Here is a 72,089-nt window from a genome sequence, read left to right on the forward strand (position 1 = left end):
TTATATATATTTTCTCGTGATAACAAAAGAAAGAATATCATTAATGTATTGAGAGAACATTACAAATGGGTGGAGGAAAAGAGTTTCTCCAAACCAATGCAAATACAAACAAGATCACAAGCTTCAATGAACTGCAACTTCCAATCTCTCAACATGTTTGAGAGCGAAAGTCGTTTGAAAAGATCATATGTTTTACACCGTATAGATGCTAAATGCCCATTTCTAAAGCAAAAACTTTTCCGGTGAATCTGTCTTTAAGCGTACGAAGATTGTGTTCAATTAGTTATAGTTTGTAGCATGATAATAGTTAAGATATATGATCTCATAGGATAACAGTAAAGAACTATTAATTACTATAAAGAGATCTTAGACACTAAACCTGTAAGCTACAACTAGGAATATCCTCTATAGAATCAATAGAGCATAGTGGAATTAAAAAGGATGATAGCAATTACAAAAATTAAAAGTTCAAAATTAATTGAATAAAAATGAGATAATCAAGACATCAGTGGTATTGATGTTGTGGCATTGCCAAAGTTCTCTGACCCAACAGATACAGAATTTACAGAACTATGATACATATTCTGCAACAATAGAGAGGTGATTTCAATTTGAGTTGATGTATCTTACCTTCATGGCTTCATTCATCCATTCAATAAGCCTCTAGCAATCATTTCCCGAAGAAGTTTTTCTGCCATGTCATTCTCACCTTTTTCAAACAAAGCACGAATAACGATTTCAAAAGTCACAGCATTTGGTAAGCAACCATTGTCTTCCATTTTTGACATCAGGGCCAATGCTTCTTCAAATAAGCCCTCTTTGCAGAGCCCATTGATCATAATAGTATATGTCCTCACATTTGGACGATAGCTTTTAATGGAAAGAGATTGAAAAATCTCTTTTGCATCTGTAAGTCTTCCACCTTTGCATAGGCCATCAATAAGTACATTATATGTACGTATATTGGGATCAATGCCACTCTTTTTCATTTGATTAAATAACATAAGTGCCTTGTCAACTTGTTTGATATTGAACATCCCATCCAACAAGGAATTGTAAGTGATTATATTAGCAGGTTGACCTTTATTATACATCTCAACAAGAAGCTTTGAAGCACAAGAGATTCTCCTTGATTTTCCCAAGCCATCAATTAGAGTACTGTAAGTTACTGTGTTAGGAACCAAGTTCTTGCGACGCATCTCTTCAAAGAGATTCAAGGCGTCATCCATCAATTTAATTTTGCACAAGCCATTAATAATAATATTGTAACTTTGGATATCAGGAGCCATTCCTATCTGGGCCATTGTGTCAAATATATATTTTGCCTTGTTTAATTCGTTAACCAAGCAATACCCATCCATTAAACAATTATAAGTAACCACAGTTGGTTCCACAGCATCTTTTGTCATCACAGCTAATACACTCTTAGCATCTTTGATATTTCCCTCCTTACATAGTCCATCAATCAAAGTATTATAGGTACGAACATTTGGAGAAATGTTTTTCAGCATCATATGATTTAGTAAATCAATGGCTTCCTTAAGTTGGCCCGCAAGGCACAATCCATAAATTAGAGTGGTGTACGTGATAACATCGGGAGAGACTCCCTTAGCAAGCATTTCAAAGTATAAATGAAAAGCATCGCTTACAAACGTAACCTTGCACAAGCTATCAATAATTGCGTTGTACATGACGACATCAGGAGCAATCCCATACTGTGGGATCTTTCTCAACAGTTGAATAGCAGCAGATGTGTGTCCGGTCTTACAGAGTCCATTAATCAAGATCCCATAAGTGACTTGGTCGAATTGAAATCCATGAGCCAACACTCTGTCATGAAAGTGCAGTGCTTTTTCAACATTACCGCATAGACAGAGACCTTTAACGAGTGTATTCAACGTTATGGTATCAGGCTGAAAACCCATCCTGAAAATCTTGGCCAATGTAGAGAAAGCGGGAGTGATCCGACCCATGCCACAGCAACAATTGATTAAAATATTCAGAGTAACTATGCTGGGCGCAATTCCCCTGGCTTGAAATTGCTGAAAAAGGGAAATGGCGGTGGGGAAATGGTGCGTCTTGGCAAGAGACCCCAAAATCTGGTTAAATTGGATGATGGATGGAGGGCGACGCATAGAGAGCATGCGAGTGAAGGAATCAACAGCTTCATCAACATGGCGAGGGGATGTGAGCTCAGAATGAGAGTGAAGGCTTGACATTGAACATGAACAGGAAGGAAAGCGAAAAGGGAAAACATAGGGCACAAGAAAAGAGGGGATATGAAGAGAGAAGCTGAACCTGGAGAATGATGCTGCACGCAACATGTTTGTGTAAAATCCGTTCAAACGAGAAGAAGGAGTTGGAAGAGAAAAGAGCGAATTGAATGATGGAAACAATCACTGTCATGGAAACAAAGGTTAGTTGAGACTTGATAGCTGACACTTGACACCAAAGCAAAGAACCATGATAATGAAATTGGAGTTGATTTCTATTATTTTTCTAACAGCATAGCTGATTTTCTAAAAGTTAGATAATTGTATAAAAATATTTAAAAATCATATTATATTTTCAAATTAAGGAATTTAATTAAATTCTTGAGTAAACACAAGAAAAAAGAGTAAAATAAAAAAAGTTTTTCAAAAGAGACACTAAACTAAAAAAAATATTCTTATAGATATATAAATTGATGAATATGGTTCATATGTATATTGAAATAAATTTGTACAATTACAAGAGATATGGTAGAAGATTATTAAAATTTATTAATTTTGACTATCAATTAGCTATTAATATTTAAAAATATAGAATAAAGTATATTGTTGAATTATTAAATTAAAAGAAGGGATAATGATTGTTTTGGTCTTTAATGTTGAGGGTCAGAATCGAAACCGTCCCCAACTTAATTTTTTATTTAGAATCATCCTTAACGTTTTTTTTTTTCATATTTAAATCGTTTTTTTAACTTTTTTTAGACAAAAATGCCCTTTACTACCATCAACACCTTTACTTCCACCACCACCACCACCTTTACCTCCACCACCAAGAAAAACAACATCAATAAAATCAACACAAATTCAACAAATCAGAAATTCAACTCAACGACCAAATCAACACACAACAACAATAAAATCAGAAAACAACAAATTAAAATAAGAAGAAGAAGTAGAAGCTCAAGCAGAGGAGGCAGAAGAAGAAGCAGAACCATCGGCGCTTCCCCGACGGCAGCTTGTGGGCGAATCAGCAGTGACGGCTCAGCGGCGTGGTCTCCCGATATCGATGCGACGGCGGCGGCGAACCCTAGCAGCGCCGGCGCATTTCCTTTCCCTCTTCTCTTCTCCCCCGTCGCAGCCCCTCTCCTTTCTTCTTTCTTTCAGCGACGGCAACGGCAGCTCCAAGCTTCGCCAGCGCCGTCCCCTTCCCCTTCCCCTTCTCCCTCTTCCTTTTACCTTTCTTCTTTCCCTCCCCTCCCCCTTCGCGTTTCCTTTCCGCCCCTCTCCCAACGCATTTTTTTTTAATTTTATAAATTTTTTATCAAAGTAGGGGTAATTTAGAAATAAAATTAAAATTTTTATTAAAAAGGACAATTTTAATACGAAAAAAAAGTCAAGGAAGATACTAAATAAAAAATTATGTTAGGAATGGTTTCGATTCCGATCCTCAACGTTAGGAACCAAAACAATACTTATCCCTTAAAAGAAATAGACTAAAGAGATTGATTAATGACTAAGTAATGACAAAAATAATAAATTCTGATGACATTTAATTTTTTTAATTTCAAAACTATCCTCTTTTTAATATATGGTTCATTAGTTCATATGTGAGCACTATTGTTGTGAATTGTGACAACAATTAATTTTTAATTTAATTTTAATAAAATAAAAAAAATTATATAATCGTCGACGACTTTTTATATAATAATAATTCTAGACTATGTAAAGAAACTCCATTAAAATATTTTGGTCATTTTCGCATGTAAACATTTTTAAGAAACCTGCAAAATTTAGAAAAAATATATAGGAACATAGAGCATAAACCATTCTAATTTCTAAGTTTTTGCAAATATATAAATATTAATAAAAAATCCAAACATCTAATTGTATGTTTTTTATAAGACAAAAACTTATATGTAGTTGTTTTTACATAAAATTAATAATCAAATATGTAAAATTATGTAATAGTTTTCAGTTGCTATTAAAGAACTGGATGTGAATTTTTACTTTGTTTTTTACATAATGTAAAAAATAATTCTTACTTACGTGATTTGGAAGTAATAATATAATATTATTACATTCCTTCCCCCAATATCCCCTATATACTCTGAAACGGCCAAGGGTGGAGGAATTATACACAAAAGCAGCATGTCTATTCAAGCAAGCATCATGATGTAAACGTAATAAAAGCTCATACTGAAATAAAACTGTCAACAATAGGGGTGTCAAAAATCCCCAGGAAACGGGGATCCCCGCGGGGACCACCCCGAATGGGGCCCCGTTTGTGGGGAATTTTTCCCGTGGGGATGGGGATGGGGAGCAAAATTCTCCCGAGACAGGCGCGGGGACCCGAGCGGGGATCCCCGCCCCATCCCCGATAATTCCCCGAATGTTTGAAATTTCTTAAATAACCTTACTTTATTTCTAACATAGGTAGATTTTTTAGTAATTTTACCAATTAAAAAAACCCTAACCCTATTATTCAGTCTTCTCTACTCACTGTGTTGTATAATTTTGATTTTCTCTCCTTTTATGTATCTAAAGCAATTAGACATATAGTGTTTATAATTTTGAAATAGTTAGGGTTTGATTTTGAAATAGTTGCTTGATTTTCTCTCCTTCTATGTATCTAAAGCAATTATGATTTCTCTTGCTGAGTATGCTGACCATCAAAGAATACTTAATGTTAAAGACTATATCTTATCGCTTTTTTTTAGAATGGAAGTTGTATTTTAAGATTTTATTTTATGGATTATAATTTGTTATGTTGTATTTCTGGACTTATAATCTTGAATAAGATATGTTTGTGTGTTTATAATAGTATTTTGTAGTTTGTTTTTTATTTTTTTGATATTTTTTACTATAATTTTCATATGAATGTTAAATATAAGGGGATGGGGAATGGGGTCCCGCGGGAAATATGGAGAACGCGGGGAATGGAGATGGGGACAATTATCCCCCCATGGCGGGGATCGGGGCGGGGATGGGGATTAATTCTGGGGGCGGGGACGGGGAGCAGGGAGGCATCCCCCGCCCCCGCCCCGCCCCATTGACATCCCTAGTCAACAAACACCAATAAATTTATAAGTGCACAAGATAATTACAACTCATTTCTACAATTCAAAACTAGCCATGTCCCAGTTTCTTTCACAACAACAACAACAACAACACAAGAAGAGAAAAGAAAAGAAAACTTCATTTTCAGAGAATGAAGGAAAATTGCTCTTACAATCAGGTGCGCTTCGCATTTCTCGTCTCTGCCTTTGCTTCACTGGAACAACAACCACCACCATGCTCATGATGATGATGGTGGTGGTGGTGGTGGTGATGACCCCCACTGTGATGATGCTGATGCGTCTGCTTCCCCTTGAGTTGCTTCTTCATGTCATAAGCATTCTCCGCATCTACATAATACTTCGCCTCCATATCATGAATCTTATAACCCAATGTCTTCGTGTACAAATTAAATGCAGCACGATTGCTCTTTCTAACATGCAGGGAGACGTACTCAGCACCAAACACCTATGTCACATTTGGTAAACATAATTAGTCATTCAGATACTAAGCCCCTTTGTAAAGCTAACTAGTGATTACAGAATCTAACATCTAATAAACTTGTAATTGAACATGAATAACTTGCTAACTGAAGCTGCAAAGAAAGGGAGGAAAAAAGTGAAAAAACATTTTATTAAACCAAAATTTACAAATCAAAGATTATTTTTATCTTTGACAGTATTCACAAAGATGGTATGAAGTATGAACAATCAACTATGCATTGTTGTAAATAGGAAGGCATCTTGAAGGTTCAACCTTTGGTCTTCACCCTAAAGACCAACTTGCTTACCACCATGCTTAACCCTTACTGCTTATATGCATACCCTTACAACATCTCTAATTTCATGGTAACCAAACTTGTAACAAAAGAAACCAAATCCTAACAAACATTTTTAACTTGCAATTGAAAGCCACAACTGGCTCACCAAAAACCAAACAGATTGAAAGATAAGCTAAGGAGATAACTCCACTTGTGAAATTTCCAATAGCAACAAGATTAAACCCTTAAAACATTTTTCTTTTCATGCACAATCATGCTATTGCAAAAACTAACTCTTATAAGAAACTTAGAAACCTGTAATTCAATCCCAAAAATTTGTTAACAGAAACAACTATGTTGGGCAGCAAAATCATTAATGAGATACCAAAGTGACATTCATTTTCGTTTTCAACGATGATTAATTACAAAGCTTCTTTTATGATTTTGCAAAGGAATCGCCACAAATCCCTACATAATGAATCAAAGTAACAATTTGTAATTAAAATGGGGACATAGATTGCAGTAGAGATACAAAATGTTTCTTCTCTTCTACAGAAACCATGGTGTTCCAGCAACTTCAGAACAGAAACTACAGTAACACTATTCAGTAGCAAAGTGATTAATCGGATAACAAAATGACATTATTTTTGTTTTCAACATTAACTAATTACAAATCTTTTTATTTTACAATTTTGCAAAGGAATAGCCACAAAAAGACTGAAATCAACGTAACCATTTTGTAATTTAAATGGGGACACAGATAGAAGTACAGACATAAATCGTCTCATAAAGAAACCATCAGTATCTCAATTCCAGCAAGTTCAGAGCAGAAATAACATACCAAAGTGTCAGTCATTTTTGTTTCTCAACATTAATTAGTGCATGTTTGGGTTCCCCCAATTTGCAGCACCCATAATCAATTATGGTGGACCAAAATTTGTACATCGTATGACATTAGATTTCCAGTTAACTAAAATTTTGTAATTGAATATAGGTCAAAATCAATTATATCATATGTGAAAATTTATCACTTCTCCAGTTAAAATGTTTGTTGATTTTAATTGTCAATTATAAAAATTTACCAAACATATATGACTTTACTTCAAAAGAAATTTTCACATAATCAATGCTAGCTGAAATCAATCCTACAAAAGAATACAAACTTATTTTTTGTGATTTTGCAAGGGAATCACGACAAAATTGCAAACAAAATGAAATCAAAGTGAAAATGTTCTAAATAACACGGGGCACAGAGTCATAAGTAATTCAAAACAACCAACTTGACTGTTCCATGGCGTTCTGAGCAGCTTTCATGAGCTTGGTGCAGGGCCAAGCTTGAGGTGGGTATGGAGGACGGCGAGGGAGGTGATGTGGCCATGGCACTCAGAAGTCTCCTCCTCCAACTTGGCAAGGACGTAGCCAACAATGCGGCCATTGTAATCCTTGGCAATGTAGAGGAGCTGGGGCCAGGAGAGGATGTGGTAGAGGTAGTATTTCATCTGGTAGTTCTCTGGCAGGAGAAGAGCTTAAGCCTGCATAGCCAGCAGGTCATCCACCGTTACCTTCCTTATGCACACCATCGACCCTGTTGATATGCCTCAACCAAGGATTAGGAACTTTGCATTCAAGTTTCCAAACCCGGCTTATTCACCTAATTGACAAGTAAACCATCAAAACTTACTCCGAAATATTCTTAACAGGAAAAAATATTCAATGGCCATTAGTTGTTTATTGGATAATATATCATATATAAGTAGTCTTATAAAGAAGATGTAAATTACATGTATGTGTAGCTAGATTTTTGACAAGTACTAGGACCAAACTTAAGTAATGTGAGATTTTCTTAAAATAAACGTCAAACTTTTTAATTCTATAATAAGCACAGATGAAGGATTGGATATTCATCTAATAAGAACAGTATCAATTCATTTTATTATTGTCTTTGATAAATAAAATGACAAGCTTAACTTAAAGGAATAAATCATAAACACACAAAAATCCATCAAAGGTTCAGAGTGTAAAAACATATTTCCACAATACCAATAGAATCCGCTTCTGTATGTTACATAATCATCATAGCAATTCTAAATAACAAAGATCCCTCACAGCTAAAATACCACAACTCCTCTTGTGACCATCTTCAAAACTGTGTTGCATACCATAAGATTCCATGACTTCAAACCCCAGAACCCACTCTCCATTATCTTAAATCGATTTAGCACATAAATAACATTAAGAGAAACATCTATCAATTCATTTGATATATCTATCGGTAACAAATTAATTATATATTACCCAAATGTTTCCATAAAATGTATGCAATTTTTATCAAAAAATAAAAAATTAAAAAATGTAGAAAATGTTGACTCGTTCATCAAGATTCTTCATCAAGCTATTGAAACCTACAAGCTTCAATTAAGATGATACCAAAACAATAGCATACATCATAATGCACTTCAACAGAACACACCTAAACATGGAGCACAATTCGAGTATTTAACAACCACATCTTAGCAACACACCACAAATATCATGATTCATGTATAAGTATGACATGAACCAAAACCTAGAAATTAAGTGACTAACACAGGAAAATTACAAAATTAAAAAGCAGAACGAGACCAGAAGGTGTGTGGAAACAGACAGAGATACGAGGAGGGATATGATTGGATGACTGAGCAGGTGCGAGAGACAGAGAACTTACCGTCGAGTGAGAGGGTGATGGAGAGAACAGAGAAGGCACACCGTGACTCTACTCGAGTCGAGCCGAGCCGAGCCGAGAGTTTGGGTTGGGGTTGGCTTAATGTGAGAGTGAACCAAACTACCAAAGTTAGGTGGGTCGTGGGACGGTGGGAGTATACTCCTATTTGGTAATGGGCTAATATTCAGTTGGGTTGATGTACGAAAAGGATAAGTTTAGGCTTAGTTTGGTATAGTTTTTATTTTTTAAAAATAATTTATAAAAATTAATTTTTAAAAGATAGTTTTTTAAAAGTTATAGTATTTATGTTTGGTAAATCAAATTAAAAATAGCTTTTAATAAATATAAGAAACATCAATTATGTTTGGTAAAATAGTTTTTAAAATTTAAAAATATTATAATAAATATAAACGTAAACATTAAATTTAAAAATTAGTTAACATATGAGGTTATATTAGACTTTTAAATTTTGAAAAGTACAAGCCAACTTTAAAAAGCTCTATTTTAAGTGCTTTCAAAAGTACCTCGATCTTTTAAAAACAAGCACAAACACATGATCTTTTTTTATTTATCAAACACAAAATGAGGAACTTGAGCTTTTAAAAAACACAAGCACCTCTCCAAAAAGCTTTACCAAACTAAGTCGTAATATTGAATATAAATTTTTAGAAGTTATATTGGCTTTATTTTAATATTATAGATTATAAAAAAATTAAAAAATTTATAGAATCAAATTATTTTTACACTAAAATTATATTAAAAAATTTCTACAAAAAAAATATATAAATTAAAAAAATAAATAATAAAATTTAAAATTAAATTAAAAAATTAAAAAAATTATGCATATAATAATAATAATAATAATAATAATAATAATAATATATTTTTATGTGAATAATATTAAAAAATTATTTTTTAATTATAAATTTAATTTATTTTTTATAATTTTATAAATTTATTTAAATTATATTATTTTATTAATTTTATTTTTTGTAGAATAGAAATATAAAAAGAGAAAGAATGAGAGAGAAAAGAGAGAGAATGATAGAGGAAAAGGAGAGAGGGAGTTTATTAAATTTGGAGAAAAGATTTTATTATAATTATAATGAAAGAATACTTTGTCACACATTTTAGTTTATCAAATTAGTAATATATAATAAAACGAAAAGAGTACGCAAAGATAATAGAATTGTGAAAGAAAAAGATGAAGAAATTTTATTGATTGTTAATTGATTGAATTGTAAACTATAAAGGTAAAACTAAGTATATATAGAGTATTGGCCTATGAAAGATAAAAGTAGATAAAGATAAGATAAAGATAAAGATAAAGATAACTATAAGATAAGATAAAGATTAAAATTATAATTGAATTTGTGTATTCTGTTGGGTTGAATTTGTGGACCGTGAGACATCTTTATTGTTGTCATGGATTAAGGTGGAAGAGTGGTTTAATACGCCCCCGCAAGCTGGAGGATGAAAGATGTCAAGAACACTAAACTTATTCAGATTAAGATGAAAGGGTTGAGGAGATAAAGGCTTGGTGAAGATGTCAGCTAGTTGCCCAAAAGAGGAAATTGGGAGAAGTTTCATCACTCCAGCTTGAGCTTTTTGTCGAACCAAGTGACAATCAACCTCTAAATGTTTGGTCCGTTCATGAAAAACCGGGTTAGCAGCAATATGAAGAGTACTCTGATTATCACAATATAAAACTGGTGGATGGATATGAGAGATGCGTAAAAATTGTAACACATTTAGTATCCATTGAAGTTCACAAGTTGTGTTGGCAAGTGCACGATATTCTGCTTCCGTGGATGAGCGGGCAACGGTGGTTTATTTCTTGGTCTTTTAAGAGACTAAAGAACTGCCTAAGAAGAAACAATAACCTGTTAAAGATTGCCGAGTGTCAGGACATCCCACCCAATCAGAATCACTGAAGTCGAGAAGCTGAATTTTTGATTCCCTTGGAAAGAAAAGTCCTTTACCGGGACTAGTTTTTAGATATCGTAACACATGCTTGGTAGCTTGAAGATGAGATTCAGTAGGAGATGCCATGAATTGACTTAATTGTTGAGTGGCATACATGATGTCCGGTCGAGTAGTGGTGAGATAGATAAGACGGCCAACCAAACGACGATATATAAAAGGGTCGGATAGCAGGGGACTTTTGTCTTGATGTAGTCTTGTGGTACTATCCATTGGAACAGAGGCAGGTTTAGCACCTAATAAACCAGAATCCTCCAAAATATCAAGACAATATTTTCTCTGAGAAAAGCAAATTCCCTTCTCTGATTGAGCAACCTCAATACCCAAAAAATATTTTAATGGGCCCACGTCTTTAATTCGAAAGTGTTGGTGCAAAATAGACTTAATGGAAGCAAGTTCAGAAATGGAATTACCAGTGAGAACAATGTCGTCAACATAGCCTAAAAGAATAGAAATTTGATCACCAATGAATTTGACAAATAAACTATAATCAGATGAGGTCTGCTGATATCCATGAGATAGCAAAAGATGAGAAAGTTTATCATATCACATACGACTAGATTGCCGTAAACCATACAGTGACTTTAGTAGCTTACAGCATTGATTAGGTTGAGGAGATATAAATTTGGGTGGCAGAGTCATATAAACATCCTCAGAAAGATCCCCATGTAAGAAAGCATTATTGACATCCAACTGATGTATAGGCCAATGCTTCATAGAGGCCAATGCCAAAACTAATCTGATGGTGGCAGGCTTGACAACAGGGGAGAAAGTTTTCAAGAAATCAACACCTTCAGTTTGAGTGAACCCTTTAGCCACAAGGCGTGCTTTATATCGATCAACTGAACCATTAGGCTTGCGTTTGATGCGATAGACCCATTTACAGCTAACCGGCTTAACCCCTGCAGGGCAATCAACAAGACGCCAAATTTTGTTCAACTCAAGAGCATCCAACTCATCTTTCATAGCACTACGCCAATTAGAGTGTTGATTGGCGTCCTTAAAAGACTTTGACTCAATGTCAGAATGCAGAGATAAAAGAAACTTTTTATGTGAAGATGAAAGAGAAGAAAAAGACATGACTGAAGATAAAGGATACTTGCACTTTGAGGGAGATTGATTTGTAGAGATGAGAGAGGAATTACACAAGTAATCAGAGAGATATGCTGGAGGTCGGTGAGGCTGGTCGGAATGACGAAGATGGGGTTGCTCAGATGGTGAAGAAGGTGACGGGGGATGAGAAGGTGATGGTGGACTAGTGTCTAGTGTTGAAAGTGATTCGGTGGTCATGGGTTCAACTTGGTCAGGAAACGATAGTGAGGAAGAAGGAGAGGTTGTTGGAGAAAATAAAGAACTAGGTGGAGTTGGGTCGATGGGTATAGGTGAGGGTTCAACTGGAAGACTAACTGAATCTTGTTTTTGAGAAAGTGTGTTTGGCAATGTTGAGCTGAGTGTCTGGAATTGGACATTTTTTGTGACTAAGGGCAAAATCATTTCATAAAAAATCACATTTCTAGAAATCTCAATTCTTTTATCTTCTAAAACATAAACAATATACCCTTTAAAACCAGGTTGAAAGCCAATAAATACAGCCTTTTTGGCTCTTGGATCAAATTTTGATCTGTTTGCCATTTGAGTAGAAACAAAACATAAGCATCCAAAAACTTTAAGGTCATGATAATTTGGTGGATGATTGAATAAAATCTCAAATGGTGTTTTAAAATTAATTGCGGATGATGGAACTCTATTAAGTAAATAAACAGCATGTCTAACAGCATAAGACCAAAAAGATGATGGTAAATTAGATTGAAACATAAGAGCACGAGCTATATTCAAAATATGTTGATGCTTGTGTTCTACCCTTCCATTTTGTTGAGGAGTTTCAACACAACTACGTTGATGAATAATGTCCTTTGAAGCATAAAAATCATGTAAAATAAATTCTGGTCCATTATCGGAATGAATAGTTTTGACTTTGGAGTTGAATTGTGTTTCAATTAAAGTAATAAAATTTTTTATTTGATTTTGCATTTCTCCTTTTGATTTTAATAAAGTAACCCATGTAAAGCGGCTAAAATCATCAACAATAGTAAAAAAATATTTATGATTATGAATAGAATTTTGTCGAAACGGACCCCAAATATCAAAGTGTAATAAATCAAAACTTGCATTGGCTTTGTTAAAACTTTGAGAAAATGAAAGTTTCTTTTGTTTAGAAAGATGACAAATATCACAAGCCTCGTCATGATGCATAGAGATAAAAGGAAATTGTTTATGTAAATGATTAAGTCTTTGTCCAAAAAGGTGTCCTAAACGAAAATGCCATATATTGGAAGGTGTAATGGGTGGAGATTGGATGAAATTTATGGAGTGTGTAGTGGATGAATTTTTACTGAAATTGGGTTCAAAGACATATAATCCCTCTCTCATTCTGGCCAAATCAATTGTCTCCAAATTGTTGCCCTGTAGAGTGCAAGAAGAAGATGAAAAAGTGAGTTCACATATAGTGCTGAAATAATTTTTGAAACAGAGATAATATTAAAGTTGAAATGAGGTAAATAAAGAACATCATGAAGAACCAAGTATGGTGAAAATTGAACGATGCCTTTATAAGAAACAGTAGTTCGAGAACCATTTGGTAAATGAACAATAATAGGAGACAAATTTGATACAATGTGATTTGTGGCACCAGAATCAATGATCCAAGTATTCAAGAATGAATCTTGATTTGAAGAATTGTTAACAGTAGAAAAGGTATTGAACAAAGATAATGAGTAGTTGAACTTGACAAAAGTTCAAGTTGGTTTGACGGACGAGCTTCTTCGTTGAAAGGAAGTGCCATGAAAGAAAAGTGTTGGGCTGACGAAAGGTCCAAAAGAGGCTCCGGATGAAGTTGTTGGTGTGCCCTTTCTCCTTGATCCATGGATGTCAGCTCTGATATCATAATAAAACGGAAAGAGTATGCAAAGATAATAGAATTGTGAAAGAAAAAGATGAAGAAATTTTATTGATTGTTGATTGATTGAATTGTAACTATGAAGGTAAAACTAAGTATATATAGAGTATTGGCCTATGAAAGATAAAAGTAGATAAAGATAAGATAGAGATAAAGATAAAGATAACTATAAGATAAGATAAAGACTAAAATTATAATTGAATTTGTGTATTATGTTGGGCTGAATTTGTGGGCCGTGAGACGTCTTTATTGTTGTCATGGGCTATGGTGGAAGAGTGATTTAATAATATAAAATAAAAATTATAAGTTATATATAGAATAGGAAGGACAGAGAAAAATAAAAAATGGGAGAGAAGTAGATAAGAGGATGGGAGAAGGGAATTTATTAATTTCGGAAAAAAATATTCATCTTAATTAATGATTGTTATATGACATATTTTGGTTGTTAAATTAGTAATATAATATAGATATATTTCAATTTTAATTACAATTAGAGAATATTATATTAGATATTTTGATTGTCAAATTTGTAATTAATCATGATAATAACATATATAAAAGAGATAAAATGGGTATAAGAATAAGAGAGATAGAATGTGTGCATAAATGAGAGAGATAGAGAGAGAGAGAAAGGGAGAGGAGGAGAGAACTTTTTAATTTTGGAGGGAAATAGTTGATTTTAATTACAATAAAAGAGTGACATATGGTATATTTTAATTTTAATTCTAGTTTTAATTTAATTTTAATTGTAAATAGAAAATATTATGTTGCACATTTTGATTGTCAAATTTATAATTAGTTATTGATAATGATATATAAAAGAGAAAATGTGGGTATAAGAATAACTGAATAAGAGAGGTAGGGTGGATCAAGGAACGAGAGGAATAAAGAGAGAGATGAGGGAGGAGAGAACTCTTTAATTTTGGAGGAAAAAATTTGATTTCAATTACAATGAGAGAGTGATACGTAGCACATTTTAGTTAAAAAATTAGTAATATATAATAGAATATATAATAGATAGATAAATAATATTGTATATTTAAATTTTTTATTAACTAAGTCTAATTAAGTTGATCGAATAGCAACAAAAATTAATTATGGATGATATTACTCCAAATCTTATTATTTAACTTAGTTCATAAAAAAAAATTGAATGCATAACATTATTATTTTATTTATTTGTTCAAATAAGTGTTAGAGATTCAAATCTTACGCATGTAATAATTTATTGCTAAAATTTAGAGTATATACACAAATAGGTCCTGAAAAATTTCGCATTAGACATTTTTGTCTTCAAAATTTTTTTATTACATTAAGGTTCTTGAATTTTATAAAAGTAAGACATATGAGTCCCTATCTTAGATATATCTGTTATTTTTATTTGGATAAATAGGTACTAAAAAGTGTGACGCAAGGACTTATATGTCTTATTTTTATAAAGTTCAAAGACCTCAACGTAATAATTTTTTTTAAAAAACAAAAATATCTGATGCAAAATTTGTTAAGGACTTATTTGAGTTTGTATTGTGAAATTTAAATTCTTAAATAAAATTTAAATTCGTAACAAATTAGTTTTTAATTCATCAGATTAAATAATATTATAATGTCATTCTTTACGTAAACTTTCTGTATTGTATTATATATAAATTTATTAAAAAAAAAGTGACATTATCAAAATAAAAAGACATTACCATTTTCATATAAATGAGTTATAGCTTAAATGACATAGTCTCTTCATACTCACTTAAAAATTGTAAATTCGAATCTCATTTCTAAAATTGGAAAAAAAATATAATATATAAGTAAATAAATAGATAGATTTATTCAAATAACATTGTTTAATACAAATTTATAAAAGGATGTGTTATTTATGCATAAAAATTGAAGTAAAAAAACATGATTGGGAACATGCAGTAGGATAAAGATTCATAAGAAAATTAGTTGTAAAGTGAATGTTCCTCGATGATCAAAGACTTAGTATTCCAAAAACATTTTTACATTTATAAATAAAGCTAGTGTATTGTAGTTATTTTTTCAAAATATTGCAAATAGAAAATTTTAATAAAAAAATATATATTATTTTAAGTCCTTTATGCATTGAATATACTAAAATAATCAAAATCCTCTACTTTTATTCTTTTAACTGATATCCTTAAGCCTTAAAGCACCATTTAATTAAATCTACCATTTAAATATCTCAAATGGAAGTTTATCTTTTAAAAACATGTTTTGGAACGCTCAACAAGTACCAAACTACCAATTATCCCTATTTCTCTTTACCATATGTGCAATTATTATTCTGACATATTATTAGCTTTTATACCTAAATAACAGAAATCTTGCCTTAATTTGCTTGAGACATTACACTTGGAATTAGGCATTTCAAAATGTACATAATGCTCACAGTTTGAGCAAGCCTAGCAATATTGTGCACCAAGGAAATTATGTAATAGGAGAATTTCTCTTCAAATACTTGCAGAAGTAAGCTTTTTCTGCTAATGTTTTGCATTGGGAAGAAACTAATGAACTAGGACCATCCCTAACATCTGTCTGTTTCACAATAAAGAATTGAGTACTACTATACTATACATTCTGCTTACAAGACTTAATAAGTAGTAATACAAAAATGGTAGTTCATGATTCATGACAATGGAATCCTATATTAAAGATTCTTGTACCAAAAAGAGTGTAGAATTTCTATGCAATCTTTCCAAGTCATTGTCGGTTGAAACGAAAAACTGTCTTTGAGAAAAAGGGAGCATATTAAGGCCTCTGAATGCATGAGGGTTAGATCAAAATCATGATTCAAGGAGAGAAATGCATAATTGGCTCCAGCGGAAAATGGAATAATACCAACATAACAAGGAGAGAAATACATGCAAAAAGTTCTATTTGAATAATGTGTCAGGAACCAACTTTTTTCAGTTAACTTTTTTAAAATTATTTTGTTTATCTTAAATTCTGTATCCTAAATTAACTCTTAACCCTAAATCCTAAAGTCATTTAATGTTGGCTAATTTAAAGTTTGTTCCCTGAACTTTTGCATCTAATTTTGAATACATACATTCATACCATTTGACTATGGTTATATGCAAATACACCAATCAGGCCAAAATTTCAAATGAGGGAAGGGAATATATAAAACGCTCATTTGTTAAAGTTTCAACGTTCTTATATACAAACTCTGATTACCAAGATGTGTAGTATGAATGAGGAAAATCTGAATATCATACTACAATTTCACTTGGTAGAACACAAATCATGGTCACCTTTTGGATATTCTAATGATTACGAAATCTTGGCAAGAGCCATTTTCCATTTTCTCCTAAACAAGGACTAAAAAATATACAACAAAGCGAGTTATAGGTTTTCTCCATTTTCACATTAAATTTTGAAGACATTCTTAATTGTTAATATGCAAGCAGAACTAATTCTTTGTTCATAAGCACATTAGTGCTGAAAACAATGTCATCTCTTTTGAAAATCTGTTGTCAGATGATTACCTATTTCACCTGTCTAATTAGGTTTCTCTCAAGCAAATTGCTTTAAGAGATGGTGCTCATTCTGAAGAAACAGAAGTAGTTTAGGCCTGTAGATACTTGTCTATACCCTTGTTAATTATGCATTTATATAGCATGAATATATATAAAGAGCTTTCAAAATCTTCTTGGTGCATATTTCCATGACTTTTGACGTCTACAATTTACATATTGGCCACTTAAAATTCATTTGTAAAAGTTGATTCTCTCATTTCTGTATGCTTCCACGTTTCCTGCAGATGCAATTTTATGAACTTTTCTAGGAATACATAATGCTTAAATTGTAATGAAGATAAGCCAAAGGACATTGATCTGCCTACTAATCAAATGAGTAAAGGAGATTGGATATGTCCAAAGTAGTCCTCCAGCTATTTTACTTGCTTACTAGCTTTTCTCCCAGGGCACGGTCTTGATTTCCATTTGTTTGTAAAGGTTCCTTTTAAAAGTACTACAATTTTGGTCCATAACAATAGAATGATATGAATTACACTGTTCTATGATTTTTGTTCTCTAACTTTTGTAGTTGACCATATGCAATTATGCATGGCAAACTGTCCCACTTGCTCCTTATGATCTGCTGACATATTCTCGTTGGTTTTGCCGCAGATGCAGTGTTATGAATTTTTCCAGAAATGTTCAGTGTCTAAAATGTAAGACAGCAGGGCCCAAGAGGATCAATCCAGATGAAGTTGAAATGAAAAAAGGAGATTTACTATTTTTGTTAACTGTTACATTTCCAGGGAATTTTTTATAGCTTAGGGCTCTTTTGTGATAGAAAATGAATTTTTATCTCATTCCTGGATCCAAGGCGAATAAATTATACTGACCCCAATCATATAACTTATGCACATTGATAACTTCCCACTCATTAACCGTTTTGATGATAATTTCTTCTCCTGAGCATGTTTAAGTTTTCAACTTTTGCATAGGCCATCAATAAGTATGCTGTATGAGTGTATATTTGGTTAAGGCCAATCTCTTCCATTTTACTGAATAACACAAGTGCCTTGTCAAGTTGTTGGTTTTTGCACAAAGCATCTATCAAGAAATTGTAAGTGAATATAGAAGAAGGTTGACCTTTATCATGCATCTCAATAAAAAGCTCTAAAGCACGAGAGATTCTCTTTGATTTGCCCAAGTCATCAATAAGAGTGTTGTAAGTTACCGTGCTAGGAACTAAGTTCTTGCGACACAAGTTTAGATGTCCAAAACTACAAGCTAAAATCAAGGCAAGAGAAATATTGATGCGGAAAAATATCTGCTTTGAAATACCTAGGTGGCCAAACCACACTCATTTAAGCAGGTCAAAATCCAGTGTAAAGCAAATATTGCCAATCTCCATAGAGAAGTCATTGATCAACAAGCAAACTAACAATAAAATTTGAAGTTGGGAAACCATAACCGAATTATTAACGCACTTATATTTTAGAACCACATTTTTCATAATAATGTAATTTTCCTTATACAGAATGCAATGGATTTGCAAATGTTTATAACGCTTTTTTGTTTTTCTTAGTTTGTAGCATGATAACAGTTAAGATATATGATCTCATAGGATAAAAGTAAAGAACTATTAATTACTATAAAGAGATCTTAAACACTAAACCTGTAAGCTAAACCTAGGAATATCCTCTAAAGAATCAATAAAGCATAGTGGAAGTAAAAAGGATGATAGCAGTTACAAAAATTGAAAGTTAAAAATTAATTGAATAAAAATGAGATAGTTAAGACATCAGTGGTATTGATGTTATGGCATTGCCAAAGTTCTCTGACCCAACAGATACAGAATTTACAGAACTATGATACATATTCTGCAACAATAGAGAGGTGATTTCAATTTGAGTTGATGTATCTTACCTTCATTCATCCATTCAATAAGCCTCTAGCAATCATTTCCCGAAGAAGTTTCTCCGCCATGTCATTCTGACCTTTTTCAAACAAAGCACGAATAACGATTTCAAAAGTCACAGCATTTGGTAAGCAACCATTGTCTTCCATTTTTGACATCAGGGCCAATGCTTCTTCAAATAAGCCCTCTTTGCAGAGCCCATCGATCATAATAGTGTATGTCCTCACATCTGGATGATAGTTTTTAATGGAAAGATCTTGAAAAATCTCTTTTGCTTCTATAAGTCTTCCATTTTTACATAGGCCATCAATAAGTATATTATACGTGAATATATTCGGATCAATGCCACTCTTTTTCATTTGATTAAATAACACAAGTGCCTTGTCAACTTGTTTGATATTGAACATCCCATCCAACAAGGAAGTGTAAGTGATTATATTAGCAGGTTGACCTTTATTATGCATCTCAACAAGAAGCTTTGAAGCACAAGAGATTCTCCTTGATTTTCCCAAGCCATCAATTAGAGTATTGTAAGTTACCGTGTTAGGAACCAAGTTCTTGCGACGCATCTCTTCAAAGAGATTCAAGGCATCATCTATCAACTTACTTTTGCACAACCCATTAATAATAATATTGTAACTTTGGATATCAGGAGTCATTCCTATCTGGGCCATTGTGTCAAATATGCATTTTGCCTTGTTTAATTCGTTAACCAAGCAATACCCATCCATTAAACAATTATAAGTAACCACAGTTGGCTCCACAGAATCTTTTGTCATCACAGCCAACACACTCTTGGCATCTTTGATATTTCCCTCCTTACATAGTCCATCAATCAAAGTATTATAGGTACGAGCATTTGGAGTAATGTTTTTCAGCATCATATGATTTAGTAAATCAATGGTTTCCTTAAGTTGGCCCGCAAGGCACAATCCATAAGTTAGAGTGTTGTAGGTGATAACATCGGGAGAGATTCCCTTAGCAAGCATTTCAGAGTATAAATGAAAAGCATCACTTACAAGCGTAACCTTACAGAAGCTATCAATAATTGCGCTGTACATGAAGACATCAGGAGCAATCCCAGAGCGTGGGATCTTTCTCAACACTTGAATAGCAGCTGCTGTGTGTCCGGTCTTACAAAGCCCATTAATCAAAGTTGCATAAGTGACTTGGTCGAAGTGAAATCCATAAGCCAACAATCTATCATGAAAGTGCAGTGCTTTTTCAACCTTACCAGAGAGACAGAGACCTTTAATGAGTGTATTCAACGTTATGATATCAGGCTGAAAACCCATCCTGAAAATCTTGGTCAATACAGAGAAAGCAAGCACCATACGACCCATGCCGCAACAACAATTAATTACGATGCTCAAAGTAACTATGCAGGGAGCAATTCCCCTGGCTTGCAATTGCTGAAAAAGGGAAATGGCGGGGGAGAAATGGTTGGTCTTGGCAAGAGACCCCAAAATCTTGTTAAATTGCATGATAGATGGAGGGCGACGCATGGAGAGCATGCGAGTGAAGGAATCAACAGCTTCATCAACATGGCGAGGGGATTTGAGCTCAGAATGAGAGTGAAGGCTTGACATTGAACATGAACAGGCAGGAAAGGGAAAAGAGGGGATATGAAGAGAGAAGCTGAATCTGGAGAATGAGAGTGATGAAAATGATGCTGCACGCAACATGTTTCTGTAAAATCTGATCAAATGAGACGAAGGAGTTGGAAGAGAAAAGAGCGAATTGAATGGTGGAAACAATCACTGTTCATGGAAACAAAGGTTGGTTGAGACTTGATAGTTGCACCAAAGCAAAGAACCATGCTAGGGTGTCAGCTAAATGGTATGATTTGCAATTCTATTATTATTAAAGATTAAAATAGGGTAAAACACAACATTAAACCAAATCTAATTCAATATTACATAATTTATTCAAATAAAAAAGTTACATAGATTTCTCCGATAATTTCTCTATGTAAATAGAACGAATGAGTTAGACTAAATTTAGTTCTTTATATAAATCGAAATACGTTGGTTCAATTTTTGTATCCATACTGTCCTAATAAATTTAATCATCTTATTCGATTTACTAGGACAGCATGCATAAATCAAAACAAGATGATTAAATTTACATAAAGAATTAAATCTAGTCTGACTCATTCGATTTACATAAAAAAATAATTAGGGAGATCTATGCAATGTTTTTTAATTTTAATAATTATAATTTTTTTATTCATTTGATAATTTAAATAATTATCAATAATTATACACTACTCACATATGGTTTCTACCTTCTTCGATTTTCTATATTTATGATTGCATTAAATTCTCGTATTCAATTTTTTTTCGTTTTAGTTAAGTTTAAAATTTTAAACATTATTTTAGATAGTAACGTACACGAACAAAAATTACTAATTTCTACAAAAACCGATGTGATTTAAAATTGTTCATTTGAAACTAACATTATTTTTATAAAAATCAACACATTTAAATTAGTATTAAAAAAATTAGTATTCCAAAAGAATAAAAAATTATAAAAAAATAAAAATTTTATTTGATCATATATAATAAGAAATTCAAATGAGTTGGTTTTTAGAAATATAATAATTTATTGGTTTTAAATGGATAGTTTTAAATCACTACTTTTACGTAAATTTATCTATTTTTTTTTAAATTAGTGATTTTTTTAAGTGTATGCTAGTAATTTAAAACTAACTATCTATCTCTACTGTTATTTGAAACCATCTATTTTAAAAAGTTCAGTACAAATAAATATGAAAAAGTTATTAATTTAAAATTTAAAATATAAATAAGATATAATTTAATTAAAGTCGATCTAAATTTCTAAATAGTAACAAAATATATCAATTTTTATTTTTTAAATTGGTCTAAATTAAATTATTAATATTATTTTATTATTTTAAAAAATTATATTTTTATATTTATAACTTCATATATCTCGTTTATGATAAAAACGAGATAACTATGAATTTATCTCATTATGTGTATTTTTTTTAATTCTATTATCTTGTTTGTAAACAAGATAATGCCAAATAAAATAGTGTCTTATATCGTTTACAGTGTAAACGAAATATAAGCAATTTTAATTTGTTTACACGACAAACAGAACATGTAAAAAAATAAAAATTGGTAAATATGCTACAAATTATCTATATTCATAAATAAAATATTTATTTAAAAAATTCTAATGTATGTGTATGTATAGTGTATCAATATTTTAAAGAAATAATTTTTATACTTAATTTCATAAATTAAATGATAATATTGTTGATATAGTATTTTAATTATTTTTCTCAAATTATATATTATAAATCGAAATATACTAGTTCGATTTATTTATGAATGCATGCTCTCCTAGTAAATCTAATCACCCTATTTTAATTTATGCATGCATGGTGTCCTAGTAAATCTAATCACTCTGATCTGACTCATTCAATTTATATAAAGAGGTGATTGAGAAGATCTATGTAACGTTTTTTATTTGGGTTAATTGTGTAATATTGAGTTAGGTTTGGTTTAATTATATGTTTTACCCGATTAAAATATGAAAATTATCTTTAATAAATTGAAAATAAATAAATAAATAAATAAAATACAAAGATAGAATAATAAAAAATATAAAATTTATTTTATTCCTATAATTAATTTTTTAAAATTATAAAGTTAAATTTAAAATAAAATTAGAATTTATGCTTTAATATAAATATTTTTTTTACTTTAATATTTTTTAAATACAATTATTTATTTTTTTGTGGGAGATAATTTCTTTATATTCGCACATCATAGCTGATTATTTAAACGAAGAAAATTTATAATTATATTTTTTGTTGTCTGAGTAATGGTCTATGGAAAAAAAAATGCTAAGGAAGTGGAGTTTTTTTTATTGGACTATTGTGTTCAACTCATTTTAAGTAGAAACTAAGTATAAAAATACGTTAAAATTTAAATTCAGAAATTTAATTAAATTCTTGAGTAACCAGAAGGATAAAAAATAGTAAAATACAATTTTTTTTTTCTCAAGAGACATTAAACTAAAAAAATATATAATATTCTTATAGATATATAAACAAATTAAGGTTATAGCTGATTTGTATATAAAGTAAAAGAGGCAAATATTAAATTGGTACTCGAAAGATTTTGACACTGATAAAATGATACATGACTTTTGTTATTGATAAAATAGTCCTTCAATGATTTTAAAATTTGACAAGTGTATCCCTAAATTCGCCGGAACACATTTTCGGTGAAAACGATACTAAGGTGGCCACCGTGATTTGATGACAAGGCAACTTTATTTTGAGTTAGAATTTTTAATTAAATAAATTCTAATCCTACCTGAAAAATCTCTAAATCAATTTAGATTTGCCTTAATTATCTACCCTTATTATTAGTTACTCTGATTAAATCTCCCATTTTTTCACTAAGAGCTAAACTAAAAGGTCACATAAAGAGTGAGAAACGTTTGCTGTGAAAGTCAATCTTGGTGCGAAGGAGAAGGAAGAGACGTGACACGTGAGAGACATTGATGAATCTGGAACTTTAAGTGCAAGGGATTGCAAAGAGCATCATCGCGACTCCATTCTTCGCTGTGAATGACCTTACGATGGTTTTATGTACATTGCCTTTATAGACAACTTTATGATGACTTTGATTGTTTTGGCAGTTTATCATGTTTGTTGTTTGTTTTCTGCACTTACAACATTGCTATAGTCGTTAAGGATGTAAACCCCTCTTTTTTTTGCCACTATCAAAGACATATGACTATACTTCTAGTTTATTCATTCTATCTTCCTTCTACAATTTTTTAGATGGATCGTCTAATTACATTTGTGTATCATCACATAGGTTCTTTACAAAGGGGTGGGGACGGTAATGTCACATACGAAGGGGGTTTAGTAACTGAGATTCATAGGGTGAATGTGGAGACATGCAATTTATTTTTTATTGAGGGCTTATTTCTAGACTTGGGGTTACTCTGGATATAATGAAGTTTATTGGTTGGAACCTGATCTAGATTTAGCCAAAGGCCTGAGAGTGCTTAGGACGGATACTGAAGTTATGAGAATATATGAAAGATGAAGAATGACAACATTGTTCATCTTTATTTTGACCACCCTATTAATGTCAACCTTGACATTATTGAGGAAGATGTGGTCTCTGATGGTAGTAGTAAGACTGTGTATGAAATCAATCCACCTGCTGATAATATGCACGAAGATGAAGTTACTAATAAGAAAATTGGTGAGACTAATGAGAAGGAGAATGAAGTTAATGTTGAAATGAATAAGGGTAATGAAGTTGTGAATGAGCCCACTGTTGTAGTGAATGAGAGGAATGTTGAGGTTAATGAGTTGAATGAAGGTGTGAATGGTTCTATGAATGAAGCTGTGAATGAAGTAAATGGAATAATGAGATCGGAATTGCATCAACTCTAGAAAAGGGTGTTAAGAAGGTTAGAAAGAGGCATCCAAGACCACCACCAAATGGTTTACCCCAACAAAAAAGGAATGGTGAATCTGGACAAGTTAAAACAGTAGATGAAGCCACACATGAGAATGATGCTTATGATGTTAATAATGAAGGTACCAACGAAGACCGCAATCAAAGTGCTTCTCATGATGCTAACGAAGGTGCTAATTTAGACCAACCAATTGTGGATGAGATCGTAACAGAAGTTGTATCAAAAAACACAATAGGTAAACCTTTTTATTATGTTTACTTAGATAATTTCTCCGAAAAATGTTGTACCATTGCTGTGAAACATGTTTATATCATTGCATAAGTTGCACGAGTTGTTTACCTTTCTTAATTAGTTTTGTGACAGATGATGTTACACAAACAAATGAGAATCCAAACAGAAGAAGAAATCATCTAAGGCCTCAATCTTCTTGACAGAGAATTGTTCTTGGAAGGGATAATGAAGCACCAAGGGTAGAGGTGCCTAATCCGAATAGAGAAGCTGGAGACAGTGGACCTGAAATGTATCAATACGAGTATGAAGAACTATGTAGCCCTCCTGGGTTAGATGATGAAGCGAAAGCTATATGTTCTCAACATAACCCGTACACACCATATGAAAAATTACTCTAGAGTTGAACATGGAGTTTGAGACAATGGACCACTTCAAAGCAACAATGCAAAAGCACAACATACAAATTGGGAGACAGATCTTCTATCTTAGAAATGAGAAGAAGAGGTGCAGAGTGATATGCTATGACACCAACTGTCCTTGGTTGTATTACTGTGCTAGGACCAAATATCTACCTTTGTTTCAAATTAAGACCTTTATAGATGAACATACTTACCCAAAAAGCAACAAGAGCAAGTCAGTCACATGTGTTTGGGTTTCTGAAGAGCTGGTATCAAAGTTTCGAATCAATCCCAACATGTTACAGAGAGAGGCACAAAAGTAGTTTAAGATTGAGTATGATATTTCTGTGGGTCAGAAGATGATGTATAGGGCTATGAAAAAGGCAAACGATATCATTGAAGGCACGGAAAAGGATCAATATATACGGTTGAAAGACTATCTGCATGAGATAATGAAGGTTAATTCTGGGTCAAAAGCAAACATAGGAACACCCTAAAGCCGGATAGGTTACCAAAGTTCATGAAATTGTATGTTTGTTTGACTACTCGCAAGAATGGATTTAGGGCAAGATGTAGACCCTTTATAACATTGGATGTGACTTTTCTAAAAAGTTACTTTGGAGGACAATTACTAACAATCATTTCTCAAGATGCGAACAACCAACTGTTCCAATTGCATATTGGATTGTGAATGTAAAGAGACAAAGAAAAATTGGAGATTCTTTCTTGAGGAATTATATATCGACATAGGGGACTATAATGAGAGTGAATGTGTTTTTATGTCTGACCAGCAAAAGGTGATATGCACTATGAATTCTTATTTGTCATGTTAATTTCTTTATATCATTGCATGAATATCTTTCAATTATTTAATCTACTCTTCAATGCAGGGACTAATACCAGCATTACAGGATATCATGCCGAGTGTTAAGCACAAATTTTGTTATATACACATAAACCTGAACTAAAGGGTAAAGAACTAAAGGGATCATTTTCGCAATGTGCCAAAGTAACCACTGATCAAGAGTTTAATGATGCAATGAGCAATATGAAAAGGATCAATTCACAAGCATGAGACACTACAAGAAAAACGCTGAAAACTGTAGGATTTACTGTCGAAATTATCAAAAAAATTTACCAGTATAAACCTCGTCAGTAACTATTTACTGGAGGATTTTTTCGTCCGCCGCTAATTACCGGCGGATATAAAATTTTAATTGCGAAATTCTAGAGCTTGTTACTTGTTAAATCTGACAATAAACTCGACGGTAAACTTAAATTTAATAATTTCAAACAAAAAATTAGCAAAAAAATTATTAACAAAAACTAAACAATTATTATAAAAAAATTGAAGTAATCAAGAAAAAAAGCAGCAAATAAATTCAATAACAGCTAAGCAAATAATTTAATATATAACTACATAGCAAAAAAATTAATAATACCTAACAAAAAATTAGCAAAAGAATTATTAGCAAGAATTGAATAATTATTATCAAAAAAATTAACAAATTAATAAGAACAATGACAGCAGCATTAACAATCATTAATAAATTAATAAGAACCATAACATCAATAACGACAAAAACTAAATAATTATTAGCAAAAAATTGAAGTAATAAAAAATAATAATAGTTAGACAAATAAATTCAATATACAATTACATATCAAAAAATTTAATAATACCTAACAAAAAATTAGTAAAAGAATTATTAACAAAAATTGAATAATTATTATCAAAATATTTAATAAATCAACGAGAACAATGACGACACAAGAATAATAACAGACTGGCGATGATAACAGAGAGAGATTAGAGGTGGCGCATATTTTAGCAGGCTACATGTCCACCATATGAATGCGGTGGGGGTAACTATTTAAGATACATAATGTTTATAGATATATAGATTAATAATTTAATATTAGAAGCAAAGTAGTAACAGTAATTGCAGAGACTTTGAATCTAGAAAAACGGAAAATGGAAGCGCCAGTGATCAAGTATGTGTTGGTGCCTCCTGCTTCCTCAACACACGCACTTAAAGAGGACAGAAAATGAATCATTATCTCTTTCCTGGATCAAAGGCGAATAAATCATATTGATAGCAACACTATAACTAAGCACATTGATAACTTCCCACTCATTAACCCTTTTGATAATATACATTGCATTTAATTTCTTCTAGAGTTTTTCATGCTTAATCTGTTTCTCATTTTGGTTGGGCCCATTTTGAAACCAAACACAGCTCTATGTTACAAACATTTATTTCGGAGTTCTCAATAGCATCATTCTAGCTATTTATTTTATATATTTTTTTCTTGATAACAAAAGAAAGAATATCATTAATGTATTGATAGAAAAGTACAAATGGGTGGAGGAAAGAGTTTCTCCAAACCATTGGAAATACAAACAAGTTCGGAAGCTTCAATGAACGGCAACTTCCAATCTCTCATCATGTCTGAGAGGGAAAGTCATCTGAAAAAATCATATATTTTAGACACAGATGCTAAACACCTTTTTCTATCCCAAACAAACAACTTTTCCTGTGAATCTGTCATGAAATGTACGAAGACTGTTCTAGCCAAATGCTCCAAATAGTGGAATGTATTGCACATTGCCACAAAAATTTAGCCTCTTTCTTTCTCCCCAAACCTGCAAACATCATCAAAAGATAAAGGGGAGCACATTAGTCGAACCCTTAACTAATATAGAGGAATATTTATCTTGAAAATTATAGTAATAAAAAACCAGCATACCAAAATCCACTATAAGAATCAACTGAGTCAACAGAAGCATTCAACAAAATAAATCTAAATTAAAACTCTCTCTGGCTATTTGGCAGCCATCAAAAGTAATTGCAGCTCCGACTCCTATCATTAATTATTGCCAATACAACAGTAACAAGAATCATGGCCTCTTTCATTTTCTTCTTCTTCTTCTCCATGTCCTCTATCTTTTCTTCACACGCAATATCTTGAGTTTTGACATCAAGTGTCATCACATGCTTTAGCATAAAAAAGACAGCATCTTGATGTGTGGAACTTCTTCTAATAGATAACGAGATAAAATTGGGAAGTTTAGACTTTAGATGGATAACCTAAATCGATTCTGTTTAGGCTGTAATCTGAAAAGTAAATAAAGATAAAAAGGAAAATCAAAAGAGGCGACACACATTTTAGAAGTTGGATTTATTTTTAAGGTGGAATAGAAAACCGTATAGCTTATGAATACATCCTTAATCCCCACTTGAATTCGTTTTACTACCGTTCTTGGAGGATTCGGTCAAATAAACAACAGTTTACGGTTGCTATTTGCTAATGATAAATGTCACCAGTCATGGGAATTTGTTAGATACTCCACCTACAAAGATAAAGAAAAACAAGTTGCACAATTTAGGAATAGCAGGGAAACCATAACAAAATTATTAACAATTGTGAAAATCAAAAGTGCAAAGTTAGTTGAATAAAATTGAGATAGTCAAAACCTTAGTGATAGTGAGGTCATGGCATTGCCAAAGTCCTCTGCCCCAGCATATAGAGAATTTATATAACTATTCTACATATTCAACAACAATAGAAATGTAATTTTAATTTGAGATGTATTTTACCTTCTTTTATCTATTCAATAAGCCTCTAGCAATTATTTCACGAAGGAGTTTTCCTGCCGTAACATTCTCATCTTTTTCAAACAAAGCTCAAATAATGGTTTAAAAAGTCACAGCATCAGGAATGCAACCATCATGTTCCATTTTTGACAACAGGACCAATGCATCTTCAAACAGACCCTCTCTAGAAAGACTATTGATCACAATATTGTATGTCTGGCTGGATGTTTAGCCTCTAACAGGAAGATCCTGAAAAATCTCCTGAGCATGTTTAAGTTTTCCACTTTTGCATAGGCCATCAATAAGCATGTTGTATGAGTGTATATTTGGTTAATTGCAATCTCTTCCATTTAACTGAATAACACTAGTGCCTTGTCAAGTTGTCGGTTTTTGCACAAGGCATCTATCAAGAAATTGTAAATGAATATAGAAGAAGGTTGACCTTTATCATGCATCTCAATAAAAAGCTCCAAAGGGCGAGAGAATCTCTTTGATTTGCCCAAGCCATCAATAAGAGTGTTGTAAGTTACCGTATTAGGAACTAAGTTCTTGCGACACATGTTTAGATGTACAAAACTACAAGCTAAAATCACGGCAAGAGAAATATTGATGCAGAAAAATATCTGCTTTGAAATACTTTGGTGGCCAAACCACACACTCATTTAAGCAGGTCAAAATCCAGTGTGAATCAAATATTGCCAATCTCCATAGAGAAGTCATTGATCAACAAGCAAAATAACAATAAAATTTGAAGTTGGGAAACCATAACCGAATTATTAACGCACTTATATTTTAGAACCACATTTTTCATAATAATGTAATTTTCCTTATACAGAATGCAATGGATTTGCAAATGTTTATAACGCTTTTTTGTTTTTCTTAGTTTGTAGCATGATAACAGTTAAGATATATGATCTCATAGGATAAAAGTAAAGAACTATTAATTACTATAAAGAGATCTTAAACACTAAACCTGTAAGCTAAACCTAGGAATATCCTCTAAAGAATCAATAAAGCATAGTGGAAGTAAAAAGGATGATAGCAGTTACAAAAATTGAAAGTTAAAAATTAATTGAATAAAAATGAGATAGTTAAGACATCAGTGGTATTGATGTTATGGCATTGCCAAAGTTCTCTGACCCAACAGATACAGAATTTACAGAACTATGATACATATTCTGCAACAATAGAGAGGTGATTTCAATTTGAGTTGATGTATCTTACCTTCATTCATCCATTCAATAAGCCTCTAGCAATCATTTCCCGAAGAAGTTTCTCCGCCATGTCATTCTGACCTTTTTCAAACAAAGCACGAATAACGATTTCAAAAGTCACAGCATTTGGTAAGCAACCATTGTCTTCCATTTTTGACATCAGGGCCAATGCTTCTTCAAATAAGCCCTCTTTGCAGAGCCCATCGATCATAATAGTGTATGTCCTCACATCTGGATGATAGTTTTTAATGGAAAGATCTTGAAAAATCTCTTTTGCTTCTATAAGTCTTCCATTTTTACATAGGCCATCAATAAGTATATTATACGTGAATATATTCGGATCAATGCCACTCTTTTTCATTTGATTAAATAACACAAGTGCCTTGTCAACTTGTTTGATATTGAACATCCCATCCAACAAGGAAGTGTAAGTGATTATATTAGCAGGTTGACCTTTATTATGCATCTCAACAAGAAGCTTTGAAGCACAAGAGATTCTCCTTGATTTTCCCAAGCCATCAATTAGAGTATTGTAAGTTACCGTGTTAGGAACCAAGTTCTTGCGACGCATCTCTTCAAAGAGATTCAAGGCATCATCTATCAACTTACTTTTGCACAACCCATTAATAATAATATTGTAACTTTGGATATCAGGAGTCATTCCTATCTGGGCCATTGTGTCAAATATGCATTTTGCCTTGTTTAATTCGTTAACCAAGCAATACCCATCCATTAAACAATTATAAGTAACCACAGTTGGCTCCACAGAATCTTTTGTCATCACAGCCAACACACTCTTGGCATCTTTGATATTTCCCTCCTTACATAGTCCATCAATCAAAGTATTATAGGTACGAGCATTTGGAGTAATGTTTTTCAGCATCATATGATTTAGTAAATCAATGGTTTCCTTAAGTTGGCCCGCAAGGCACAATCCATAAGTTAGAGTGTTGTAGGTGATAACATCGGGAGAGATTCCCTTAGCAAGCATTTCAGAGTATAAATGAAAAGCATCACTTACAAGCGTAACCTTACAGAAGCTATCAATAATTGCGCTGTACATGAAGACATCAGGAGCAATCCCAGAGCGTGGGATCTTTCTCAACACTTGAATAGCAGCTGCTGTGTGTCCGGTCTTACAAAGCCCATTAATCAAAGTTGCATAAGTGACTTGGTCGAAGTGAAATCCATAAGCCAACAATCTATCATGAAAGTGCAGTGCTTTTTCAACCTTACCAGAGAGACAGAGACCTTTAATGAGTGTATTCAACGTTATGATATCAGGCTGAAAACCCATCCTGAAAATCTTGGTCAATACAGAGAAAGCAAGCACCATACGACCCATGCCGCAACAACAATTAATTACGATGCTCAAAGTAACTATGCTGGGAGCAATTCCCCTGGTTTGCAATTGCTGAAAAAGGGAAATGGCGGAAGGGAAATGGTGCCTCTTGGCAAGAGACCCCAAAATCTGGTTAAATTGGATGATGGATGGAGGGCGACGCAGAGAGAGCATGCGAGTGAAGGAATCAACAGCTTCATCAACATGGCGAGGGGATGTGAGCTGAGAATGAGAGTGAAGGCTTGACATTGAACATGAACAGGAAGGAAAGCGAAAAGGGAAAACATAAGGCACAAGAAAAGAGGGGAAATGAAGAGAGAAGCTGAACCTGGAGAATGAGAGTGATGAAAATGATGCTGCACGCAACATGTTTGTATAAAATCCGATCAAATGAGAAGAAGGGGTTGGAAGAGAAAAGAGCGAATTGAATGGTGGAAACAATCACCGCATGGAAACAAGGGTTTGTTGAGACTTGAGTTAGACACCAAAGCAAAGAACCATGCTACGGTAGTACGGTGTGTTAGCTAAGTGGTCTGATTTGCAATTTCATTATTATTGAAAAAAAAAATTCTAAACGGTTTTTTTGATAATTATTTCAAAAGATAATAATATTTTTAATAAAAAATATATTTTTTTATTTTTGATCTTTATTTTTATGAGATTATTTAATTTTTTTATTAATATTTTTGGGTTAAATATGGTTTTAGTCTCAAAGATTTTCAACCAGAATCGAAACCGTCCATCATCTAATTTTCGATTTAAAATCATCTTTAACGTTTTTTTCGTATTAAAATCGTCCTTTTAAATAAAATTTTTAATTTAATTCCTAAACTACCCCTATTTTAATAAAAAAAATAAAATTAAAAAAAAACGCGTTTTAGGGAGGGGGACAAAGGAAACGCGTTGGGGGTGGGGGTGGGGGGAAAGGAAACGCGGGAGGAAGGGGAGGAGTCCATCGCCATAGCCGCCGCCACCATCGCCGGTCCGGCCACGAGCTGCCGCGGGAACCACGACCAGAGGAAGACATCGCCGCCTTCCCTTCATGTATCTTTCTGCCACCACCGTGGAGTGTGTCGCCGGGAAGGGGAGCCCGAGCTGCCGATCTACCCAGCCGTGGAGTGTGTCGCTGCCGTTCATGCATGCTCCTGCCACCGCCGATCTACCCAGCCGCCGTCGCTCCGTCACCCACGAGCTGTCTGCTTTGCCTTCTGCATCTGCTTCTTTGTGCTTTGAATTTCTGATTTGGCTTTGTGCTTCTCTGTTGATTTGGCTTTGTGCTTGAATTTATTGATTTGGCTTTGTGTTGATTTGTTGATTTGTTATTTTCTGTTTTTACTTTTTACTTGTGTTAAATTTGTGTTGATTTGTTGATTTTCTGCTTCTCTGTTGATGTTGTTATTCTTGGAGGTGGAGGTGGGGTGAGAGTGGGGGGAAGGGAAGATGGGGAGGGGGAGGGGACGCGGGGTGGGGGTGGGGGGAAGGGGAGGCGGGGAGGGGGAGGGGGAACGGGAAAGGGGGGGAGGGAGACGGCGGCGGCATTGGTGGTGGTGTTGGTGCTGGTGCTGGTGCTGGTGGTGCTGTTGGTGGAGGTTGTGGCGGTGGTGATGGTGTTGGTGGTGGAGGAGGTAATTGTGTTGGTAGTGGTGAGGGTATTTTTGTCCAAAAAAAATAAAAGGACGATTTTAATACGAAAAAAAAAACGTTAAGGATGATTCTAAATCGAAAATTAGATGTGGGACGGTTTCGATTCTGGCTGAAAACCTTTGGGACCAAAACCATACTTAACCCTAATATTTTTTGTCATTGATATGTGAACTATTCAGTCTCATAAAAATAAAAATTTAAAGTCAAAAAATATATTTTTTTTTGTTTAAGACCTCATAATTCTTTTGAAAAGATTATTAGAAACTGAGTTGAGTATTCTTTTTTTTTTTCCAAAGATAATAGGTTATATTTTATTAATTATTAAAAAATAAAATACAAAGATGTCCAAAAGCAGGACAACATAATAAAAGGTGGGGGTTTCCCAAAAACACTACACTGAAGGTATTCATCCAACGGTGCGTGGTCGAAAAACGAAGAAAAATCTTAAAGAAGAAATAATGATAAATCAAATTGAATGCAACTAAGAGCTTGTCTCATGGAGATGACGACCTAAACTGGGAGTTCTTTGGATTTTACGGAGCAACTTGACAGAGCTTGCTAGAATGGCAGACGGCATAGAAGTAGAACCTTCAAAAATCAACTGGTTGTGAGCTTTCCAGCAGTTCCAACAAATGATAACAAGCAATTGAGGATTACGATCAGCATTCTTCAACGGGTTAAGTATCTCTGTTGATGCAGTCCACCATGTCCAAAAGTCGTTAGAACTCTGAGGGGGAAGACAGTCACGAAGATAACTCTGAGACCATACGTCTTTAATTCTAGAGCAATCGATCAAACAATGAGTGACTGTTTCCGTTGCCTCATGACAGCAAGGGCATATTGGTGATATAGATGGGATGCGGTGATGAATCTGAGCAAGCACCGGAAGTCGGCCATGGAGAGCTTTCCAGATAAATAGCTTAATTTTGTGAGGCAAGTTCAACTTCCATAGATCAATCCACGGCTTTTTCTGCTGCATATAATTAGGGCAAAGCTCCAAAGGCGGATGGTAAAATAAATAGCCAATTCTGTAACCTGAAGCTGTATCATATTGCTTGGATTTGTTCAAATCCCATTGCAATTTGTCCCTACTCTGCTGAATTTTAACTGACAAAATCCTGTTTGCAACGTCTTGGGGAAATAATTCTTGAATGAGATTCTAATTCCAATTTCTATCTTCAGTAATTAGATCTTTAACTCTTGGAACCAACTCAGAAATAGCCTGTCTATTTGGCATGTCAGAAATCATTAAAGGATACGGAGGAGGCAGCCAAGGATCCTCAAAGGTTCGGATATTCTCACCAGTACCCACAGCCCAATTAAGACCTTTTTCAACAATCTTTCGGCCTTCCAGTATGCTCCTCCATCCCCAAGAAGGTAAGACTCCAATTTCTTCCGTTATAGCATTACCATTGCTAAAGTATTTACCTCTTAAGATTTTGGATAATAAGGAAGTAGGCTGTGTTACAAGTCGCCAAAACTGTTTGCCTAAAAGCGCTAGATTTTGGATTCTGAGATCTTTAAATCCAAGGCCTCCTTCTTTTCGTGGGCGAGTCATAGTGTCCCAACTAATCCAAGCCATCCTCCTTTCAGAACCTTTTTGTCCCCACCAGAACTGAGAAAGTAGAGAGTGAATTTTCGAAATTAAACCATCAGGCAACTTGAAGCAAGACAATGTATAAATAGGAATAGCTTCTCCCACTGCCTTAAGCAATACGTGTCTACCACCTGATGAAAGAAGATTGCGCTTCCACCCTTGGATTCTTTTCCGAACCTTTTCTTTGATCATACTAAAAGAAGCCTTTTTCGATTTAGAGACTGTAGAAGGCAAACCAAGATATTTATCCTGAGCCCCAATATGATTAATATTCATAGAGTTAGCCAGTAGTGTACGAGTAGTGGACGGAGTGTTGTCGCTAAAGAATACAGCAGATTTATTAAGATTTATCCTCTGGCCACTGATACTTTCATAAGAATTCAATAAATGCAGGGTATTTGAACATGCTTCAGGATTAGCCTTACAGAATAAAATGGAATCATCAGCAAACAGGAGGTGGTTGACCTTGGGACATCGCCTATGTATCTGAAGACCCTGAATTAGTCTGTTTTGTTCTGCCTTGTGTAGCAAGAAGGAGAGACCTTCTGCACAAAAAAGAAAAAGATAGGGGGATAGAGGATCTCCTTGTCGAATACCTCTATTTGGTTTGAAGAAACCATAAGGTTGTCCTTCCACAATAACAGAATAAGAAACAGTTGTCACTAATTCTCGAATCCACATGATCCATCGGGAGTCAAAACCAAACTTCTCCAATATAAACCAAAGAAAGTGCCATTCCACCCTATCATATGCCTTACTCATATCTAATTTTAGCGCCATTTCATTTTCGAGACCCCTTTTTTTGTTCTTCAAGTAATGCATACACTCGTGAGCAATTAGGATATTATCAGAGATTAATCTGTCTTTAATAAAAGCACTCTGCGTAGGGCTAATTAGTCTATTCATCATACCCTGAAGCCTATGTACAAATACTTTGGAGATAATCTTGTAAAAGACTGAAGATAGGCTTATTGGTCTTACCTGAGTCATATCTTTAGCATCAGAAATCTTGGGAATAAGACAGATCTGAGTGTGGTTAAAACCCTTCAAGATTCTGCTCCCAGAAAAGAAGTTCTTAACTGCTCGAAACACATCGCCACTAAGTATGTTCCAGAAGCTTTGAAAAAATTTTGCTGTCATACCATCATCTCCTGGAGCACTTTGAGGATGAATGTTAAATGTTGCGCGTTTCACTTCCTCCATAGTCACTGGTCTTTGAAGCCTACGGTTCATGTGAGCTGTAACCTTAGGTTCAAAATCAGTAAACAGAGGTTCAGGGTTCTCATGACAAGTGGAGGAAAATATGTCCTTGAAATAAGATTCAGCCACAGAAGCAATACCAGCATTTGAAGTAGCCACTTCACCATCACTGCCAGTTAGTTGCCAAATTCTATTCCTTCGGGTTCGATTTCTAAATTTCTGATGGAAGAAAGCTGTATTCTGATCACCAGATTTGAGCCATTTGACTCTAGACTTATCTTTCCAATAAGATTCCTCATTTTGCAAAGCTTTTTCAAGTTTGTCTTCTATTTCTGAAATAATGTCGCCTCCATGAATTCCTGCTAAACGAAGTTCCTCTAATTCCGACTGTAGTAAATCAATCTCCACCTTCGAATTAGATCTGTGTTCTTTCTGCCATCTGACAATCTTATGCCGACAACGCTTTATTTTTTGAGCTAGGATATACATGGCTGAACCATCAATTTGTTCATGCCAAACCTCTCTAACAATCTGCCTCATTTCATCATTGGAACACCATCTTTCTTGGAATTTGAATCGGCATTTAGATCTCTCAGTTCTCGGATTAGAGTCTAGGAGAAAAGGGGCATGATCCGAGCCTGATTCTGACAGTCTAAGAACCGTTGCATTGGGATAGAGTTGCTGCCAATCAACTCCTACCAAGAATCGGTCCAGTCTTTCCTGTATCAACTGAGTTGAGTATTCACTCAAGATTAAAATATAAAAATTATCTCTAATAAATTGAAATAAATAAATATAAAGATAAAATAATAAAAAATAAAAAATTTATTTTATTCATGTAATTAGTTATTTTAAATTATAAATTTAAATTTAAAATAAGATTGTAATTTATTTTTTAATATAAATAGAATTTTTTTATTTTAATGTTTTTCAAACACAGTTATTTATATTTTTTGTGGGAGATATTTTTTTTATATTCGCACATCATAGCTGATTATCTAAAAAAAAATTATAATTATATTTTTTGTGGTCAAACTAATGGTCAATAAAAAAAGAAGGTTAAAGAAGTGGAATTTTTTTTTTGTATTGGACTATTGTGCTCAACTCATTTTAAGTAAAAGCTAATTTTATAAAAATACGTTAAAATTAAATTGTATTTTAAATTCAAAAATATAGTTAAATACTTGAGTAATAAGAAGGACTAAAAAAAAGTAAAATATAATTTTTTTTCTCCTAAGACATTAAATTAAAAAAAATATAATATTCTTATAGATATATAAACGGATTAAAGTGTTGGTTGATTTGTATATAAAGTATAAGAGTTATATACCAAATTGGTATTCGAAAAATTCTGATGCTAATAAAATGGTAATTAACTTTTATTATTGACAAAATGGTCTTTGAATAATTTTAAAATTTGACAAGTGTATTCCTAAACTCGTTGAAGCATATTTTCAGTGAGAACAATACTGAGGTAATCACCGTTACTTGATGACAAGGCAACTTATGTTTTGAGCTGAAATTTTTAATTAAATAAATCTTAATTCTATTTGAAAAATTCTTAAATCAATTTGGATTTGTTCTAATTGTCTACCCTTATTACTAGTTACTCTGACTAAGTCTCCCATTTTTCCACTAAGAGTCTTAAAGGTTTCGCAGTCTATTAGTGAACTATCTCTCCAAGAATTGTAAAAGATGTTCCACTAAATATATTCTTGTTATTGCTTCGATTCATATTCCCCAAAAAGTGGATTCAAAAGTGAAAGATGTCAAAGTCGATCTTGGTGCGAAGGAGAAGGAAAGCATGTGACACGTCAGAGACCTTGTTAAATCTGGAGTTTTAAATGCAAGGAATTGCAAGGAGCTTCATCGCGATTCCACTCTTTGCTGACCATGAAGAAGTAGGTTTTGCTTCATTCCATGGTTTTATATATATTGCCTTTATGGACAACCTTACGATGACTTTGATTGTTTGGTAGTTCATTATGTTTGTGTATGTTTGGATTGAGATTTGTCAAATTGAAGTTTGAATGAAAGTGATTTTGTAGAATTAATTTTGAGTAGAAGTGAGTTTATGCCAACATGATTTATTTTTAACAATTTTATATTAAAATTGATTTTGATAAAATAAATATTTTTTAGATAATATTAGTTAAAATCACTTTTAGATAAATAATTAATTAATTACTAAAAAAAATAATATTAAATTATAATATTATTTTTTTAAGTATATTTAATTTTTTTTATACTTTTTTTAGTATTTTTTATATAGTATTTTCTATAGTGCTCTATTTTAGTATGTTATAATATTTTACTATTATAATAACATTAATATTTATTTATGAAATTAAAAATAACATATAAAAATTGACAACTTTTTAAGTATTTTTTTATAATGAAAATTAATATTTATTTATTAAATTAAAAATAATATATAAAATAACATATTTTAGTACTTTTTTAAATACTATCAATAATTTTATTTTTATTATTATTTTTAAGTTTTAACTTTTTACTAGTTATATTTTTTTAATTATTTATAATTAATTTTTTATTTAATTTATTATTTCTAATAGAAACAATAATACATATTATAAAAAATTAGAATAATAAATAGTGCACAAGAATTACAATGATAAATTTTACAATATCAAACAAAAAATATTTTATAATTGTTTTAATTTCTTAATATTCTTTTATTTAATATTATTTTGGACGATAAAATTTTATTACTTATGACTCTATTTTTATGTATGACCAATTTTTTGTTTTCTTTGTCTTTTTTAATAAAATTAATAATTTATATTATAACAAAATTACAATAAAAAATTAATAAAAAAATTAAAATATGAAAGAAAGTATTAAAAGTGATAAAAAAATTATGAAAAAAACTATTAAAACCAATAATGACCAACAATAAACCTAAACGTACGTTGAGTGAACGCAGGAACTATAATTTCTTACTTCAAGTGAACGGACTTTTGAGATGCAAAATCATGTCTGCATTTAGAGCAGAAAAGTTGCCAAACATAAAAAAACAGCGTTCCAAAAACTTTTAAACACATTTTTATCATCTCCAACGTGTTTGCCAAGCATACTCTTTGTTTTGTGTTTTCTGCCCTTACAATATTACTATAGTCATTGCCTGTAAACCCTTTTTTTTTGCCATTGTCAAAGACATATGCTATGCTTCTGGTTTATTCATTCTATCTTCTTTTTACTATTTTTCAAATGGATAGTCTAATTACATTTGTGTATCATCACATGGATTCTTTGTAAAGAGGTGAGAACAGTAATATGACATACGAAGGGGTTTATTATCTGAGATTCATCAATTAATGTGGAGACATGTAATTTATTTTTTATTGAGGACTTATTTCTAGATCTGGGTTATCCTAGATATAATAAAATTTATTGGTTGGAACCTGATTTAGATTTAGCCAAGGGTATGAGAGTGTTTAGAACAAATGTTGAAGTTATGAGGATGTGTAAGAGTGCTATAAAAAAAGACAACACTGTTTATCTTTGTTTTGACCTCCTTATTGATGCCAATCCTGACATTATTGAGGATGATGTGGTCTCTAATAATAGTAGTGAGAGTGTGTATGAAATTAATCCACCTGCTGATAATGTGCACGAATATAAAGTTATTAATAAGGAAGTTGGTGACACTAATGAGAAGGAGAATGAAGATGTTGAAGTGAATAAAGGTAACGAAGTTGTGAATGAACCCACTGTTATAGTGAATGAGCCCACTATTATAGTGAATGAGAGGAATATTGAGGTTAATGAGTTGAATGAAGGTACGAATAGTGCTATGAATGAAGCTGTGAATGAAGTGAATGGGAATAATGAGATCGGAGTTGCATCAACTCCAGAAAAGGGCCTTAAGAAGATTAGAAAGAGACATCCAAGACCACCATCAAATGGTTTATCCCAACAAAAAAGGAATCGTGAATCTAGACAAGCTAAAATAGTAGATAAAGCTACATATGAAAATGATGCTAATGATGCTGATAATGAAGGTGCCAACGAAGACCATAATCAAAATGCTTCTTATAATGCGAATAAAAGTGCTAATATAAACCAACCAACTCTGGATAAGATCATGATAGAAGAAGTTATAACAGAAAACACAACATGTAAACTTTTTTATTATGTTTACTTAGATAATTTCTTCGAAAAATGTTGTATAACTGTTGTGAAACATGTTCTATCATTGCATAAGTTGTACAAGTTGCTTATCTTTCTTAACTAGTTTTGTGACAAACGATGTTACACAAACAAATAAGAATCCAAATAGAAGAAGAAATTGTCTAAGGCCTCAACTTTCTGGATAGAGAATTGTTCTTTGAAGGGACAAAGAAGCACCAAGGATAGAGGTGCCTAATCTGAATAGAGAAGCTGGAGACAATGGATCTGATATGTATGAATACGAGTCTAAAGAACTATGTAGCCCTTCTGGGTCAGACGATGAAGCAGAAGCTGTATTTCCTCAGCATAACTCGTATACACTGTATGAAAAAATTACTCTAGAGTTGAACATGGAGTTTGAGACAATGGACCACTTCAAACCAGCAGTGCAAAAGCACAACATACAAATCGGGAGATATGTTTTCTATCTTAGAAATGAGAAAAAGAGGTGCAGAGTGATATGCTATAACCCTAACCGTCCTTGGTTGTATTATTGTGCCATGACCAACTATCCACCTTTATTTCAAACTAGAATGAGACCTGCGCAATGCATGGATGGTAAATTAATAATAGTATATAATAAATATTAAAAATGATTATATTTTGTAGAATTAAATTAAATATGTGTAAACTAAAGTTAAATTTGAAAGGTGCTTTGTTTAAAATAACTTGTAGTACAAAAGATTTGGATGTTGGAGTTGTACAAAGTGACATTTTTATTTAGTGATTTGATTTTTGCATATGTTTTAGTTGATGGACTTAGCCTTCTTATGTGGCGCTCGTCCTCCTTTTTCTTTATTGGTTATTGTTAGAATTGTTGCTTTCTTCTTTCTGTCGTAGGTTCTTGTGAAGGCATGTTATTTATGAATTGTTGAGTTGTATGCACTTTCTATTATGTTGTTTGTTCCATCTTTGCATGTATATTTTTCTTCCGACGATGTGTCTTGAATTTGTATGTTTTCTTTCTTCTTAATCTCTTGATGTAGTTTTCCAATGACATCTACAATAAAAATAACAAAAATGTGTACATTTTTTTGAATAAATAATTTTTAATAAGAATAATTAAAATAGTATAAAATAAAATTACTTGTTAGTATTTTTCTTTGACCCACTCTGTCAGATAATGTCTCAAGTGATGCAAATTTAAAATAGTCTTGGAAAATGTTCAAAATTGGATCTTTAATTTCTTTCACAGTTGTGAGTAAAAAGTTTACTTTCATTGTATCTTTAATTGGCCTTTACAAATTTCTTTGACCCACTCTGTCAGACAATGTCTCAAGTGATGCAAATTTAAAATAGTCTTGGAAAATGTTCAAAATTAGATCTTTAATTTCTTTCACAGTTGTGAGTAAAAAGTTTACTTTCATTGTATCTTTAATTGGCCTATACAAATCATTTGCATTTTCTATTTTTAATTTTTTTATAGTATAGACTTTTTCTTCTTGTAACAAATGTTTGAATTTGTTCATCACATTTCTCTTCACAATTATATGAAGATGTGTTCCTTGCAGTATTAGTAAATCATAGTTAATAATTAGTTAAAAAGGAACAATTAATAGCATATTAAAAGAAATATAATTTTAACGATATTAAAATACAATTATATATAAAGTATTATAAAATAATATAAAAAGTATAAAAAGTAAAAATAATTAAAGTATTTTTTCGTAAATTCAATTTAAAAATATAATAAATATGTTTATTTTGTACCTTTTCATCTAATATAATCATTTCTAAGCAAAGAGACTCTTCTTTATTTGTGGGTGTTAATGTTTCCCATAGATGAACCACACGAACTTTGATAAACCAATTGTCTTTTTGTTTGGTGATATTGTCCAAAGAATGATGCTCCATTGAGTAAGTTTGAGTTGTGTAATTTGGAAATAAATTTTTTGTGCTAAATTTGATATAATTTGAAGGAATAGTGATAAGAAACTTATATAAGTAGTTCAAATAATATGGAATTTGAATATTTGTAACGTAAAATTTATTATGATTATTAATATTATTATTACATTTGTAATATGAATGTTTATTATATTTAATGAGTTATTTATAGAGATTAACAAATTAATTATTTGAGTTATAAATTTATTGTATTGTTTATAACGGTGAGATATAATAAATCTATGGATATGATTGAATGCCTTTGTAGGTTACAAATTTGATTACAAATTTTTGTATATATATATATATATATATATATATATATATATATTTTTTTTTTTTTTTTGCTGATTTGGAAATAATAGTTGATTTGGCAAAAATTGAGTGGTTGATTCTAATGTTTTGCCAAGTAAGCGATATTGCTGACATGGCATTAGTAGAAAGAAAAAGATGTTTTAAAAGTAACATGGGTAAACTTATGTATCTACTTTTATATATTAAGAATAGATAGATTAAGACCATTATAGATGAACATACTTGTCCAAGAAGCAACAAGAGCAAGTCAGTCACATGTGCTTGGATTTCTAAAGAGTTAGTGTCAAAACTCAAAATCCATCCCAACATATTACAGACAAAGGCACAGGAGTGGTTTAAAGTTGAGTATGACATTTATGTGGGTCAAAGGATGATGTATAGGACTAAGAAAAAGATAAAAGATGTCATTGAAAGCACGGAGAAGGATCAATATCTACAATTGAGAGACTGTCTGCATGAGAGGCTAATCCTGGGTCAAGAGCAAATATGAGAACACTCCAAAGCCAAATGGGTTACTAAAGCTCAGGAATTTGTATGTTTGTTTGACTGCTGTCAAAAATGGATTTAGGGCAAAATGTAGACCCTTTATAACATTGGATGGAACTTTTCTAAAAGGTTACTTTGGAGGACAATTGCTAACAGCCGTTACTCAAGATACGAACAACCAATTATTCCAAATTGCATGTGCGATTGTGAATGCAGAGAGACAAAAAAAATTGGAGATTCTTTATTGAGGAATTATATATCGACATAGGAGACTATAATAAGAATGAATGAATTTTTATATCATTGCATGAATATCTTCTAATTATTTAATCTACTCTTCAATGTACGGACTAATACCAGCATTACAGCAGCAAACAATTTCCACCCACTATCAATGCTTCTTCCATTCAAGCTACAACTCCAACATCTCATAATTTAATAATTTATGCACATCAAAATTTAGAATTGATTATAACAAAATTACAAAAGAATTGTTTACAAACAAATGGTACAACCTGATAATGATTCCACTGCAGATTGCAAAGAACATTTTAAAAGAAAATGGAAAGAAAGAAACAAAAAAGGAAAGGAAAGGGACAAGACTGAAAAGAATCACAGGACTGAATGAGCAAAAATACTATACATCTTGTCTTCCCATCATTTACTTTATCAGCAAAAACGAACAAAGATATGGTTAGCTGTATAATTGTTTCCTATCCTGCCGAGTCTGCACCAACTCTTGATGACTGAGCCTTCTCATGCCTACCCGGTTTCGGCACTTGAGATTGAGAACCAATGATCGGCTTCTGCAACGGCTTCAGCGCTGCCATTATTTCAGCGAATGTAGGTCTTAACTTTGGATCTCTACAATACAAAAAGAGTATCATATAGTCACACCAAGCATCATGTGTATTTCATTCATGTAGCTTAAGTATTCTAAAAGTTCCTAAAGCTTAAACATTGCAAGGACATCGCTGTATATGCCAAACTATTTTCGACAAATCCCTATAGTCTAGAAGTTTTCGATTAAGTCCATATACTATTCAAATATTTTTCAACCAAGCCTTTCTAGATTAAAAATTGTGTAATCAAGTCTTTCTAGTTTAAAAATGATTCAAGAATGATGCAAGAGTACACTCACGTCTGCCAGCATTGCTTGATAATATCCGCGATGGCAGGATCCATATCATCTGGAATGTCAAGGCGGCGATGCTGGAAACCAACAGCACCCACAACTTGCATCGGATTCATTCCACCCCAGGGCTGTTGCAAAGTAGAGAGCTCCCATAATATGACTCCAAAGCTATACACATCGCACCTGGATATCCAATCACCACTTGGCATAGTCATAAATTGTGAAGGGCTTAAAAGGGTGGCAAAGCCAATGAGAAGATCGACGAGACAAGGAAGCCAAAGAACAATAGTTATATGTAATGAAAATTCAAATTTAATTTTCCCTATGCCAGATGATTCAGGTCAGAGAGGAAAACAGACTATGAAATTCTCCTCCAAAAGAAAAATAAAGAAAAACTTAATGATGAAAACTAAGGATAACCGAGCTTACTTTTCATTTGAAGGTTCATTTCTTAACACTTCAGGCGCCATCCACTCGGCCTGCAACATATTATGAAAAATGAATGTATTGCAATGCCAAACAAAGCCTTAGGAAAAAAACTAAATACATGCAGAATATCGGAGCTGATCACACATACGAAAGAGAGGAGATTGAGGTATAGATGAAACGCATGTAGCTACACTAAGGCCCCATTTGGTAATTATCAGAGAACAAACACAAAACACTAGAGGATACAGACCTATTTGAAAAGGAGACATACAGATATGCACAAAATTTGCACAATTATCTCTTTCTCCTGTCTTTATATGTTTTGTCCAAAAACTCTTACCAAACAATAACTTTAGTAAATTTAATTATAACAAGCAAAATTCAACAATTTCATGTTTAGGCCTCAACAAAATTAGAAAAGATTTGCTCATTTGTTACCAAAGAGGCAAAGACCATTCATCATAATAGAATGAGCTGGTAAAGTCTAGAGAAGAGTTACAAGAGTCAGTTATGAGAGAAATGTTGGCTGTTAGAACAGTGCCAGCTACGATAGGACAGCTGTAAGTTAGTTACAGCTATCATAACTAACTTAAGAATGAAGGGACTGTTCTGCCTTTTGTACTAGCTTGCACACCAAGCTACTCTTCTCTATATATAAGCACAGATTAGCGATAAGCTCACTAGTAATGCAGACCATACATTTCTTATCTCTCTCTCAATTCTCCTTTCTTTCTCTCTCCATGTTTTCTTCCTTCTCTCTCTATGTTTTCTTCCTTCTCTCGTTCTCTCAAACCTTATTCAATCGACATTTTCTTGGCCCATAGAACTAGTAATTGTATTAAAAATTGAAGATAGCATAAGCCGAGGCTGAAGATAGGTATTCATCATCACAAAAGGATTAATATAAAATGCCAAACATAATGAATATTTAAGTGGCAAGAAGCTCCTGCCTTTTCAAACTTTCTGTTAAAAGATAATAGCAAGTGTCTCCATTTGTGTATGTTTATATATCTTCAAAAGAATATAAAGCACAACGGAAATAAAAATATATAGCAAAATGAAAAACAAGAGCATCAAAGAACGAATAATTCAGAAGGCAGAGGGTATGACACAGTATTTGAGCTTAGAAATGAGGGTTATGACAGCTTACTGTTCCTGCAGTTGATCTGGAAGAAAGGAATGTACTGTGCTTCATTCTTGATAAGCCAAAATCACATACCTATTCGAAAGGAAAAAAAGGGTGAAAAAAAAAAATAAACCATATCTACAGGTAGCATTCAGCATGCTATCAAGAAAATTCAATCATGACAATTAGTTGGCACCTTCACAACCCAATTTTTATCAACAAGAAGATTTGGTGACTTCAAATCACGGTGTACAATCACTGGAGTGCAGTTGTGCAAATAGTTCATTCCTCGGGCCTGAAGATTCAAGAGATATATGTCACATCAACTGAATTTCACTGATTATGGCAATAATTTGCTTAATGAAACTACATTGCAAGAAAAGAAAACAGAATCTTACAGTATCGAGGGCCATCCTCAACCGCCTTCGCTCATCTAATTGATTGTTTGGTCGATGAATTAGTCTGTACAAACTTCCTCTGCATAGGAAATATACAGTTCAGAGTCATTAAAAGTAATCTTTCCAGAACAACATTAATCAAAATAATAAAAACTCCTGGAAAAGTGTTAAGCGTCCAATTAACCAAATAATAACTGAAATTTTCATCTTATTTTTGCTTATTAGTTCTCAATTGACATTTGAGCTATTAACAACATACATCACATATTTTAGATGTTCATTTAGAAGTAATCTTTTTGGCCTGCATGGCACTATTCCGTACCATATACTAAGATCTATTTGCAATCCACAGTCTCATATGAGTCTCAGGAAATAAGGAATCTCAAGTTACCTGGGAAGAAATTCAGTAACAATAGAAAGATTCGGAGGTCGAGTAACGGCTCCCATGAAGAGAACAACATTTGGATGCCTCAGTCTTTTCATTATTTGAACCTATGGCAACTTACATCATATGTTAAATATGCAGTAAAATCATATAAAAAATTCATGAAAATGCACAACTAGTTTTGGCATTCATAAAAGAATTAAACAAAATAATTTTTCGAATAAGTATAGTCAACTACATGAACTAAATAACTCTAATGTGCTAACCCTACTTCTTAGTCTCCATCTAATATATTCTTTCCATATATATATGTTCTCTTATATATACATTCATGCACCACTATATTCTCAAATTGCATTAGGAAATCTATTCATAGAGAGATGCACACAAGATGGAAGTATATAACAAAATAATAGAAGCTATAAAATGTTGGAGAAATAAAACAAGGATTACATCAAAGGGCTTTGAAATGGTCAATCTTCATCAAGAACTTCTAAAAAAATGCAATTCAACAGGAAAAAGTATTTAATCCAAATTTCAAATTAGCCTGGGACAAATACAATAACAATCTAAATAAAGTATTGCAGCTATCTGATATATCATTATGGAGCATAAAAATCACATCTGATAGTTGTAAATGTGTACTAAATGAAATCATTCATCAACAAAATAAACATGAGTAGAAACTACAAAAAGAGACACTGTACTGAAATATTACCTCACTTTTGAATTCTTCAAGTGATTCACCAGATATATCTTGATCAAGAAATCTTTTTACAGCAACTTCCTACAAACCAAAGCAGAGACCTGATGTAAATGTAAGAATTCAAAAACCTACAGCCTAACAGAAAAACACAACCAAAAAGAATGACAAGCATAAAAGGTAGTCAAATATTGATTACTTTTGTTAAGGGTAAAAGTGAAACTGAAGCCAAAAATTTCTTGGGCCTTGCTCAGTTAAGAAAAAAAATTACATTTTATAATTTGTTTGTTGAAAATACAGTTTGAATTGTAAGATAGATATGGAATGTATGCCTGAGTAGGAATAACACAATTAATTATGATCAAGAGTATAAAACTCACTGTTCCACGCCATTCACCACGGTATACCTCCCCATACGATCCTGAATGCAAAAAATGGGCCACCAAAATGTAAGTTTAGTCAACATATGTGAATTTATATCTATAAAATTATAAATAACACCATCTAACAAAAAAATGTAACCAAATCTTATAGAGCAAAGTACAGTTAATACCAAGTCCAATACGTTCACCCAGTGTGATTTCCTCCCACGGAATGTCATACTCAGCAACATCATCTAATGTAAAATCAGATTTTGTACTGTCATTGCTTACTATAGATCTATCAGATATTCTGTCACCTTCTGAATTTGCTCCTACCACAATATTCTCACCATCACCACTACCCTTTGGCTCATAACCAGTGCCATCCATGTCCCCATCACTTCGACTGCCTTGCTCATACTGTTTGCTGACAGCTGCAGTCGTTGCTACTACAGCTGCAGCAGTTGCAGTGGCTGCTGCAGCTACTGGAAGATCAATGTTCGAGTCAGTGTTTGACTTTGCTACAGCAGCTACCATAGAGGAAGCAACAACAGCAGCAGCTGCTGCTGCAGCCGCCGCAACTGGAACATTTTTCCCATATGTTACCTGGGATGGTGTATGTTGTACAGCTGCTAACTTCGGATCAAGAGGAAGGTTTATTCCTAAACCTTCTACAGGCTTAGAGTGCTCCGGCTGGCTGCTTGAACTTCCTTTCGGATGAACTCTGTGGTGAGGCAAAGTAGGACCGAGACTTTCATCAACCTGAGTCTCTTGTTGTCCACTTTCTGGTTTGTGTTCATCTTTTTCTTCAGTTGGGGAGCCTAACTCGTGATAAATTTCAGAAAATAAATTTGGAGGAGCAATGACACCACTTTCAAGTAAAACATCATGTAATTTTTGAGCTAAGTGAGGATTTTCCTTGGCAGCATCAATCATATATAATGAAACATCTTTGACTTTCATTCTGCGCACGGCAGGGGAACTAATCCCTTCAGTCCAAGAAGGAGATCTTGCATGTGCATATCGTTGATTCGGTCTATTTGGAGCTTCCCGCCCGGTGATCTTCTCAACATTATGGGGACTAGTTGATTCACTCAAGGGTCCTACTGAATCTTCAGTCCTCGTAGCAAGTCTGCTCATACCAGATTCTTTCCCTGAATGCAAAAAATGTTTAGATATATTGTTCCCTTTGTCCAACATGCCGAACTCTGATGTTTCCTCAGATGAACTTTCAACACCACTGTTCAATGATGCTACATGAGAGGAATCAAGGTTTCTTGATGAAGGAATTGCCACAAAAGAAGATTCAACATATTCAATGTGTGATCCAGTTGCATCGGATGGAATAAGTGTCCCGGGATCTGCCATCAGGTCAACAATGTACTCCCTGAAATATACACCACACACATATTATAGATACTAAACAAATCTTGCAACATTCACTTAAGAAAGACACCGAAATGAATCATATGATATTCGACTACCAGCACTTTAAAAAGATTAGTATTTGAAAATTTGAGAAAAAGCTATGACAGGAAATATAATCCAGTTGCAAAGACACTAGTATAATAAATTTTCTGTCCTTGAATGACATGCAGCCAACGAAGCATCAAGTCCTACCATTTCATGTGTAGTCTACTCGACTGAGTATCAAGGACCAAAACCTCGAAGAAGTTAATACCAATTCAAGAGGAGTATATCATAAAATTTCAACAGAGCAATTCTTCCTACTTAACAAATAGTAGAACTTCAATATCAGTTACCTTCCATCATCAATCTTGACAAAATTTATTGCTACATCGTCAGAGCCGGTATACTGCTGCCCTTTCACCAACCGGCATGGGATGCCCAAACTATCCGCTAGAACCTGCATTAACATAAAAAGCAGGATATTTTTATTACATGTACTGAAATTCAGGAAAGTGAAGTGGAATTCTCCAAAAGCAAACACAATGCACAATCTAAGTCCTATTAACTGAAATTCAAGCAACAACAAAAAAAAAATGGTGTGGTAAGTACCTTAAATAACAATGCACGATGCCTGGCCAATCCAATGGTTAGAGAACCGAGTGGCAAAACCATACTGCCAAGGGTTGCTTTCAGACTATAACTAAGACTCTTCCATGCTCTTGTCATGCTTTCTGGATCTCCAACTGGACCACCCATATAATCAGCCACTAACACCGCAAGCTTGCCCACTAAATTGCTATCTATAACTACTTCCATGCTGGGTCCCGTTGGCGTGATTGTCAACTCCAGGGCTCTTTCCTCGAGTTTCAACAAATTAGAATCAGCAGCCCTGTTGACCAAGACAGCTTCCCATGTGACACTACCTGAGGCCAGTGTTCCTTGCAGATCGACAAGCGAAGGCATTCTATAAGAGGTTGACTCGGTTAAAATCCCATAGAGATCATAGAAACCATCCAAGATCTTGTCATCATAACCAAGAGCATTGTAATTCTGTGAAGCACGGATAAATCTACGATATGAGATAAGTTAGAAAATAATTATGTAGGACAAAATTATAGTGAAGTAGACCAAGTGACATAGGAATAGTTCGTTCAATATCAAGACCATCAAAAAAATGGATCATCTAAAGCAATAGCCCTCTAAATGAGTCCTAATCCCTCTAATGTGTAGAACCAAAAAACTGAAACTAAAACAAATGTATTTCTATGAAGGGGAAAATCACATGCAAAAGTATATAACCAAAGATCTTACAACAAGGCTCCCACACTATTTCAAATGTAAAGTCTCATCTCTGAGGAAACCAGCCCAACAAAGTATAGAATATACTAGGCTAGCCATAATGCCATATCATGAGCCAATAATTTTTGTGTGACAAATGATGGAAAATTAGACAGTAAACAAGGTAAACTTAGAAGGCCTTTTGAACAAAGGTTAAAACAAAATAGAAAACAGAAAAGCCGTTCTTGATGCAGAACTGTATTTGACCAAAACTTAAATATACCTTAACTCTAAGAGGATAGTTTCCACTTTCTTCTTATCAAGGTGCCAACCAATTTTTTATATTCTGAACTCCCAATTAATGTCTAGGAAGTAAATCAGATTCATAAAATGCTGAAACTGAATAATATTGGAATTTTCAACCCAAACAGCATAGTTTAGAATGCTATTAATGTATTTACCAATGAAGATTCTATATGGCTACCAGATATCATGATTTGCTATCCCTGTCATTACACATGGGTGAGAGGAAGGTTAAAGGTAAAACACATTATTTTTTTTGTTAATTATTCTTTATTCTAAGGAGGGTCTCTTCTCCTCCAATCTCTTTCTAATCTTCTTATTAACAAAATTCTTCTTTTATCTCAAAAAACATGAATTAGGGCAAAACAAGATTTAACTATTTAAGCACATTCCTTGATCATTAGTTCCATTCTTTTTTTTCATTCCTGGGTCCTCCTTTTTTTATCCTAAGGTAGATTTATACCCTCCATGCTTATGCAAATGAAGCACCATTTCCTCATCAAAAATTCTTCACACAATTCCATGGAAGTCTTATACTTCTCTAAGAACAATGCAATAATCAATCTTATGTCTTCCAAAATCTTCTCTTCCAGCAGCAGCAGTGGCTTAACAAACAAGAATGTGACTTCAACCTAAAGTCAATGTTCTTAAAAGGTGAATCAGAGTGACTTACCCAGTATCGGTAGGCCACGACTTCAGCCGGCGTATTATCAGGATCACAAGACCCTAAACTGATCTGCTTAACAGCTTCAATCTGCACAGCCTCAGGATCCTCCTTTGCACTTAGCTCCAGAGCCAATTGTATCTGATACTCCTCCTCCACTTCTGGATCCCTGGAGTTACTAGACTCCGAATCGCGCCCAGCTGAGGCCGAAACAACCTCTAAACCGGCACTACTCGCTGTATCAGATTGCTCCATTCTCTCCCCTCCTGCTTGGTTTGAAGATGGAGGACTAGGACTCTGCCTATTAGCAACAGAATGCAACCAATTGGAGAGGCCAGAGAAGGGTTTATGCTCAGAACTTTGAGGGGACCGAGATTCCAAAAGCTTATTATTCTTAGAGGATGAAGATGTTCCACCACTGGACTTCTTGTTGTTGCTGTTGCCTTTAGATGATGAAGAAGAAGAGGAACCTTGTTCATTCATGATATGAAGCTTCTTCAGAATATTCTTCATATCTTTCCACTGAGCTATTATAGTTCTGAATGCTAGAGAATTGGAAACATCTCCATAATGATCTTCGACCAAGCATCAAATCCAAAATCTTATTTCTCAAAGAAGGGTAGCCAAATAACTATGCAAAGAAGCTTCTTTTCTTCTTTTTTTTTTTTTTATGGTTTTGCAAAAAAGCTCTTAAACACAGATACAAAACAACATCAAAATCCAAAGAGCAATATTCAGGGTTTCTTTCTCCAAGCAATACCCTTTTGAACCTTTTTTGGTTTTTCTAATCAAAGAGGGGGATTCTGGATTCAGATTCTTGTATTGAAATGGAGCAGTTCCCTTTGCACCAGACAAGAACAATGGATAGATGCTAAATGTTGAAGACAACAACAGAGAAATATCCAAAGCTAGCAGCATGTGCAGCCTCAAACTACACCAACTTCAGTTGTTGTTGTGCACCACCACCACCACCTTTATAAAAAGAAAAATAAAAAAGAAAAAGAAATAAGAAGAATCAGTGAGCACACCCCAGATTGAGAAAGAAATGAGCTTTTCTAAGCAGAACGGAAAACTAGTAGGAACATGCTATGAGTGTAGAAGAGAGCATTAAAGGTTCATTCATCAGTAGAACAGGCTAAGACAGCACAGAGAGAGAGAGAGAGAGAGTAGCAACCAAGTGGGGGGAGTAAGGGGGGGGACCACAATTGATGGGAAATATTTAAAAAGATTTATAATTATTTATTATTATTTTTATTTTAATTTGTAAAGTCTAAAAATATATAAAAAGAAAAGAATAAAAAATTGGATAAATATTCTTTAAAAATACTATTTGATCATTTGATAGTCCCACTTGAGCCTATAGGAGCAGTAAGCACTAAGCACAGCGTGCTGAAGGTCCCAAGAAAAAAAATTATTAAAAAAATAACTAACATGCATATTAAGAATATATATTATAATTATTTATTAAATTTTTTTAAAAGATATGTATATAATTAAAATTTTATATACTTATTAAAATAAAAATTTAAAATTTCTATGAATAATAATTTTAATACATTAATTAAAAAAAAAAGAAAAAGAAAAAGGTGAACTTGGTGGGAAACACAACGGCCAATTAAAACCAACTTGGTACTCTTATTTTTCTTCTCAGCCTCTTGTTTGTTTTTAACTTATTATTATTATTATTATTATTATTATTATTATTGCGGGGGGTGATGAGAAAGAACCAAAAAATGGGTGTGAAATTGAATGACTTTGAAGTTTGAATACTTGTATACAGTTAAAAAAAATCTCCCATGGAAGAATTAATTGAACGAGTAATAATGTTAGGAATAAAGAAAGGAAAAGAGAAGGGAAAAAAACCACAAAATGTTCTGCTAACTAGTGATAGAAAAATTAACTTTGAAAAGCTGAAATTCTTTTTTATATAAAAAATATATAAATAAATTAAAAAAAAAAGAAAAAAAAAAAAGAAGAAATCCTTTGGCTATCTGAAGCAAAAACCTGATATTTGTACTTTTGTGTGTGCATGATAAATGCCACTTTTTTCCAAGTATAGGACAAACTCTGATGAAGTGGAAGTGGCAAATAAACTCATCACTTTCATGATTATTAAGCTTGTTCCAACTAAGCTCATAAGTACTTTTTATTTGGTGCTTTTGCTGATGCATAGTCATTAGTATTTTTTTATTGTTTTGTTTATAATTATTATTATTAGTGAGTTCAATCCAACACAAACTCCATTTGGTTAAGTAAATCAGTAACTAAATTGTCATTCTGACTGTAAATTTAATCAAAGAGATATTTCTTTTAAAGAGAAGTGTCTAAATTGATTGGCTACCTATTTTCTAATGTGGCCGGTGAAGGTAGATCCCTTTTCTTTAGGAGGTTCAACAATTACTTTTTTATGCATTTATTTATTTAGAATAACAATAGTTTCCATGAATAAAAACACTTTCATGCTATAAAAATACTAACTATATTTCTACAATATGTAAATTTGAGAAATAATTAAATATTATATTAATTAAATTATTATTTAATATAAAATTAAATATAAAACAAACACTTTGATGATATTATGCATTACTATTGACTATTAAAATTTTTAAATTTTAACTCTTATATTATATTAGAGGACTATATTTTATAATAATTTTTTAACATAAAAAATTTTAATAATGATTTTTTATATGCTAAAGAGTTAAAGGATCATTTTTAAAAATTATTTATTATTCTATTTTAAATTCATAAATTTGTAAAAATGTAATTTTTTGGAACTTGAACTAAAATATAAAATTTAAATTTCTATTCTTATTTGTTTTGATTTTTTAATATTTTATTTAAATTTAAAAAAATATTTTTTATTAACATTTATATTTTAAAGTTAATGAAAAATAAATAAACATAATCTGCACAAATACACAAATAATAAATCGAATCAAGCTGTGGTTATCCTATATAAATATTAAATTGAATTAAATTAATTCGATTTACTACTTGTATAGTATGTACATAGTAAATTAAATCAATTTAATTTGATTTACATGTAAATAGCATAAATTGAATTAATTTACTTCGATTTATATAAAAATGTTTAGAATATGACATATAACCTATTTTAATTTAGGATATTAATCTAATTTTGAGCTAAAATTATTTTACTTGTGTAATTGACCCTAAAAATAAGAAATAAAATATGTTTTGGTTTAGGGGTTTTTTGTTTATTTAAATAAAACAAATTATTTTATATTTTATATCATTATAAAAAAATTATATTTATGCGTATTATCTCTTAATTTTGTATTCATTGTCTGCGAAAGTTTAAGATTAATTTTTTTTATAATGGTATAAAATAGAAAATATTTTTTTATTTAAATAAATAACAAAGCCGTTTGTTTAGAGGTATAAAGTTTCGAATTTAGAAGGCTATCGAATAAGGGATTCCATTTCCAATAATGGGTGCTATAGCTATTACCTAGAGTAACAGTTCTATTTCGATCAATCAAAAGGTACACAAATAATAAATCTCGAAAGTTGAACCGGAATCTCTGACTTCTAATTAAATATGTTGAATTATTAAACTAACAGAAGTTTTTTTTGTAAACTATATTTTTTTTTTTAAAGTTTGACAAAAATTTTTAAAAAATGGTTAAGTTTTATTTTGTTTTAATGTTGTTTTAAAAATTTTTTATTTGTATTAAATATATCTTTGATGACTAAATTTTTAAAAAATTTAAGATTATCTAACAATAATGCATGAAAATTATGTTTAATTTGCTTGTGTTGAGAGGTTGTTCTTATGTATTGTTGTTGGATCGGTTTTAAATTTTTTGAAAAATTAGACGTCATGGATATATTTGATGCAAATAAAAAATTTTTAGGTCAAAATTAAAACAAAATAAAACTTATGAGTATTTTTAAAATTTTTGTCAAATTTATACTTTGCCCTTATTTTTTATATGGTGGTGTTGTTGCTCAATATTAGGGAGGGAAGTGTTTTATTGTAATATGGATATCACGTTCAACACACAGGAAGTGGAATGACAAGATCCGTCAGAAGCATGACAGTTCTCCGGCAACACACGGAAAGCGTGGTGAGGTAGTAAACAATGACGGATGGCAGTGCCCCTAGAGTTTGCGAAGCGTTGCAAGTTTTTGCGTGTTTTCGAGGAAGACTGCAACAACACGGGAAGACGTGTTATAGGCAGTCTGCATGCAGGGGATAGCCCCCTCCCATTCTGATAACCAGTGATAAAGCAAGTTCTATAAATTGAGCTGCCTTGTGACCTATTTCATGCATGATAGTGAGGCTGCTTCTGTGTTAGTGTTAGTAGAAGAAAAGAAAAAAATGTGAAAAAATACTCTCACTGAGAAAGAAGAAGAAGAAGCTAAGAGAGTGTTAGTGTTAGCAGTATGTTGGTAATAGTAGTGTGAGTAGTGTGTCAAAAGAAAAAAAAATTATTAATTTGTAATGATAAAAAATTGTACATAATTATACGACACCCAAAAATCGTATTATCAATTATTTGGATCATTCAATATATGTAAATTGATAAATTTTATTTTTTTATGTATTTAATTTTTTTAAATTTTTGTTATTATTAGTGTCATATAAAAATATAGTATTATTATTTTTTTGTATTTTATGAATATTTTTGAATAAATTTTTTATTTGTCTAATATAATTATATTTTATTTTATATAAATGTGAATATATATTTTTTAAAAATTTTTTTATTATAATGGGATTATTTTTCTATACATTTAATAAATAATTTAAATATTAATAAATAAATATTATAATAAATATGTGAATATTTATAAAATATATTATTATTTAATATTGTAAAAATAAATATTTTAATAAATAAATATTAGCGAAATATTTTATTTAATTTCAAAAATAAAAATAATTTATATTATTTATTTATAATATTTAAAGAAATAAATACTTTTTAATTATGATTAGAGATAACTATATTTATATGGATGTTAATTAGCATTATAAATAAATATTTATTTGTAACAAGTATTATTTATTTAAACTAATAAATATATTTTTGTTGAACCAGCCTAACAGAATTAGAAGGTTCGTAAATTAGATCGGCTACAGACGTAAAATTTGATGGTCAAAAATTATTTATGCTCAATGGGATTTTACCAAGTTTTTAGGATTGGGATGATAAGAGAATTTTACTCCTTATTAGCTGCTCTGGTGGAAAGGTGGAGGCTAGAATCTCACACCTTTGTATTGCCGGTGGGTGAGGTTACTGTAACACTGAAAGATGTTGCTCATATATTTGGCTTACCCATTAATGGAGAGTCTGTGAGCGAATGGACAGATAGTAGTAGCGACTTCCTACAGAGCCAGAGCATCGCGATATCGATCGCGAACAGGTTGTCAGTAACTCTTCTAAATCTTATAAAAAGCTGGGTTGGGTTCGGCGTATCAGAGATGCAGAGCCATTGGACACTGGGGAGTCTATCAAACCGGCGCACAACTATATTCCCAGCCTGTTGCATATTTGCTTCTATCCGCTGTTGTGTAAATACGGAGTAAGTAAATCTAGCACGCTTGCGTTCGTGACTCTCGGCACTCTTCCGCGTAAAAGGTTCATTTAACCGATATATTGCTTGGACGAGTGCCAACACAGGTAAGTTTTGGGCACCCTTCAACACTGAATTAATGCACTCTACAAGGTTCGTCGTTATATGGCCCCATCGATGTCCATCGTCGAATGTCAATACCTAGTGTCTATGTCCAATGGCATCACACCACCTGGCATATGCCTCACCTTGCTCTTCCAACCTCTTATAGTTGATGCTGTACTCCTCCACCGTCCTTGAATACCCTATATTGACAACAAATTTTTGCAAGTGCGGGACTTTGAATGCCCTTAAGAAGTTGCTACCGATGTGCCTTATACAAAACATCCACCATGCTCTTGGAGGTTGTCAGTCACCTCCGAAACAATTTACTATTGTCCAGATTGACCCATGTCGGTCTGAGATCATACCCACACTATCTTTTCTAACAATATGCATTCGCAGATTTCTGAGAAAGAAGTGTCACGCATCAGCTGTCTCCCCCTCCACCAAGGCAAAAGCGATAGGCATAATGTTCTGGTTCCTATCTTGTGCAATAGCAACCAGAATTGTACCTTTATATTTTTCGTATAGGAGTGTGTCGTCAACCTAAACTAGAGGCTTGCAATGCCTGAACACCCTAAGCATGGATTGAAACTCCAAAATACGCGGTGAAGTATTCTGACACCGTCCACCTCCTCACTCTCATTGTACAGTGGTCGTATTTCTATTTGGACAATTGAACCAGGCATCTTCTGAACCATGATTGAGAGCCACATTGGCAATGTTTTGTAAGAATCCTCCCAACTACCGAAAACTTCGGATATGGACTTCTGCTTTGCCAACCAAGCCTTTCGATAACTGATGGTATAGTTGAACATTGACTGGACTTTTGCTATTATAAATTTCACCTTGATGGACGGGTCGGTCTCGACTAATGGCCTTATAGTCTCAGCAACTGTATCTGAGTCCAACTTGGAATGATCATGTGAAATTGTTCCCATTGTGCACGTGTGCCTACCGTTGTATCTGCGTATCTCCCAACAACCTTTTTTTCTGTACCAAACTGGCTTGGATAAGCCAATCGCACCCACGCTCATACGTCTTGCATTTTTCACAGAACGTCTGTGGCTCAAACTCATACACATTGTAGTCAACTCCTTTAGAGATAGTGTAACTTCTAATTGCTATGACGACTGACTTTCTAGAACTATATTCCATTCCAATCCTGAACTCTCCGTCCTCAAGATCAACAACGCCTACAAAAAGCATAAATCATCATTCGTTAATGAATCCAAAATATAAATTAACAAAAACATATTATTCACTCATCACGTACCTATGTTTTCATATTCCGAAAATTCCGGTGCATGCATGGCGTCAAGATCCAAATTACGCATAAAAGGTAGAACGTTCATCGGTTGATTAACTGAGGGATGAACCACTACATTCTCCGCTGCTGCCTCAACTCCCACATCACCATCATCGTCTTCGTCGTCAGCTTCATAAGTGGCTTCGAAGTCCTCTTTCTTTGTCACTATTCATTCCTTCATACACTACAGCTCTATCATCCTCTATATCTAAATCATTTTAAATTACATTTGCCTCTACGTTTTCAAACTCAACATACAGCTCGCATCTGACTCTGTTGGTGAATTTGGAACATTTCTACATACTCGCTTCGTCAATGATCAGCATAATATCAAACTATATTAGACCACCAAAAATATAACCAGATTTTGGTACAAAATACTGCTCACTCTCTTCAACATACCATTCTCCATGCTTTGGCAGAGACCGTTCTAAAGCTCCATGAACGTCATGGTACATGGAACCACAAACGAAAATGGATTCTGATACACAAACTTCACTCCCTCATGAGTATTCTGTATAATCTCACCGTTGTGATACACTACCAAGTTTGCGGTAAAACATTCTTCTTCGCAATAAAAATGGTACCGAACTTTGCCTTATATAGAGGGGAGCACTCATCATCAACCAACCAGATTGAGACACGTGGCAACACGCCCCCACGTGCTGACTCAGTACGCCCTCCGCGTGTTGTTTCATCAGCCAATGAGAGGAAGCCACGTGTAACACACCCCCACGTGCTGCAGTCCCAAGCAACCAGCCTTCACCATGTGGCAATCACGCCCCCACGTGCTGCATGCAACACGTCCTCCGCGTGTTGCAGCCTCCATCTGACAGGTTCACCAACTTATAAATGCACTCACTGCATCCATTTTCAACTAAAACACCAATAATCAATTCATTACTAAATTTTTTACCCTTAAACTAACACTTTAATTTTGAAATAGGGATGAGATTAATATAATACAATTTTATTGGAAAATAGGGTATTTTATGCTGACCTAATGACAAAAATAAATAAATTGAATGATTCGATTTATGTTGTTTCTTCACGTGTCGTGCATTTGATTTGTGTTTTTCTTTCGCGTATCGCGCATACAACTCTCCTAACTCTATCTGATATATTTATATATATATATATCTCTTTTGCATATACTTTTTACTCACAATAAAAAATTCTACATATTTTTTTTCTTCTGTATTTTTTAAATTCATATTCTTCCATTCAAGTGTTCATCCAACAGGAGTAAAAAAAATTAATAATGTCTAAAAAATTCAAAATAAAAGAGATTAATCGTCTTAAACTTCACACTGTTAATTATTTTTGTTATTTTAATTTTATAAATTATTATTATTAAATTTTTTTATTTAATAAAAATAATAGTAACAATGTTAGAGATTAAATAATATTTAACATCATTAACAATGTAATTTATAAAATTGTTAAAGTTGTATTCCTTTATATAGTTAATAAATGTTACTAAGAATTCTCAAATGAGAGTGTGAATGGAATAAAGATATCTAATAGATTCTCATATACAAATTTTACTCTTTCTAATGTTTGTAATAAAATCTAATCATAATAATATATTTTTAACATATTTTTTCATCCATTTTTTACTCACATTAAAAATACTCAACCTCAATATTAATTTTCGACACAAAGAAAAAAAGTATGAAGATAATTTTTTAATAAGAGTTGAAAGACGAAGAAAAAGAAGAAAATTCTGTTAAGTAGAGTGAAAAAGACATATAGAATATATATAACCAAATAAATTGGACAGTCTAATTTGTGTTTTTCTTGAAATAAAAAAAATTTAAATCGGACCTACCAAATTAATGTTCCAGAATTTTTTAAACGTTTTTGCGCCAAACAAATCGAATCGTCTAATTTATTTCTATTTTCTGCAATAAAAAATCAGACAATAATTATTTTTTGTGAATTTAAAAGAAGAGCCGTCATAAGAGTACATAATACTCGTCACCTTTATATCATAACATAATACACACATAATTTTTATATCCAAAAGAGTGAACCTTAAACTAAGATACAAAACAAAATGACATAATATAATATAAAATTACATTAGGAGTATATAAAAAATTAATTATTAAATTAAAAATATATAAAAAATTAAATATTATATATAATAATTAATTTAATAATTAATTTTTTATATACATAAAATATTTTTTAATAATATAATACTATTTCAAAAAATAAACAAGGTCCATTTTTGTACATTATTTGACCTGGATCATTATTGATTGGATTTGTCCTTACGCCTTAGATAGAGATTTGGTGAGAAAAGAGAGAAAAGGAAGGATGATAAAGGCTCGTTTTGAAAAATTTTAAAAGTTATTTTTTTGAGTTTTTAATTTATAAAAAATAGTAGTGTTAATGTTTGGTGTAATTTTTAAAAATTAAATTATAATTTTTTAAAAAGTTATTTAAGTATTTATAAAAATTTAAAAAAATAATTTTTTTCGTATTAAAATTTTTTATTACATTTTTTTAAAAATAAGTATTTTTAAAATTAAAAAATTAAATATAAAATAATTTATTTATAAATTATTTTTAATATAAATATTTATTGTTTAAACTAATTTTTTTAAAAAATTTAATTAAATTATTTACTCAGTACTTAAAAAGAATTCAATTCAAAATTTCAAACAACGGTAAAAACTTGGCTATTTTTTTCGATATGGCAGCAGCGTGTTGTGCGTGAATGTGGAGAATATAGGTGCTAGATATGGATGTGGGACAGTTTGTCTTGAAACAGTAAAAAAAATCGGACTATCCAATTTTTTTGTTAAAAAAAAATTTGCCTTTTAATCAGACAGTCCAAATTGTGTGGAAGAGAGAATTTAAATTTTGGTTAAATTAATCGGACAGTCCAATTTGTACATTTTAAATTTTTTTAATTATTTAAACACAAATCGGAGGGTCCAATTTTTGTATAAAAAATCGGACGATTTATTTTTAACATCACAATTACGTAAAATACTCATACATTCCATAACTACGTCCTACATTATTTTTCTCTCCATATCTATAAAAAAATGTGTAAAAGCATAGACCAAAAAAAAAAAGCTCCACCGTAGAGGCGCAAAGGACAACAAAACGTGCACTAATTAAAGAAACAAAAATATTTTAAAAAAATAAATCTAAAACAGTCTAAGTTATTCTATTTTATATTATTATTATTAAAATAATTGATTAATAAATTTATAATTATGAATATTATTTATTATATATATAATTATAAATATTAAATTAAATAATTTTAAATTTATTTTTTTTACATTACCATTGAAGAGAGAGCTAAAAAATTAATAATAATTTTAGTTGGAGAGGGAAGAAAAATGCATGGAGGCAGATGTAAGCGTACCTGTTTGGATGCTATTAATATGTAAGATAATTTTTTTTTCCCAATTTTGTTTTATTAAGTTTGATAATTTTTTTAATAAAACTAAAGTGTTAGAAAAAAATTAATAAGAAAAAGATACGGTATTTAGAAGTTGGAATTTTTATCTGCACATTTTTTACTTTTAAAAAATATTTTAACATAATTGATAGACAAAAATTTGCTTTTATATTTTTGTATCAAACATTAGTGTTTTTAAATAAGTACTTCTAAAATAAAATAGTCATTAACTTACTTTTTTTAATGATCTTTCTAAAAGAATATAATATCACTTAAAAAATTGTTTTTAACAACTCATCCAAAAATTAAAAGTATTAAAGTAATAGCATTTTTTTTAGATATCTAGAAATAAATATTAGGGCAAGTTACTTAAATAAATAGATTAGAGAAAAAATTTACCTGAATGTGCAAAACTGGTTCTTGTTACCTGCATGTGCAAAATGCCATTTCTATGTAAACCGTGGCAACCCACCACGGTTTCAGAACGTACGTAAACCGTGGAGACCCACAGCGAATTATGATTGAAAAAATTAGAGTGTAAACCGTGGTAGGTCACCACGGTTTACTAAGGAGAAATTGCGTGCATAAACCGTGGGGAGTCACCACGGTTTATGAAGAAATCCTTTTGCACATAAAACCCTGTGAGTCACCACGGTTTATGTTGACAGGAAGTCTATATATATGTTGGTGATTCAAGCTCCATAAGAGATCATTCTCACAATGGCTAGTGAGGAAGAGAGTTTTCTTGCCCTAGTGCATTGCTCTGGGAAAATAAAAAAAAGCAAAAGCAAAGGTGTGAAGTTTACCGACAGAGAACCACTAAGTGTTTTTATCAGGTCGTCGATGACTTTGTCAGATCTGAAGAACAACATCTTGGAGAAGCTTGGCGTGTTGGGTAGCAAGTGGGTGAAGAAACTATTCTACAAGATTCCCATGGCGGTTGTATCGACCGGTGTTCAGTATGAAACCTTTGCGGTTAAGGCTGATGAAGATATTAGGGTTCTGTTCTACTGTGTACGGAGTTTTCCGGAGATCAGAATCCATGAGTTGTTCGCGAAGTTGGAGGTTGGTGTCGATAGTTCTGGGACATCCGCGCCAGTTCCCTGCCCAGCTGCCGCGGGTGGTGCATCTAGTTCGATGCCTGCGGTCAGACCGTATGTTCCGCCGGTTCAATCACCTTCGTTTGCGGCTGATTTAGACCGAACAGAGGTTGTTGGTTCTATACCTTTGGAGAATGCAGCAGTCATTGAGCCTTCGCACGTTGTGGGCACCGGTGGTGGCCTCGTACCTTATATCGAAGACTTTGGTGGACCTGATCAAGTAGAGAATGCAATGCGTGACGATGAGTCTGACCAGGAGCCTGTTGATATCGATGGTGACAGCGACGATGACAGACGTGGCGATCCACATGCGCAGCATAGGCCAGCAAGTTCTGGTTCTCATCACTACCCTCCACACTTCTCGACACTAAACTTGGAAGCTCTTGGTCAACAGGAAGACAGTGGTAACAGAGTGGGGGGATCTTCTGCAGAATTTCAGATTGGGCAATCATTCCAGAGTAAAGATGAAGCTGTGCTGAGTGTAAAGGACTATAGCATCCGGCGAGGTGTTGAGTACAGAGTCATCGAATCGGATCATTTGAAGTATCATGGAAAATGCAAGGAATTCGGTAAGGGTTGTAGTTGGTTGATTCGTGTAGCGCTTCGTGCACGAAAGGGTACTTGGGAGGTTCGGAGGTACAACGGGCCACACACATGCCTCGCAACTTCTATTTCAAGTGATCACCGTCAGCTGGACTACCACGTTATCTGTGCGAGGATTCTTCCTATGGTTAGGGCAGATGCTGCGGTTACGGTAAAGGTACTTCAACAAGCGACAGAAGCTGATTACGGTTTCAGGCCTAGTTACAGGAAGGTTTGGATGGCTAAGCAGAAGGCAGTGGCAGAAATATATGGAGATTGGGAAGAGTCTTACGCGGAGTTGCCACGTTGGATGCTAGGGATCCAGGCGACAATGGCGGGAACAATCACGGTGCTGAAGACGTCTCCTGTTCGGATTGGTGGTGGGGTTGATGAGTCCACCGAGTTCTTTCACCGGCTATTCTGGACATTTCCACCCTGTATCAAGGCATTCCGGCATTGCAAGCCCCTCGTCAGTATTGATGGTACCCACTTGTATGGGAAGTATGGAGGGACGCTGCTGTTGGCGATAGCTCAGGACGGGAACTCGAACATCCTCCCGATAGCATTTGCCCTTGTGGAGGGCGAAAATGCAGAGTCGTGGTCATTCTTCTTGTCCAATCTCCGAGAGCATGTGACTCCTCAGGAGGGTATCCTTGTTATCTCTGACAGGCATAATGGGATCAAGGCAGCGCTTGAGGCACCTGAGACTGGGTGGCTGCCTCCTCGGGCGTTTCGGGCCTACTGTATTAGGCATGTGGCTGCGAATTTCGCCCTAACGTTCAAAGGTAAGGACTCCAGGAGGCTGTTGGTGAATGCTGCCTACGCAAAGACTGAGGCTGAGTTTTACTATTGGTTTGACATCATGCGGACTGAGAATGCAGCAATGTGTGACTGGGCCAACCGGATGGAGTATGACAAATGGACCCAACATGAGGATGCTGGTCGACGGTTCGGGCACATGACCACAAACATCAGTGAATGTGTGAACTCCGTGCTAAAGGGAACTCGCAACCTACCGGTCACATCTTTAGTTAAGTCAACCTACGGGAGGCTTGCTCAGCTATTTGTGGTACGGGGACAGACAACAGAGGCACAACTCGGATCTGGGCATGAATTCTGTCAGGCCTTGGTAAAGTCTATTGATCGGAACCTAAGAGACTCGAGGTGCTTCACTGTGACATTATATGACAGGCAGCAGTCCGAGTACACCGTCGCGGAGACAACACCAACCAGCAACTTCTCTCTGGGCAGCTACAGAGTCTCCCTTAAAGATCACCGATGCGACTGTGGCCACTTTCAGGCGCTGCATTATCCTTGTTGCCACGCCATTGCGTGTTGCGCCTACTCCCGGCTTAACTGGGCATCATATGTTCACGAGGTGTATCGTATGAGTGAGGTGTTCAACGTTTACAAGGAGGGGTTTGTCCCACCTATCCCTGAAGGACTATGGCCTCCATATGCTGGGCCTACCATCATTCCTGACCCTAATATGCGGCGTGCAAAGGAAGGTCGTCCAAAGGTAACCAGGATCCGTGGAAGTATGGATCAGTCTCAGGAGAACCAGCCGAAGCGATGTGGACTATGCCGTCAGCCTGGGCATACGCGGAGGAACTGTCACCAGCGAAGACAGAGTGGTGGAGGGGATGCGTAGATCTCATGTCGTGTATTATGCAGTCTATGATGTTTCAGTTGAATCAGGGTCTAGATAATGTAACTAATATATGGTTGGTTAAGTCTGTGACTGTCAACATGTTTATCTAATGCAAAAATTTCAATTGAATAAATTCCTGTTATTTTACCTATTAATGTATCGTTCATGTTGTGCATTATAATATAAACCGTAGAGCTAAATATCAAAGAAGCTGAAACCGGTCAAACTGATTGGTAAAAAAAAAAATAACATTTAACATAAGTCTGAAAGCCATAAACACTAAGTAGCATGCTCAATACATAAAATAACGAAGTCCCTAACGGACAGGAACATATAACATAACTAATCAGAATCCTCAATGGTGTCACTCTCGTGGAACCATGTGTAGCACACTGTCATCTGCTTGATTTTAGTCTGTGGAGGTAACTCCCCGAACAACTCCCGAAACCACACCCATGCTGGTCTACCGTGTTCCATCAGATTCTCAAACTCAGTCAAGCACCCACTAACGGGCACACCATCAATCGGCAAACCCAGCTGATACGCAACATCCTGTAAAGTAATGGTGCACTCACCAAATGGCATATGGAACGTGTGCGTCTCCGGACGCCACCGCTCAATAAATGCGCTAAGGAGAGACTCATCAACCCAGAACCACTGACTGTTTAGCCTAGCCAGATGATACAAGCCGGCAGTCTCAAGATACGGTATAATCCGGTCATGTAAGGGCATATTCTGCTGCCTCCTAACGGCGCTAATAACCCTACTAGGTTGCAAAACGTGGGTAACAAAATCCCTTAACATACAACCATTACAAACAACACCAAACATAATTTTCGTAAAAATTATTAGACTCGTCACATTAAATTCATTGATTCTAGAGGAAAAAAAATATTATAACAATATAAATAAAGGAAAAAAATATTATTTAATATAAATAGAGGAAAAAAAATATTATTCAATAAAATATTTACATTTATAACAAAATATTTTAGAAAAATACTATTAACCAGACTTACAAGATAAATAAGCATAATAAAATATGCATTATTCAGTAGACAATATTAATAAATGCCTCACATTTGGATTGACAGTAACCATAATAATATCAATATTTATTTAAATAACATTAATCAGAATAACAATACAAATAAACATAATAAAATATTTTTACTAACAATATCCCTAATAATATCAATGGCTATATTAGTATGAATTTTAATAACAATAATAACGAAAGAAACAGTAACTAACCTCTTCGTCGATATATCCTGCCACGTGAGCGACGCCATTTAGTCGGTACAAGCGATCCTCACCCTCCATTGGCTCCACCACCCACTTCTCCTTCAAACCTCCAAAGTTTTGCCAAATCCTCTCAACACAACAACAACTTCCTTTTTTTTGTTCCTTACCAAATGATCCGTTCTAACCTTCCACGGATTACTTATATAGCCACACACACATAAACCGTGGTGACCCACAGGGTTTTATATGCAAAAGGATTTCTTCATAAACCGTGGTGACTCCCCACGGTTTATGCACGCAATTTCTCCTTAGTAAACCGTGGTGACCTACCACGGTTTACACTCTAATTTTTTCAATCATAATCCGCTGTGGGTCTCCACGGTTTACGTACGTTCTGAAACCGTGATGGGTTGCCACGGTTTACATAGAAATGGCATTTTGCACATGCAGGTAACAAAAACCAATTTTGCACATTCAGGTAAATATTTTCTCCAATCTATTTATTTAAGTAACTTGCCCTAAATATTAACTAGACTTAATATAATAAAATGTGAAAAATCAGAGTTTGAGAATTAAAGTGAGAATGACATTCACACTAAAACTTAAGGATAATAAAATAAATATTAAAAATAATTACAACCATTTGTTCTCATAGAAATATTTTGTATAAATGCATTACAAACTATAGATATAAGCATACTCCCAATATAAAAACGAGTACCACCATTTTTAGTTGTTAACATACATATATTCCCTAATCTAGCTACAGGTTTCACTAGGTATTTATGAATCTATATATGTCTAAAAATAAATTATTTTAGAATTATATCAATGCAAAAAAAATTACTTATAAATAAATGTTGGAGAAATCTACCACAAAAAAATGTTGGAGAAGTATTTTCTATATTTTATTTAATATGTGTTGCTCCTTTATTGTTGACAATTGGTTTTCATTGGCCATTGGCTAGGCATGTCTGCATCTAAAAGCAAAAGTCTTCACTCATGAAGGACAATGACTTCTTCAAATTGTTGCCCCATACAATAATAATAATAATTCATAAAAAATGAAAGGGACCCAATACACAGCCTTTTTCAAAGGCTTGCTTGATCTGGTTCACTAAAATTTTATTTTGGTCTAAGCTCATGTCCTCAAATTAAACTCTTGAATCTTAAGTAACAACCAATTTTTGGTTTGGGATCATATGCATGCCTACTTCTAACTTCTTTATCCAAAATTAGGCCTTAGATAGAAAAGTTTCTTATTAGGATAATAACACCAATAATATCCACCAATAATATCCACATAAGGGTCTCTCTCTCTCTCTCTCTCTCTCTCTCTCTCTCTCTCTCTCTCTCTCTCTCTCTCTCTCTCTCTCATGGGGATGTCTTCTTAATTTGAATTCTTTTAGCTTGAACAATTTCATTGACCGAAGTAATTACTTTTTAATTATTGGATTATGAGGCTCAAATTAACCAACAATATTGGTGGCTTTGAATCCAGATTACATGCATTTAGAATTCAATTATTAAAAGTCAAACAAAGCAACATGTATATGCTATAGTGTGGAATTCAAATTACATGCATTTAGAATTCAATTATTATTTTGGGTTGATTTGAAGCAATGTTTAAATATACGAGTCTATCCACAGGAAATGGAAAAAAGAGAAAAAGAAAGAAAGAAAAAGGGGCGAAAAGTCTAATTGATAATTGCCATATGGATACGGTTGCCCAATTTATTTATTATTTTCTTTTTGTGGAACAAATTGAAAGAATATAATTTCTGTCCAAAAAAAAAATTCTTTTGGATGATAAAGAGTTATGTCATTAATTAACAACAAAATATATGGTTCCACACCTGAACTTCTGATATTTTTCTTTTTCTTCCAAGTCACCAAAATATTCACCTATATATGCAAATAAAACTCATATTAATCTTTAAGATTATTTTCAACTTCATGGTGCATACCATGAAGGCACGAAGAAATATCACCCTGCTATTACGTTAAATAGTAAATCTTATATGATGAAGCTTTCATAATTCATATTAAATGTTTTACTTTTGGCGGAAAACCCTAAATCAAGGATGAACTTGATGTGATACATGTTATTTTCAAGCCAACTATGATCTACGTGGAGAAACATGTCATCACATTAAATGCAAACTTAAGCATTAGTAATTGCACATCACCAAAACCCAGAAATTAAAGCAACCAGGTGTTGACTACTATATATTATATATATGAATTAGGGCCATTTATTTAAATAAAGTGAAAAAAGAACTTATTCGATTACACATTTTTAAATACCAAGACGCAAATGTATTTTTTTTTTTTTTAAAATTCGACAGAAATTACTACTAATAGCAGCGGATTAGGGAAGAACGTAAACTACTGCTGGCAAATACGGTTTACGTGTATTGAGGACTTAACAGAAATTGCTATAGGCAGCAGCGGTTTTTGTAGAACGTGGTTTTGGCTATAAACTGCTACAGGCAGTAGCGGTTTATGTGGACAGGCAACCCAAGCTGAAACGCCACATCTTGTAGTGTCAATGTGCACTCTCCAAAAGACATGAAAAGTATGCGTCTTGGGACACCACCTCTCAATAAACGCACTAACCATAGGCTCATCCAACCAGAACCAACGACTGTTTAGCCTAGCCAAATGGTACAAATCTGTCCTCTCTAAATAAGGTATGATTTTGTCATGCATTGGCATATTTTGTTGTCGCCTCAAACTGTAGATACACCTACTTGGTTGCACCATGCACGAAAAATATACACAAAGTTGTTAAAATCTACATGCAACACGGAAAAACCCTAACTACTTAGACCGAATAAATAAATAAATATTACCACACAACAACACAATTAAACAATTAATTAAGTAAATTATTATTCAATTATAAAATCAAATTGTTGAATCTTTGATTCATTACATACTTCAAAAACCGGTTATAAAATTAAAAATCCGGTTTCTAATTGAACATAAAAAATAAACACGTTTTCAACAAAAATCGATTTCTGGCCAAAAATCGATTTTTTAAAAAACCTATATTTTAAACCGAATAATTAAAATTAGAATACTAAAATAATTTTTTTTACTTTTTATTATAGTGTCGTTTAACTGAACATAAACCGATTTTCAAATCAATTTGGTTTTCCTAAATAAATTATTAAAAACCATGGATATAGTTTTAAATCCGGTCCGTCGAGTTCGGTTATTGCACTTTTAGTTTTTATACATACACCCCTATTACATTCCACATCCTAAGTAATACAGTTTAATACTCAACTCTAAGGGTTACATTAACATTCCAGCTTCTATACCCTACATTCTATAACCTATTTAATAAATGTTAATGTTCAGATAAATAAAACAAAGCTAACCTCGTCGGTAATGACACCGACAATATGGACAACACCGTTTAGTCGGTACAAGCTCTATTCATCTGCCATGATCTCCAATTGAAGGTTAGTGCTCAAAAATTCCAAATTCGCTCTCCAAATGCTCCTCCTTCTTTCTATAATTTTCTCTCTAGCCAAACCCAAAATCCCACTACAAGAAAAAGCAATATTTGTAACAAAAAAATTGTTACAAAAAATCAGAATTTTAAAATAAAAGGATTTTGTAGCAAAAAAAAGAGCCGTTGCAGTATGTCCCGTTACAAAAAGTTTTTGTAACAAAAAATGGAACTGTTACAATTCAAAGTAATATTTTGTAACAAATTTTTCTGATACAAAAAATCAAATGTCGTTACAAATGTGATAACAAATTTTGATCTTTAAAATATTTTTGGTGACAATATATTTTTTCCTATCATAACATTTTGTTACAAAATGTAACTTGATTTTGTAATATTTTTTTAGTTACAAAAAGCAAAAAAAATTATTTTGTAACAAATTTTTTTAATACAAATTGCATGCATAATTTATCAAATTATTTTTTTAATTAACTGATATATTAACTACTTTACTAAGTAAATCAACATTTATATAATATGTAAAAACATACATAATTCAAATATGCTTCATTTAACTAAAATTATTTTGAAACAAAATAATATTAGTGAGTACATTGATTAGTTCTACAAGGTATATTTCTTGCACAAGTTCAACCAAAAGTTAAAAGTCTAACATAGATTAGTGTCTCTATGAATCAAAACTTGAGCCCTCAAAGCTAGCATGTTGTCACCATTTTAGCACTCCTGTAAATAAGAAAAATCGAAACAAAAAATTAGAAATAAGATATAACACCAATTATAAATTTTTTCATTAACTTTTATTCAAAATGTTTATTAGAAAAATTTTGGCAGAATTTCCCCTAAAACTTGGATATTTTCACAGTCTAAGGTTCCATAAAAAATAACCAATTCACTACTTATTTCTCAGCCAATACACAACCAAATTTATCAAACCAAATAATAGGACATTTATCATTTCTTAACCATGACACAAGTAAAATGTAATAAATAGATCTATATACAAATTAAACTATACTAATAATATATGAATCATCTAGGAATATGTATTAAAACCATAAGTAATTTTAGGAGTACCTTTAATTGTCTAGTTTCTTTCATTGTCAAAGCGCGCTAATGAAAGAGTTTACAACGGCTTGTTGAGCTTCCAATTGAGCTTTCACTCGAGCTAATTCTTCCTCTTGCCGTGTTCGTTGTTCTTCAAGTTTTTCTTTGAGCACATCTATTTCCTTTGTTAGCTCCTCACGATCTTGCATTGCCTCTTGAAGTTGTGCTTGAATCCTTAACTTAGATTTTGAAGCCTTTATGCCATAACTTGCACCATTTTTCTCACCTCTCACAAATAAAAAAAGCTTCATTTAAAGTGATAGGATTTTCAGAATCGTAGGATTTATTGATCATATAGCTAATATCATCCTGCACAATCTAATTTGTGATTCGAAAATTAAGATAAAATTTAACTTCCATACAACAGTAAAAGGAAAAGGTTAGTAATGTTACATCAATTTGTTTAACTTTTTCATTGACCCATTCTCCGTTATTCTTTTGATGAGTAATTTGTCACAATTCTTGAATGTCAGGCTCGACACCAGTTCTAGGATGGCGCTACAAATATTTTAAAGTTTAAAATATCACATGTAGTAGTTAAGTGCAAACGTGACATGGCAAAAAATATAACACCAAATTAAAGACTTCAAGACTATTTACCTGATCACATCTAACAACTTGAAATGGTCTTCGACCAGCAATATGTGGTACAACATGATGCTTTCTATTATCTTTGTTCCTTAAACTTTTTTCCTATATAATACCAAACTCACAAAAGACAAAAGGAGTTAAGTTATAATTATATCATTGACCTAAAATAGCAAAACAACATAAGAACACCTCAATAGTTGTCACAATGAAAAATTCAAATCTGAAAAGAAGAACTTCCAAAGTAGCACACCAAATTCTTCCATGTCTTCGGAAGAACATTGTTCGGTGGATTTTGAAGGAGCTCCTTATCAGTTCGATACAACTCATAGTGTTCACGCAATCTTGAGCGCTAACTTCGATAACAAATATTAACCTTAACTAAAATCATTTTGCGTATTACTTGTGTATCTGCTATATCAAACTTTTCTACATAAAATTGGTCAAAGTTAGTTAGCACAAATAAAGATTTAATATACATAATAGCCGAAAATATAAATATGTATTACCAAAACAATGTCGCATATTTTTTGCTTGACATCATCTCCAACTTGGCTCCATTTCTCTACATCCAAAGGAGCATTTTGTCTTGTAACAATACCCACTTTGGATGCAAAAAGATCAGCATGGATGCCATTAGGAGCTAAGTTATCCAAAGAGATTGGTAATTCTAATTTTCCATTTGTCTTTGTTATCAACGGTCTATTTGTTGCAATCCTACGCGAAGGTCCCCTTTTACCAATACACAATGAAACAAGGGCAGTGGCTGGTGCTAAAATAGGGGCTGCCGGTGACAAAATAGGGGATGCCGGGACTGGAGTAGGGACTGGTGTTGTAGAACTAGATGCAGTACCCCTTGTCAACCTTCGTGAGGCCATTATATTATGCAATCTACAATAAAACTCACACCAATAACATTAAAGAAATAAAATAATAAAATACCCACATCATTTAAACCAAGGAAAGCACATCAATAAAAGTGGACATGATTAAAATATATTATACTTTTCAAAAAGTTAAACAAATGGAGCAAAGAGTGAATAACTTAGCAATTGCAAATATAATGTGAATTCCTAAAGTTTAACTACTTTAAACTCAATCACCATCCTATGCAAAA

General features: G+C 33.0%; 4 protein-coding genes and 1 pseudogene across 15 annotated transcripts; all 5 read right to left on the reverse strand.

Annotated features, from left to right (window-relative positions):
• Positions 1-427: 427 nt before the first annotated feature.
• LOC107641152 (uncharacterized) lies at positions 428-5,576 on the reverse strand. 3 transcript variants are annotated; one of them, XM_088487844.1, is made up of 3 exons: positions 5,440-5,576; positions 2,299-2,399; positions 428-2,164 (listed from the first exon to the last, which is right to left on the reverse strand). In XM_088487844.1, exon 3 carries the CDS (start codon positions 2,142-2,144, stop codon positions 645-647), a length of 1,500 nt encoding a protein of 499 aa, XP_088343970.1. In that variant the 5' UTR covers positions 2,145-2,164; positions 2,299-2,399; positions 5,440-5,576; the 3' UTR covers positions 428-644. The 3 variants fall into 3 exon arrangements, with proteins under 3 accessions (XP_088343970.1, XP_088343969.1, XP_016200145.2); XM_088487843.1 differs by having other exon boundaries at positions 428-2,399; XM_016344659.2 differs by lacking the exon at positions 5,440-5,576 and having other exon boundaries at positions 428-2,192; positions 2,299-2,406.
• LOC107644216 (N-terminal acetyltransferase A complex catalytic subunit NAA10-like) lies at positions 5,273-7,619 on the reverse strand (annotated as a pseudogene).
• Positions 7,620-18,890: 11,271 nt separating this feature from the next.
• On the reverse strand, positions 18,891-20,850 carry LOC107644215 (uncharacterized). The gene has a single exon (XM_016348024.3). It carries the CDS (start codon positions 20,735-20,737, stop codon positions 19,067-19,069), a length of 1,671 nt encoding a protein of 556 aa, XP_016203510.3. The 5' UTR covers positions 20,738-20,850; the 3' UTR covers positions 18,891-19,066.
• A 6,601-nt stretch (positions 20,851-27,451) lies between these two features.
• On the reverse strand, positions 27,452-31,840 carry LOC107644217 (uncharacterized). Of its 9 annotated transcripts, XM_088487841.1 has the most exons (5): positions 31,643-31,801; positions 29,983-31,536; positions 28,762-29,007; positions 27,911-28,514; positions 27,452-27,806 (listed from the first exon to the last, which is right to left on the reverse strand). In XM_088487841.1, the coding sequence occupies exon 2, from the start codon at positions 31,486-31,488 to the stop codon at positions 29,989-29,991; it is 1,500 nt and encodes a 499-aa protein (XP_088343967.1). In that variant the 5' UTR covers positions 31,489-31,536; positions 31,643-31,801; the 3' UTR covers positions 27,452-27,806; positions 27,911-28,514; positions 28,762-29,007; positions 29,983-29,988. The 9 variants fall into 9 exon arrangements, with proteins under 9 accessions (XP_088343967.1, XP_088343968.1, XP_088343964.1 ...); XM_088487842.1 differs by lacking the exon at positions 28,762-29,007 and having other exon boundaries at positions 31,643-31,840; XM_088487838.1 differs by having other exon boundaries at positions 29,983-31,826.
• An 11,239-nt stretch (positions 31,841-43,079) lies between these two features.
• Positions 43,080-51,977, reverse strand: LOC107644218 (putative serine/threonine-protein kinase SIS8). 2 transcript variants are annotated; one of them, XM_016348028.3, is made up of 13 exons: positions 50,840-51,977; positions 49,195-49,635; positions 48,939-49,042; positions 47,367-48,562; positions 47,194-47,234; positions 46,829-46,897; positions 46,117-46,217; positions 45,726-45,804; positions 45,524-45,622; positions 45,352-45,420; positions 44,202-44,251; positions 43,779-43,955; positions 43,080-43,501 (listed from the first exon to the last, which is right to left on the reverse strand). In XM_016348028.3, exons 1-13 carry the CDS (start codon positions 51,341-51,343, stop codon positions 43,351-43,353), a joined length of 3,081 nt encoding a protein of 1,026 aa, XP_016203514.1. In that variant the 5' UTR covers positions 51,344-51,977; the 3' UTR covers positions 43,080-43,350. The 2 variants fall into 2 exon arrangements, with proteins under 2 accessions (XP_016203514.1, XP_016203515.1); XM_016348029.3 differs by having other exon boundaries at positions 49,195-49,654; positions 50,840-50,980.
• Between the last annotated feature and the right edge of the window lie 20,112 nt (positions 51,978-72,089).

Source organism: Arachis ipaensis, chromosome B5, assembly GCF_059453495.1.
Source record: "Arachis ipaensis isolate K30076 ecotype BB chromosome B5, ASM5945349v1, whole genome shotgun sequence".
Taxonomy (NCBI): domain Eukaryota; kingdom Viridiplantae; phylum Streptophyta; class Magnoliopsida; order Fabales; family Fabaceae; genus Arachis; species Arachis ipaensis.

Bases quoted from the DNA above. Each gene is read 5' to 3' on its own strand.
- LOC107641152 (XM_088487843.1), bottom strand. From the start codon at position 2,324: ATGTTGCGTGCAGCATCATTCTCCAGGTTCAGCTTCTCTCTTCATATC.
- LOC107644217 (XM_088487838.1), bottom strand. From the start codon at position 31,683: ATGTTGCGTGCAGCATCATTTTCATCACTCTCATTCTCCAGGTTCAGC.
- LOC107644215 (XM_016348024.3), bottom strand. From the start codon at position 20,737: ATGTTGCGTGCAGCATCATTTTCATCACTCTCATTCTCCAGATTCAGC.
- LOC107644218 (XM_016348028.3), bottom strand. From the start codon at position 51,343: ATGAAGAATATTCTGAAGAAGCTTCATATCATGAATGAACAAGGTTCC. The intron at 46,898-47,193 runs GTGAGTTTTATA...TTTGGTTTGTAG, and splicing joins GTGGTGAATGGCGTGGAACA to GAAGTTGCTGTAAAAAGATT. The intron at 43,502-43,778 runs GTGAGTGTACTC...TTTGTATTGTAG, and splicing joins ATCAAGCAATGCTGGCAGAC to AGATCCAAAGTTAAGACCTA.